This window comes from Solea solea, chromosome 10, assembly GCF_958295425.1.
Source record: "Solea solea chromosome 10, fSolSol10.1, whole genome shotgun sequence".
NCBI lineage: Eukaryota > Metazoa > Chordata > Actinopteri > Pleuronectiformes > Soleidae > Solea > Solea solea.
This window is the reverse complement of record NC_081143.1, coordinates 5,632,655-5,704,743: the sequence shown is the minus strand read 5'-3', so window position 1 is coordinate 5,704,743 and position 72,089 is coordinate 5,632,655. Positions and strand designations below refer to the sequence as shown.

The 72,089-nt window shown below is 40.7% G+C and overlaps 1 protein-coding gene across 2 annotated transcripts; it reads right to left on the bottom strand.

Annotated features, from left to right (window-relative positions):
- Window positions 1–13,318: 13,318 nt before the first annotated feature.
- LOC131466708 (F-box/WD repeat-containing protein 7) lies at window positions 13,319–70,418 on the bottom strand. Of its 2 annotated transcripts, none has more exons than XM_058640135.1 (11): window positions 70,014–70,418; window positions 34,286–34,368; window positions 32,997–33,138; window positions 28,793–28,927; window positions 27,284–27,407; window positions 26,960–27,096; window positions 26,225–26,338; window positions 20,497–20,678; window positions 19,109–19,334; window positions 18,169–18,379; window positions 13,319–15,938 (listed from the first exon to the last, which is right to left on the bottom strand). In XM_058640135.1, exons 1-11 carry the CDS (start codon window positions 70,227–70,229, stop codon window positions 15,670–15,672), a joined length of 1,839 nt encoding a protein of 612 aa, XP_058496118.1. In that variant the 5' UTR covers window positions 70,230–70,418; the 3' UTR covers window positions 13,319–15,669. The 2 variants fall into 2 exon arrangements, with proteins under 2 accessions (XP_058496118.1, XP_058496119.1); XM_058640136.1 differs by lacking the exon at window positions 70,014–70,418 and adding an exon at window positions 38,385–38,773.
- Window positions 70,419–72,089: the final 1,671 nt, after the last annotated feature.

Here is a 72,089-nt window from a genome sequence, read left to right as displayed (position 1 = left end):
AGACAATTTGTGTCCATTCATTAATTCTGTAGGACATCTATGAGGTCAGGCACTGATGTTGGACGAGAAGACCTGGCTCACAATCTCTGATCCAGTTCATCCCAAAGGTGCCGGATGGGGCTGAGGTCAGGTCAGTCAAGTTCTTCCACACCAAAACTCAAAGTCCAGCCATGTCTTTATAGTCCTTCCTTTGTGCACTGGGACACAGTCATGTTGGAATAGAAAAGGAACTTCCTCAAACTGTTGCCACAAAGTTGGAAGCATTGTCCCAAATGTCTTGGTCTGTTGAAGTGTTAAGATTGTCCTTCATTGGAGATAAGAGACTGAACCCAAAGCCTGATGGAAACACCTGAATTCTATACTTAATACTTTTGTCCATAATGTACTATTAACATTGTTTGCCTATGTTTGCATCTCTGTTACCAATTAATATCAGTTCAGTTTCCCAGGAAAGTGGGCTGGGAAGAATGAACTTATTCATATAGTCAGTCATCATCTACCGCTTTATCCTCTGCCAGAGGGTCGCGGGGGGTGCTGTGCCAATCTCAGCTACATCGGGCGATAGGCGGGGTACACCCTGGACAGTTCGCCAGTCCATCGCAGGGCCACACACAGATAGAGACAAACAACCATTCACTCTCACACTCACTCCTATGGTCAATTTAGAGTGTCCAATTTACCTAATCCCCACATCGCATGTTTTTGGCCTGTGGGAGGAAGCCGGAGAACCCAGAGAGAACCCACGCACACACGGGGAGAACATGCAAACTCCATGCAGAAAGGCCCTTGTTCCAACCGGGGCTCGAACCCGGGTCTTCTCGCTGCAAGGCGAGAGTGCTAACCACTACACCACCGTGTGGCCCCTTATTCATAAAGTGTTTTATAAAATAAAAAAATACAGAAAAACATTAGAATAATATACATACTACCAATTAATCATAAGGAGGACAAAGCATTTGAATGATTTGCTGCAAATGACAATTGCAAATTGCAATTCTGTCTTATTTGTTTCACAGTAAATCAGTTGTACACATAGTACTATAACATTTTTATCAGTGGACATGTTGCTACGCTGTATAATCTTAATCCTCACACACATTTGCGACTTCTCCCTGGAACTGGGAGGTGACGTGACTCCCAGTTCAAATGACCTTTCCTTTCTCTGTGATTTCATCCTGACCAGCTCAAACTTAGAGCTTGTGACGTAACTGATTCAAATCCGTTTTCTTCTTTGCAGTGACTTTGCTATTTGTGTTAAGCCCGAGATTTTGAGTCAAGATTATCATAGTGCCTTAGTGGAATTTATGTTTTCCCTCTGTTGGATATGGAGTTGTGAATTTAGGAGGCTATATTTCCACAAAGCCCTGTTTTTATTATATCTATAAAAGTAATTTAACAACTTTAGCCTGACTGTCAAACAGCCACTTATATGCTGAGCAGGAAAATTCTGTCATATTCTTCTGGTTCCTAATCGTCTGCAGTTAACTGGTCCTGTTTTACAAACCTCTTAATGGTCTGGTCCCAGATTACATTTCATTACCAGATCCCAAATCTGGCGATAGAGAAATCAGAGTTTATGCACCTTAGTTCCAGAACAGCCTCCCTGCTCACTTGAGGTTTGCAGAAACACAATCTGATGGTTTCATCACTTGTGTAGGTGAATGTGCTCTTCCGATTCATTTAAACACACATACTAAAGTAATTCAATAACCTCCACCAGGATAATAATATCACTGTCACACTCCCCACTCTTCAGGAGCCATTTCACTCACTCGTGTTGTCCCAGGTTGTAAGAAAGTGTTTCCTCCTGAGGAAAAACTGTGATCATGATGAAAGCGTAACTACTCGGCAGTCTTGGGAATCGCTGCCTTGCAATATTTTGCAGATGGTGAGTATAATTAGTGTCTTGGTATTAAAGGCACTTCCAGTAATTGCTGTATTACATCCTCTCTTTCTGTGTCTCTTGATAATATTTAACCCAGATAAAATAAAGCATTTTATTTTCAATTATTTCACTCGCAGACAAAGGTAGAATTGTAATCTTTGCTTTCAGCGCCATTCAAACTTATAGCAACCTCTCGCTCATCAAAGTTAAACGCTGAGATGTGAAAGAGTGACACGATCACTGATCACTGAGCTTTGAGAGTCACTTGTGGATTGGACACTGAAAAATGTGGCTACATCGAGACCAGCAGCAGCTTTAAACTCACTCGTTTGCTGAAAGTCAATTGTTAACTAATTAATAAAGGTGTGTGTATGTGTACATGTCTTAAATAGGCTTAATCTTTGTGAGGACATTTTGGTTGGTCCAGGGTTAGAATTAGGTTTAGGTAAGGGTTAAAGTTAGGCATTTAGTTGGTGTCCATATTGTGCCATCTGTGTGTAAAATATGCAGGTGTGTGTGTGTGTGTGTGTACCTATAGTATTCTTTATTATGTTGTGGGACCTAAATCTCACATTATGGGGACTTTTCTTCCTCATGGGGACAAAAATTAAGTCCCATAATGTAAATTACTACACTTTAAGGTGAAGACATGTTTTAAAGTAAAGCAGTGTGCACCACTGTGTGTGTGTGTGTGTATTTAGCTCGGTCATAATTTTGCCACTGTTTATCACAGGTTTCAGAGGAGGTGACAGTACACTGTAACAGGTAGATTCTCCTGTTGTCACAACCTGACAACACTCACTGAGTCATACAATAAATATGGAATTGTAACAAAAACACAGGTTATCGTCAAACACATTTGTATGGAGGAGAAAATAAAAACCACACTGCGTTTTCATTTCAGCCGCTCCGCACACATGATGCACACAGTGTGAACCAGGCCTTAAAAAGTTGCTTAAAGTCTATTTATTTGTAGCACATGTGGCTTTACTTTGTGTATTTTATGCATATAAGGTTGGGTTGAAGAAATGAAAGATCTACTAGAGTTTAAAAACTTAATGTGGATCTTTACAAATGTGCTCACTTTTCCGCCTTTTTCTCTACAGAGCTCCCCCTACAGTTTCGGAGGAGTGCATATTTTTACGACACCACCTTAAACATCCATCTACACATCCGTCCATTGTCTACCACTTCAATGTACTAAATGTACTTTTAATTCTGATTCTGATTTGGAGTTAAATTAAGGTGGAAAATCCTTCATAGCTCTGCTTTAAATGTGCTGTTGCATAATTCTCTTACTTTATCAAAGGTTGCCTACCCCTTCTTTATATCAAGCTCATAACATCAAAGTTATGATAAAGATGGGAATATCCTTTAAAGAGGTGGAAGTGTTGTCAGTATTGGTCACAGATGGTTTGAGAGTTGTGCAGGAGGTCAGTGCTCGAGGCTTTGGGGAATCAAGTATTGATGCATCTGTGCTGTGTCATAAGTCTGCTCCAGAAGGGTTGGTCATGGCTGAGCTCTGCACGCGCCTCTCTGCTGCTCAGGAGAGGCGTCTTCCTGCCAAATGCACCGTCCTCCTCACACACACACACACAACTGCTTAAACAAGGAAAAACAAGCACATGCAAGTGCATTTTCTCTGACATCAGATCAGTGAAATAAGTTATGTTCCATATTCATGCAAACATAATAAATCTGTCTCTGAAATGTTCACACACTCTGTCCACTGTTGCAGAAAATTGACTGCATAATTAGCACTTCAGGACAACAGCGCAGGTGAATTTGCTTACTCATCTCTGCAGATGAATGAGAGCACACACCGGAGCACACCTTGTGCTCATCAGTTACCCGAGTGAGACAGGTGGTGCTGGAGAGTCACTGTGTGTGTGTGTGTGTGTGTGTGTGTGTGTGTGTGTGTGTGTGTGTGCTGGCATCCTTTCACCACCTACGCACACAAGCAGTGCAGATGGGCTCTGGTGTAGAGTGAAGCTGAAAGCTCCTTTGCTGCCGTGTCATGGTAAGAAAACACACTTTCGTCTTCTCACATAAAACCCCACGGACCTCAGGTCAGTGACGATGATTAAAGGATTACACGTTTACAACAGTTAGTCAGTAGTTGACTGATTTGATCTGACTAAGAGAAACTCAAATTACATTTATAATTGATTAAAATATGATATAATATAAACAAATATCCATTATTCAAACATTCAAGTGAGTTAACACAATGCTGACTATCAGCTCCACATGACGAGAGGTGGAAAATAATCAATTACATTTACTTGAGTTACTGTAATTGAGTTTTTTTTTGTAATTTGTAATTTTACTTTAACTTAAGTGTGTTTTTTGGACTTCACTACATTTTTAATCACATCCGTTAGTGAGTAAAAAAGTTGGCCGGAATTTTAACTTTGGCAGTGAATGATACGGACAGGTGAATGAATAATGATGACAGGTGAATGAATAATGAGGACAGGTGAATGAATAATGAGGACAGGTGAATGAATGATGATGACAGGTGAATGAATAATGAGGACAGGTGAATGAATGATGAGGACTGGTGAACGATGAGGACAGGTGAATGAATAATGACGACAGGTGAATGAATGATGAGGACTGGTAAACGATGAGGACAGGTGAATGAATAATGACGACAGGTGAATGAATAATGAGGACAGGTGAATGAATGATGAGGACTGGTGAACGATGAGGACAGGTGAATGAATAATGACGACAGGTGAATGAATAATGAGGACAGGTGAATGAATGATGAGGACTGGTGAACGATGAGGACAGGTGAATGAATAATGACGACAGGTGAATGAATGATGAGGACTGGTAAACGATGAGGACAGGTGAATGAATAATGACGACAGGTGCATGAATAATGAGGACAGGTGAATGAATGATGAGGACTGGTGAACGATGAGGACAGGTGAATGAATAATGACGACAGGTGAATGAATGATGAGGACTGGTGAACGATGAGGACAGGTGAATGAATGATGAGGACAGGTGAGTGATGAGGACTGGTGAATGATGAGGACAGGTGAATGAATGATGAGGACTGGTGAACGATGAGGACAGGTGAATGAATAATGACGACAGGTGAATGAATAATGACGACAGGTGAATGAATGATGAGGACTGGTGAACGATGAGGACAGGTGAATGAATGATGAGGACAGGTGAGTGATGAGGATAGGTGAATGAATAATGACGACAGGTGAATGAATGATGAGGACTGGTGAACGATGAGGACAGGTGAATGAATGATGAGGACAGGTGAGTGATGAGGACAGGTGAATGAATAATGAGGACAGGTGAATGAATGAATGATGAGGACTGGTGAACGATGAGGACAGGTGAATGAATGATGAGGACAGGTGAATGAATGATGAGGACAGGTGAGTGATGAGGACAGGTGAGCGATGAGAAAACGAAAAACAATTCATGTGAGATTTGTGTCCCCTTGTCCTTTTTGTACTTTTACTTGTACTTAAGAAGAAATGTATCAAAACGTTGGTACTTTTACTTGAGTAGTATTTAAGTACTCTTTCTACCTCTGCACATGACTCTCTGTTTTTTCTCAGTACAGCAGTGTTTAGATCAGGGGTGCCAAACGTACGGCACGTGGGCCAGAATGGGCCCATTAGAAGGTCCAATACGGCCTGCAGAATGAATTTGTGAAGATTTTCACATTATGATTAGATTGTAATCTTATATTTTTCAGTTCCAGATACCTAATAATAATATTTTATACCTCCAAACTGTCCAGGGTGTACCCCGCCTATCGCCCGATGTAGCTGAGATTGGCACTGTCAATGTTTTGTAAAAAAGATACTTACATTTATGTAAAACAAAGGGGAACAATTGGTTTCCTTGTTGTTTATGGGTTATTATGTCATTATTTCAGTGGTCCGGTCCACTTGAGATCAAATTGCACCGTCTGTGGCCCCACAACTAAAATGAGATTGACACCCCTGGTTTAGCTCGAGTGTTGACCAACGACATTCTCCAGCTGCACACTGAAGTGATTTATTTTATGTCAAGACAGAGAGCGAGGCAACAGAATGATTGCACGGGTAAAGTGAGTCAGCTCCAAACACAAAGAAGTGTCCATGAAAAGTAACTCAGCAGAGTGATGCGATAAAAGCTTCTTGTCCCCACCGCCTCTGCTCTGCTGCTATATACATACAAACACAGACAAATGAAGGACACAGCGTACATGTGCAAATAGTGTTACATTGTTTCTTTTCATAAAGACTAAAGAGAGACGGAATATTAACATCAGCAACAACATAACATTTCTGAGTTTGACTTTTTTTAAGGGTCGCTTGCATTAAACAAGCAATTTGAGACTGAGAGGCATTCCTCACTGGTGAATAATAATGTGCAAAAATAATCTGAAGCAGTCGAGATAATCATCAGGTACAGTCCTCCTTTGTCCTGAAGCATTGTTTTAAAGGGAACAGTAGGTCGCCAGGTTATTGCTTTCAAATCTAAGCTCTGTCGTCTGTTTCTGAAATGCTTTTTCCTCTATTTTTCTCATTTTTTAATTTGTTGAAACTCTCTTCACATTCCAAACAGCCATCAGTAACTCCACAGTTGTCTGGGGGGGAAACAAGATAGAAAAAGGTCAATTGCAGCTTTCACATTACTGTAGTAAACATGATCAATCTTTTCATTAAGACAGCATGGAATAATTGGCTGCTGTACCTGTTTGTCACCAACCAAAGTGCCTTTCTGTATGTGCTGTCACAGCCTGAGACCAGACAGAAGCCAGAAGTTAGTCCCTACCCCTATCCATGTTTTAAAAAGGTTTTCAGCAAAAACAGTGTGAAAAACTGCAGTGCATATGCCAGGCCTGTATGTCAAGTAGTCAAGTAGTCAAGTAGTTTTATTTGTCAAATGTACTATATGTACGACATACAGCACAGATGAAATTGCAGTCCTCTCAGACCCACGGTGCAAAACAGGCAGTAAACATAAATAAACAATCAACAATAAACAATCAACAGACATGAAGTAAACAATCAACAAGAAGAGAATCTTCTAAGAGAAGAAGAGAATCTTCTAAGAGATGTGGCGCTGTAGTGACAGAAATACACAAAAACTGGAGAAGACGAAAATGATAATGTGCGTACGAAGCATACATTACAACAGATATATACAATATAAATCTGCAATTACAGGAATAAAGGCAGACTAAAGAAAGCCAGGGGGAGTAAACAAAGAAAATCTCCAAACACAAGAAGAGGAAGAATCGAATTCAAGCACAAGAGAGAGGCGGGATTATGACATCATTGTTTTCCCAAAGTAGAAAAGAATAGAATAGAATTTAATCTAATAGGGACAATACAGTAAACATAGTTCCATAGAGTTTATAGCTATTGCTAGTTTGCAAGTATTTCTTCATTTTAAAGGCCACATAGACCGGAAGCTCCAATTAACGCTGCGTTTGTGTGTGTATCTGCGTCATTACCTCGTTTATGAAACCCTAAAGTTTCAGAACAAACAGTTCAGCCACTGCTGAGAAAATAGTGTTGTATTGTTTTCCTGGGCTCTGCGAAGCGGATCAACACTTCCTTAATTTGATGTCGTCATCAGAAATCCTCACCACCGTAGCGCCTCCCGGTGCGGGCAGTAGTCCGGGCACATCCGGTTGCGTACATTCAACCGCAGAAGAAGAAGAACTAGTCTCGTTGTAGCTGCTGAGATGCAGAGCATCCACCGTGCCAGAGGGGGAGCTGTGTATCTGAGAGCTGGCCTATCTATTACGTCACTTCCAGGTACCTGGCCAATCACAGGACAGTAGGAAAGCTCTCGTTGGCTGGCCAATCACAACACAGTCCACGTTCTGGGGGTGTGGTTTTGGTCTGAAACAGCGCGGCTGACGAGAGCGTCAGTGAGGAGATATTTTGATCGGCTCGTTTGCAGCGATTAGGAGGTTTTTAATCATGAAAACAAGTTAATATATGTAAGTAGACCTCCATAACTAACATATACGTGTGATACAAGCATTCTATGTCACCTTTAAATTGTTTATACACTATTTTAACATGCAGTGAATTGTAAATAATTGCCAGGTATTGAAAGTTATCCTGAGAAATGGGCAAAAGTATTTACTCACAGGACATTTTACGGTTAAAATAAGCGACATTTTGAGACTTGTTAGGTGTTAAAGGGTTAAAATTGAGCCACACGGTTGGTGTAGCGGTTAGCACTCTTGCCTGGCAACCTGTACAGGGTGTGCCCCGCCCTTCGCCCTATGTCGGCTGGGATTGGCACCAGCAACCCCCATGTGGAGGATAAAGAGGTAGAAGAGGAGTGAGTGAGTGAACACCAGAATAATCAATATTGAAAGTATTGTTCATAGAATCAAATGTTGAATAAATGTAGCTGTTTAAAATGTATTTGACTCAAAAAGAGGAGAAACCTGTCATTTAAATTACAGGTATTGTGTATGCAGATGTGTCGGATCCTCTGGGATGTGAAGGAGCGACTCGGGCAGTTTCCCCTCCTGCTGTCAGATACTGCAGAAGTGTCAGTCGGGCATGAATCCCCATCAGGACCAATCAAAGAGCCTCCACGGACGTGCTCTGCCGCCTGCTCACCTGGCTGTTATTAACTGTGCCTGATTTGAAAAGAGAGAATGAATGAATCTTTCTGCTGCTGGCTCTCTCATACGGGATTATTGTCCTGGAGAAAGGCTCTGACACGTCTCATTACAAAACACAGGATGTGATTTGGTACGCCGCTGAGCTGTGATCAAACGCAGGAATCCTTCCACGTTTCCAATTTCGCCAATGACAAAGCTGGCATTTCAATTGGGAGTGTAGATTTTTTTATTTATTTTTTGCTTCTTTCTCGTGCAAAACGAGTGAAAGGGAGAAAAAGGTCAGTTCTGCCAAATTCAAACTTTGTGGAGTGATGTGGACCTGCTGACCTCACAGCCTTCAGAGAATAGAGCTAATACAGAGAGGCAGAGTGAAGATTAATGACCAACATCAACATCAGCTCCCTGAAGGAAACAAAGGCAGCTTAGATGAACGTGTGTGTGTGTGTGTGTGTGTGCGCGCGCCTATACTGTAACACCACCATCGCCGTCATCCATTGACACCAGGTTACGGCAATTAAAAGCTGCTTTATCACTTCTCAGGCTACAACAAAGGTCCAAAACAGGATTAAGTGCAGACGTGAAACACTACCAGAGCTAATGCTGTGGCCCTTTGAGAAAGTGCTGGCAGTGAGAGGAGCCATGATGCTGCAGGGCAGGATTACTCAACAAAGAGATGGAGGGATATAAAATGAGGTGTAGGAGCAACCCTCCATATTTCTCTCTTTTTTTCTTTCTTTTTCTATCGTGACACCCAAAACCCCTTTAAATGCTTCTCGTACCATCAAACTGTGTGCGCTGGTGGAGGCGCATCTGTCACTGGTGCACATCCCTCATGACTGTGGTGTGTTGTTAGTCACTGAGGTGACTTAGTGCTGAGGGCAACATCAGCGGCGAGAGCAGAGAGAGGGACGTTCATTCATCAACAGGCAGGAGTGCAGCGCGATGGAGGCAGTAGGTGTAAGGTAGATGAATGGCTAATAACCGAAAGGGAATGAAATGATTCATCACGTTCTAAAATTAAGTTCATTAAAAGGCCTGCCTTTGGAGATTCATCAGTGTCTAATATTCCACATCATCTTGTTTGTTAAAGAAGAAGAAGAACCACTGAGCTTTCCAAATGATGATGATTTTATCATCCAGATGATTTTCATGATTGATTCATTGGCAGATAAAGTCTCACATATTTGCTTGTGTTGCTGTACTAATGTTGCTTTTTAACAACAGTGTTTCCATGTTACGCCACTTTATATTTTATTTAAACATGTCAGAGGATAAATGCTATGAATCAGGAGATAAGACCAGCTCCAGAAATATAACACTGTATAATAATAATATATTATTATAAGAGGATTATCATAATAAATGAAGATCCCGTTTCTATATCAATACTGTAAAACACAATATACACGTGTTCGGTGTGTTCACTGTATGTTCTGTGTGTGTTCTGTCTGTGTGTTCACTGTATGTTCTCTGTGTGTTCACTGTGTGTTCACTGTATGTTCTGTGTGTGTGTTCTCTGTGTGTTCACTGTATGTTCTCTGTGTGTTCTCTGTGTGTTCTGTGTGTGTTCTCTGTGTGTTCACTGTATGTTCTGTGTGTGTTCACTGTATGTTCTCTGTGTGTTCTCTGTGTGTTCTGTCCGTGTGTTCTGTCTGTGTGTTCTGTCTGTGTGTTCTCTGTGTGTTCACTATATGTCCTCTGTGTGTTCTGTCTGTGTTCCCTGTGTGTTCTCTGTGTGTTCACTGTATGTTCTCTGTGTGTTCACTGTATGTTCTGTGTGTGTTCTGTCTGTGTGTTCACTGTATGTTCTGTGTGTGTTCTCTGTGTGTTCACTGTATGTTCTGTGTGTGTTCTCTGTGTGTTCTGTCTGTGTGTGTTCTCTGTGTGTTCACTGTGTTCTGTCTGTGTGTTCACTGTATGTTCTGTGTGTGTTCTGTCTGTGTGTTCACTGTGTGTTCTCTGTATGTTCACTGTATGTTCTCTGTGTGTTCACTGTATGTTCTGTGTGTGTTCTGTCTGTGTGTTCACTGTATGTTCTGTGTGTGTTCTCTGTATGTTCTGTGTGTTCTGTCTGTGTGTGTTCTCTGTGTGTTCACTGTATGTTTTGTGTGTTCACTGTATGTTCTGTGTGTGTTCTCTGTGTGTTCTGTGTGTGTTCTGTCTGTGTGTGTTCTCTGTGTGTTCTGTGTAAACTTTATTTATAGGTGGATTACTGAGAGGATTTCAACAACATGAAGTGTTTCAGAAACAAATCACACACTCAAGCTTTAAATCAATCCTTCCCAAACCTTTTTAGGATTGTCTTCACTTGTCAAAGTAGTAAGACATTTAGTTGTTTCCTTGTCCTGTTGTCACCACTTCCACCAAAAAGGGGACGTTTGATCTTCATAAACTATTCTTTTTACATTTCCTTACTTTAGATATTTAGTATACAGTGACAACAGTTTAACCTGCTCCAGGTCAATCTGGGAAGGTAAAATGTTAATTACAAAATAAAATCTATTTTATTATTTTAACATTTAAAGGTCTAGTGTGTAACATTTACAAGAATTTACGGGCCAAAATGTATTTCCCAAATCTCTATTTCGTTGTTTCTTGGACTGTGGGAGGAAACCAGAGAACACACACACACGGGAGGACATGCAAACTCCATGCTTCTTGCTGCAAAGGCAAGAGCACTATAATAACTACACCAACTATGTGTTAAACAATTAAATTACGTTCCCATTTCGAGGAAAACAGATGATAAAATATGGCACATACCGTATGAGTGGACACGGGTGAGATTGACCGCTGGTATCATCCAAGAGGAGCTAAGTTGGAGGGGACGTCTGTGAATTTCTGGTTGCAAAAACTGTCATCATGGTGCTGGATGTATCATCGCCGGGTGTAGTGGTTTAGCACTCCTGCCTTTCCAGCAAGAAGACCTGGGTTCACGACCAAGGGCCTTTCTGCATGGAGTTTGCATGTTCTGGATTTGGATTTTCTCTGGTCTCCTCCCACAGTCCAGAAACATGCAGATTTGAACATTAGGAAAAGTGGAGACTCTAAATTAGAATGTGGATGGATGTTTGTCTCTATGTCTCTGTGATGGATTAATGACCTGTCCGGGGTGAACCCCGCGTTTCACCCTATGATAGCTGGGATTGGCACCAGCGCCCCCCCATGCCCCTCACGTGGAGAATAAAGCAGTAGAAGATAGATTTTTCAGATCATCTCTAAATCCCAGATTTTCTTTAATACTCGCGTCCACACATGAAGCTAGAAAGACATTTATAAATAGAAAACCACAGAAAAGGAAAAGGAAAAGTCGATTACTATCGTCCGTGAACCGCTGCTTACACAATACATGAGTGGAGCCTGGGAACAAACAGTCGCACAGTGTAACCGTGCCAACCAAAGTGGAAACTCCCCCACACGTCCATTCATGTGAGGATGTACAGCCCTCGCTGCTTCCTCACAATATCGTTCACACTGAGCTGTGAGGCCAGGCCAGAGACCAGCTATCACTAGGCAACAGGGAGGAGGGAATCTGTAGCAGACTCAGCTGTGTCGCTACACTGAGCCGTACGGGCTCATGACAGATAACGGTTAGGTTATAATTGACACTGGCCAGAGGAAAAAAAAAAAAAACCATAATACAAAGGGTCACATTCAAATTGTTCCGCAGTCGCCGTCACAGTGCTTTCCATCGAGCGGAGGCCAGAGCGAAGGCAACACGTTGTGTTCGGGCTTCATTGATGCTGAAATCGCATAAATTATCTTAAGAGGTTGAGAAAAAATTAAATTAGAGGCTTAGCAGAATAAAATACCTCATTATCATTTTCTAAAAGAGGAGATTAATCTCTTTCAGCCAAATTATGCTAACAAAAAACACACCGAGATTAATAATAGGATTCTTAATGAGACTAAATCCTGTATCTGCCTCTTCAGGATCCTGTTCCAAGATGCATTCATTTCCTCTTTTAGCGCTTCATGCTGTGCATTAAAAAAAACACTTCACAGTTTATGAAAACACAGTCAATTTTAACGTGCGTGGAGTACCTGCATAGACTTCCAAACCCGCTGGTGCAGAATAAAACAAATGTTTGAATGTTTAAATGCCTCTGCATTCAATTCTTTAGAATATTCATTATTGATTCAATTAAAATGAGAAAATAATGTTCACAAAGGACTCATTTATCTCCTTTGTTGACTCGTGGCATAACTCAAGAGCAGGAACAATTGATTAATTCCATAATAATAATAAAATGTCTGGTATGACATGGTTAAATCGCTCCTGTGGCTTTGGCCTTATTACCACTGAGACCTGAACCACAGATCTTATTCACCTGTGACACCAAGTTTCTGTTCTGTTTGAGTCAGATTAAGGATCTTGAACAGATTACTGAGAAAATTATAACTCATAATACATATTTGAGTCGTGTGGCTGAGAGTACGTTCGGGTTTAGTTCAAATATAAAGTGAATATCCAGAAAACCACAACCTCACACACATCAACAATAAGAAGAGCAGCACACAAAGAGTCAAAACATTCTGAAAATGTGGCATTTGTGTGTCTCCGGTATTAATTTGACGACGTGTCGTCTCGTCGCTGCTCCACACAGACGGCTGCAAACTTGCAATTCACTCCAAGTCAAACTCAGCATGAAAGAGGTGGAACTGGGTCCAATATTAGTGCCACAGAATTCAACTCACCTGTTTAATTCAGTGAATCTGAGCTGAAACTAAACAAGTGCTTGTGATAAATTTGGCTGATTAAACCTGCGCTGCGTTAAATGTTTGAATTATTTCCCTCGCCAGCGTAATTACTCAAATAATTTGCTTTATTGAACATATAAGATGCCTTCACACAGGTAACAAAAACAGACAACTGATATGCTTGAAATGAAAAAAGAAAAACCCACATTTTATTGCACTTAAGTTATAAGAAAATAAAATTCTAAGTGAATCAAACAAATACACAATCCCTTTAAGGTTTTTTCTGTCTGTTTTCTTTTTTGCCAGGCAGTTTACATGAACTGAAAAAATAAAACACCTGCAACAAATCTGATTTCTCAAACCAGACCATAAATTATAACAGAGGGAGAAAACAACAAGAGGAGATAGAGCAAGATTGATTTCTTTTTTTCTTTTTTAATATACAGTGTTATACCACTTTCACAGTTCAGCTTGAGTTGTGACTCTTGGAGATTGAGACGATTTTCGTTTTGGCTACAATGTTTCAGTTCACGTTTGTCGCCTTTCGTGTGTTTGGAATCTTTCCCACTGACAAACCACAAGGCTGCAACCGAGGCGGTTTTAACTGCGACACATGTAACACTAGGACTCCTGGCCGCTCGACCAGTCAGCTGATGTTTGTGATGGTCTCCTCTTTGAATGGAACAACAGTCACACATGGATACGGACAGTTCTTTCATTCGTGTGTTAAAAGTTGATACATCTGCTAGTTTTGTTTTTTTTTTTTCTTCACCAGTCCACACAGCATTTGTACATTTCCCCAAAGAACAGGCTGAAAGAGCTTTGTCCCAAAGGAATGTGTTTACAAGTAGCCCATTAACACGCTTAACACACGCACTCATGCACGCACACACACGCACGCACACGCACGCACGCCAACAGTGTACATCCCGCTCGGTTCCTCCCAGCAGGCGATCCTGTCAGTATCTGTCGGACACGCTCCCTCCTCTCAGCCTCGTAGAGGCACGTTTGGCTCAAGTTTTCAGTGGCAAAATCAAACAAAAACAAAAATGTTGGATGTTCATCTTTTGTCATCTTTTGTTTCAAGTCCAAACATACAGAGTTCAATTTGGAATTTCGCCTGGGACTAAAACGTCACAGCAAGTAAGAGTTCCATCTCTCTCTTTTCCATTCATCTAGCAGCATAAATACAGTTTGGCCACTGGGGAAAAACAGGAGAGGGGGGGAGGGGCTGAGGGAGTTCGGGGGCGTCAATCCACAGCACTCTGAGCAGAGAAGCTTTACTTCTCGTCATAGCACTGGCACTGAAGGAACCTCCCCAGCTAGACTGAAAAACTCTGGACAGCATTGACGTTGATGTGGAGACGGCGCTCCAAACCCAGGTATGTAGAAAACAGAGAGGAAGAACAAACAACTCAAAACAAAAAAGACCAAAAGAAAGAGGGGGAAAAAATCCTGTGACATAATGACAGCAAACCTAAACTGAGCAGGTTTCTAATACTGGGATTTGTTGCTGTTGGCAACGGCAAGAAAAAAGAGTGAGGGGGGGGTTTGAGAAAAAAAAAAAAAAAATCACAACAACAATACAGAAACCCCTTTCATATGATAAACCAAAAAGGTACTGAAATTCACAGTTGTGTTTGTGTGCGATATTGTAAAGAAACCAGACTTCAGAAACTAAGTGGAGAGCAAGAATGGAAATGGAGTGACGAGAAACAACGAAACCTCCCATTTTCACCTTAACATCAAGCAGCTCTTAACGTGTAACTGTGTAGAAATTCACCTTTAAAACATCTCCCACCTTGCTCAAGCTTTTCCTATGGTCAGTGTTTTCCACTTCCTGGTATGTGTATATGTGCATGTGTGTGTCTGTGTGTGTGCATACTGATGAGGGGGGTGGGGCTTTAAAAAATAATATATCTCTGTACATCTCAAAATCTGTCAGGTTTGAAGCGAAAGTCTCTGTGCGAAGCCGACTCCGGACTGAAAGGGCGGGGAGTCACTTCAAAAGAGTTCAGTCATCATCAGTCGTTCCTTTCTTCTCTTCTTTCTCCAGACTAATCACGAGACAGACCGCTAGTGCCCCCGCTGGTGCCCCCGCTGGTGCCCCCGCTGGTGCCCCCGCTGGTGCCCCCGCTGCCCCACTTCCAGCCCGATCCCCTCGACTCCACTGGGCGGGTGGCGGTAGACGGTCAGAGGCAGGGACTGTGATGACATGAGAGGGTTCTGTGGCTTTGTCAGTAACATTTACGCAGGAGGGGGGGACAGGGAAGATGACGGTGGAGGACAGGACAGGACAGCCCGCTGTTGATGGTGGTGGTTGTTGATTTTGCAAGTTTGGGTGAAGAGCTCTCGGCTTCTGCCCTCTGGTTTCTCCGTGCCTCATCTCCCGTTCTGTCTCTGTTGGTTCCTCTCTGCGGTTTTCGATCTCTTCATCCTTCCCCCAAAACGTCCCGCCTCACTTCATATCCACGTCAAAGTCCAGCACCAGCAGCTTGGTCTCCTCTGTGCCGTTGCGGCTGCCAACCGCGCACACCAGCTTGGTGTTGGAGGCCCGGATGCGCCACACCACGCCCCCACTACCGCCGCTCTCCAGAGTCACCAGATTACGGATGAACTCGCCCGTCTTCAGGTCCCACAGTTTAACCGTGCCATCGTCCGAGCTGGTGATGACAAAGTTCTTGTTGAACTGGAGGCACGTCACAGCGCTCTGGTGCTTGTGTGGACCTGAACACACAAAGACAGACAGACGGTTAGAGTGGGACAGCTTTTTCTTTTACTATAGGAGCTCAGGAACTTTAGCTTCTCTGCAGCAGAAGGAAGGCATCGCAGTCTAAATATAGTTCCTCATCCATATTTACTGCCCACAAAAAAAACCTCTCTGCTCCTGGGACAGAACTTTCTCAGAGTCCAGGAAATATTAGGACTGTCAGCAGCACTTAAAGTTACTCATCAAACACACACCTCTCTGCAGCTATAACCGCTGTGAAAAATGCTCTAAAACTTAAGTCTCCGGATATTTAATTACTGAATTACTTTACTTGTTTAACTTATCAATAGTTATGTACCAAATGAAATCACCATACGTGTGTTTCCATTCTTCTACTTGGTCCAATATTAATACAATAATGAACTGAAGCAAGAATTTATTAACATCATCCAGTTGTACGTTGTTATATTTTTTTATAAAAAAAAATCTGCCAGGCTTGAAGAAAAATTCTAAATTTGGTTGAAATTTCAGTTAAAAGACATTTTAACGGAAACCTGGCAACTGAAAACTGTTAAATAATAAATAAATATCACACTGTGTTACTAATTGTGGGCGGTAGTTATAAGCAGCTGGTCACAGATATCGGTGTGGGTTTTATCTCTTCACATATGTTCCTGATTCCCTCTGTTTTCATTCCTCCAGGGTTTTTCCACAGTGACATCTCACCTAAAATACGTAAACATGACCTCCACCATTTAATTTCAATCTTAACAGTATTAAGAGCCAGTACAATGACACTCAGTCTTGTAACACGAGTTGATCACCAGATGAGAGGTTTACCTGCTCGAGTAAACACTTTGATTAAAGGGAACCCTGAACTGGGTTCAGTCTATAGCTCCAAATGTCATTTCTAATAACCAGACTAATGCAGAGAGTGGTGGCGTCGTGGAGAAACCAGCTACAGAGTAAAGAGCCTCTGTAAGTCTGTGAGATGAAGAGAAAAGCTCCTCTCTGTGACAGAGCAGCGAGGTCTTCCAGCAGTAGACAAGGTTCCAGGACGAGCTGCAGTGAGATGTTCACTGTCACTGTCACGGAGGATACACCTCTGAGCCGGCAGCTGGCACGAGGCCACATTTACAGTGAACATGGCGGGGCTGGTTCACCGAGCTGACTTCACTTGTGTGGGGTGACTTAAGATTTCCCCAAAGGCTTGAAAATCATATCTTAATTAAATCAATTCAGGCGACACAAAAAGTTTAGAATCAAATGCGGGGAAATGATATATAATGATATATTTCCCTTCTTTACTGAGGCTGCTAAAGCAGTTGTTTCAATCACACGAGTCTAATTTAGTTTTCATGCAGAGAAAATGTGTTGAAATCACACCATCAACATTCATTCTCATCTTTTTCCAACTCTGTCTCTGGTTGATTTAAAGGCTGCATTATAAACCCAAGTACACAACACCGCTCTGCACCAACCCCCAACAACCCTCCCTCCCTCCCTCCTCCCTATTACCACAACAGAGCAGCCTCCTCCATCACTACCTTTATGGCCATCAGCTGACAGTGACTGCCCTGTTAATGGCCTATTGTCTTATCAAAAAACACAAATGAATGGCAGATATTGTCCACTGACCTAATTATATGACCTACAAAGTTATCAGACCCTCATTCCCCGACTGTAGTCATCCATCCCCTCTTTACAAAGCGCACACACACACATCCTCCCTCTGGTCTTATCCCTCCCTCTCTTCAGACTCTCACTGGGGCATCTTTTTGTTCAGTGGCTGAATGTGTGTGTGTGTGTGTGTGTGTGTGTGTGTGTAAGGACGACCAGCACACAGTGCTGTGGTTTGTTAATGAGGGCATTTAGGGGTGGGGCACCGGTGGCTGCTGCCTGTGATTCAGTAGAGGATCTGAACTCAGTGAGAGGGACCACTGCTGCTAATGGAGCGAGAGCTTTTCACTTTTAGACAAAGGACATGAGACTATAATCAGGGCAAGCAGACACACGAGGTGTGTACCCACGCACACACACACACACACACACGCACAGTCAACACATTAACTGGAAACTGAAATGTCCATAAAATGCAATTTTTTTTTTCTTCCTAAACTATACACTGAAAAATCCTGATAAAATCTGGCTTTGCAAACAAAAAACAACAGATTTTTCTTCCCTTTTTTTGACCAGTGCAAAAAGGTGCTTATCTTGCACAACATCCAGTCGGGAGGGTGGACTCACCTTGCAGTGTTTGTAGGCACTGGCCTGTCTTGATGTCCCAGATCTTGACAGTGGAGTCTGCGTTGCCCGAGACCAAGATGTTGTCTTTCAGCTCCATGCCGCTTGTGAGGGACTGATGCCCTGTTAGCGTGTGGATGCAGTTCCCTGTCTCCACGTCCCAGACCCTTATGGACGTGTCCAATGAGCCGCTCACCACATGGATCCCATCAAACTAGAGACAGAGGGGATCAATTTAAACTGGCTGAAGGCCGAGGCACCACCTTCAAGGTAACTGCATAATGTCACCTCAACTTGCAGTTGACGGTGCAGATGCCTACGCAGCATGTACTTCTGTTCTATTAACAGACTGAAGATGAAGCTCATTGAAATGAATGAATTTTATTGATCGGTGAAAGCGTTGCTTCTCGTTATTACGTACAAACGATGCAGCGTGGTACAAAAACCAATCTAACAGTGGAGTAAACGGCCTCTTCTCTGAAAGTGATGACACCGGCTAAAGGGCAGAGCGAGGGAGGACGTCTTACAGAGCATCCAGGAATTATTTTCTTCAACAAAAAATAGATTTTAGCAAACATTTGTATGAATATGAACAAAATCAAATATTGATAAAAGATATAAATGTGCAGTGAATGAAGTAGTCTCATAAAGGTAGACGACAACCATGGACAGTTGACGTTCAGACTGAGCCAGCTCATAGTCTGCCTATGACGTTTGTTAGAGCTGCTAACAGAATATACCATTTATAGTCATGTTTTTACGGTCTGACGATGACTTCAATCGATATTATGTCTACTGCAGTGAGACAATCTGATCATGACGATATAATATAAACAGAAACATGTGGAAATTGTTTTATTGTCCTAATCTGAGTCACGGGTGAGAAAAAATATGAAATGTTCAAACTACACTTGTGTAGAAATGCAGAAGCACACGGTCTCACCTGTAATGAATACACTCTGTTGGTGTGGCCCTGCAGCGTGTGGAGGCAAGTCTCCGTCTCTGGGTCCCACACTTTGACCATGAAGTCATAAGCACCGCTGACCACCCGCCGGCCATCATACTGGACACAGCGGACTGCCGCCACATGGCCCATGAGGACATGTAAACACTGACCCGTCTCAATGTCCCAGACGCGCAGCGTGGCATCACGAGAACCACTGACCACCCTGACGAGGAGAGCACATACAGACAGAGTCAGCTGACACTATTAATACACTTACAATAGTTGTGAGTTGTGTAATATTATCCTTTCTGTCCAATTTAATGAAACATTTTATTTACACTCTCCCTTACACCTCTTGCGTCATGCCGTGGCAGCTCATTGACAGAGTAATGACGCAGGTATGAACATTTTGTCTTTGCTTCTCTTATGAGTAACACACAGCGTCACACTCATGTTCATACTTGATCGTACAAAAACACATCTCTGACTCAAACGGATGTCTCTGAGCAGCCAGAAGTTTATTGAAAGGGAAACTGCCTTCAGGGAAGAATGGTTACCTACGCTTTTACCTTCATCTGATAATTGGGGTGATCGTTTGAATGAAAGCCGTCATTTAAAAAAAAGAGAGAAAACATTACATTTATTCACCGATTGAGGCGGTTTTACTTAATTTCCACCAGATTTTAATGAAGTTTCCTATTCACATGCCATTTAGAAAAAAACACGCTGTAGTGACACACAGCACATATTCTAAAATGCCTCACGGTGATACTAAGATGGAGATCACCAACATGTTTTTCACTGTCTGCCGGCAGTACACAGTGTTTTCAGTGGGTGAGTAATCAAAAACTACACAAAAATCTTGGTGGTCCCTGAGGCAAATAGAGCACTTTGGGTCTGGAGAGTAATACTGAGTGAATAAGTGAGCAGCAGTTGACTGAAGACATTTTACAGTCTATTTAATCACTATAAAACCACAAGCTCACTGTCATACACACACTGTCCCTCTTTCACTCATGTAGTCGTAAGGTCACCGTCACGGTCACACAAACATTACACGTTTACCATGAAAAGGTGGTTGTTTTCAGATGAATGTGATAAAGCTTGTTAATTTCTTGATGTGAGGCAGAAAATGGCACAGCCTGTGGCCTGTTCTATATGTGCTATCTAAATAAGACATCAGTTTAACAACTCAAGACAAAAAGGGCAGTTAATTCTCAGACACGAGTGAAACGTTGATAAACCACCGATGTATTCACATATTATAACAGCCTTTCCGCTCTAAACTACGTTACATTGCTGTCGATACTGATGTGGTTTATCTTTTTCCTGTTCAACAGGCTCTTTAAGGCTTAGTGATGTTTACTCGTGAGATTGCTCCATACCTTTTCTCATGTAAGTGCATGCAGCGCACTGTTGAGGTATGCCCATAGAGGGTGTGGATACATTCTCCTGTCTCTGCGTTCCAGACCTTAAGTGTGCGATCAGTCGAACCACTGATAATAATGTTGTCTCGCATCTGGGATGACCACACCCCACCTGTGTGGCCCACCAACGTTCGCAGACACTGTGAAGACCAGAGAAGAAGAAAAGTCTTGATCAATGAAAAGTTTCAAAGACATTCAGGGTTATTTCATTCATACAGATCATAACTTCGTTTCATGAAAATCACATTCTTCTTCTCTCTGTATGACCATCTTTTGCCTTCAGGGCAAAAAGACAAGGACAATTAAATGTGTGTGACCTTTAATGGGGAGAAAGAGTTCAGTCATTTCTACCTGCTGCTGTTGCACTGGGACAGAATCACTCTGAGCTTTTTTTTAATTGCTTATCTGCTGCAAATGTGGCAGGGTTTTTCTTTTTGGGAGAAAGAGTTGACAACCGTCTTCAATAAAAGAGAAGTGGAGATTCATCTGCATTAGGTAAGGTAGATTAACCATACATTAGAGTAGTTATGGAAATCTTTCTGATCAATTGAATGTGTGTCTCCACTGTGTATTTCATTGGTCCCTGAATTTAATAATCCTAAGTGCATTCAATTAAAAAGCCTTTGGGGAGAGGAGCAAACTGTGGAGTTGGTCAGCGGTGATTGCACCGGTGATGTCAGGTACAAGAGCATAAAGCCTCTGAAATGTACAACATGTGACCCCCCTGACTGCAGCTGATAAGCCACTGAGCAGTGAATGGCAGTGCAGGGAAAGAAGCTTTCACTGCAGCAAGTGAAAAAGGTGGATGGCTCTGCAGCCTGCCTCTCCCACCTCCTCCTGTGATAAAGAGAACCACTTCATTAATTGTAGGTCAATGTAGCATGACCTTACAGTCAACCTCACCACAGTGTGTAAGTCGCTCTTGTTTTATCACCATGGACCGTTTTCTTAGGTTTGTTACACTAGTGAAAAGAGAATCCTCCAGCTGGAAAGACATTTCACTAAAGCACACTTAATTGCACATTTACAATACGGCAGAAAGGTGGTATATTATGCAGATTTTTCACAACACTCTGATGCACCATTCAACATGCATCTTAACTCACATTTGGGCAAATTTTGTGCCACTGCTGTGTAATATTCAGCTCCAGACCTGCAGTTTTTACTGAGCTTTTTCTTTTCTTTTCTTTTCTCGAGAATCGAAGCCAGTGGTTAAGGTTCCAAGAACAAGAATGGCAGTGTATGATTAAAGCCCACTGAAACAGCGTGGGAAGAGAGAGCATCTGAAATGAAGGGCTTAGGCATCTTTGTCTGTCTGTCGAACAAACATAAAATAATCCCATCTCCGAGAATGAAAGTAGATTATTTTTGTTCTTTTTAATGAATCATGTTTATTCTCCTCTTCATTTCAAGAACTAGACCAGGTCAAAACAAAAGAATGTGGCTTTTTAAGGTCAGTGTTCTGTGGAACCGCAATACACCAAATTAACAAATTCATGATGCCACTGCAACGTATTTGCATTCTGTGCCGAGCCCTGATAAATTGTAGATCAGCTCAATAAGGCATTATACAGACTTTATGCCAAAGAACTGGCAATTCTGTTAAACTTTTGTTCAACAGTTAAGGCTATATATGTTAAAAGATGCAGCTCCTCCATATGAAGTTCTGATTTGTATGTGAGAAAGGAGATTTTGTCAGTCACGTAGGGCACAGCCTGTGTCTGGGTATCAACTCGCTGCTCTGCCACTCAATGAGCAGAGAAGACAGTGATAGGTTTGCTTCTGTTTGCACAGCAGTGCTGCTGAATCTATTCCATGGAAAATAGTTCAAGTTTGTCCAAAAAGGCACTAGACCAGTGTTGGCTGTGCCAAATGAAAGATTGTTTTTGTTTTAATCGATAAATGAGGTACTCAACTCATCACCCACTCTCAAATATACATACATACGAGAATAACATAATAAAACCATTAAATACTCAACGTACTGTTTTCTGTTTAGAGTGAAAAATCCATCTTTGTTGACCTTAGCAGAACATCAAAATATACGGGTCGAGAAGACTGAAGGTATATTGATTTGCAGCTTTGCAAAGGCTGAAATAAACCACCTCAGGTCAAGCTACCACCATGTTACATTCACATGACTCAAACACTTGAGGTTTAATCAACATTAGACAATACAGAGACAAAAATCCAGGTAAGAGCAGATCTAAGGTGGTGTCCCATGGTTTTCAATGGAGAAACGTGTGCTTGAGCTTGGCAGGCAGGAGTCTATTCTTAGAACACCTTAAATGTACAATTAACATTTCTACATAGGTCACATTTTAACAGTCATGGTGATGGACTTCCTGTTTACTACCACAGGACAATTGTCTGAAATGAAAACATTTCCTGAGTCGTTCTGACGCACAACATAATGATCTTAGCAGAGGCAAACAAAATCTTTGCTGCTGCCTGCTTCATTATTTTCAGTAGGGACACTTTGGCCAACTGCGCCACCACGATGCCCGATTTAAAAGTGCCTTAACTTGGCACGCCTTTCCCTGCAACAGCAGAAAAACTGCTCCTGCTTTCAGCTTGTTTAGCAGAAAAATGCTGGTAGATTAAGCAGTAAAAAAATAAAACTGGTGCAGTCTAAAGCTATTCTGAGAGCTCTGTGTGGATGTCAACACGTTTGTTTGTTTTCCCATTCCTTGTGCAGCTGATTTGATGAGATGGGTGTGATTTAATGATTCTCACAATGTTGACAGATTGATATCACACCACACGCTACAATAATTACACACTACTTTCCCCTCGACTGAAAAGAGCCAAAAAGAAAACACAAGATCACGGCCTCTGTTGTGTTTCGCTAAAAGATCGACTTCAAAAATTTCATTACAATGTTAAGAGGTAATCTCCCCCGTGTCTAATCAATGTAATATCCCCACTAGACTCTCAGCTCAGCAAAAACAATCCCATATCTGCGTTAGAGCGAGGTAAAGGTAAATGTGTAAAGGAGCGTCCATGCAGCTACAGTATCTGGCAGAGGAAACCACTCCGTCGAAATGACAACAGCCCATAAGTCTGCCATCTTAGATCAGCCTGACAGCTGAGGTTGCTGCCGACAAGCACCAAGGACATGTGCTGCTCTGTTGCACTGCTCAGAAAAGCCACGTTTGATACAATGATATGTAGTGCATGGACAAAAAAACGCCATCTCTCAGTGAAGATGGAGGGCAACACAAAGACAAAGGTCTCCTTCAGGTCTCAGAAAAGGTAACTCTGTCAGCAGAAGATCAAGCTTCTGAACCACAGATGCAACCACCAACCAAAGCTCTTGTATGACTCAGCGTCTGATGCAATATTTTCACTACAATCAAATCCCCATTGTCATACCTGATCACTAAGCAACGACCCACTTCTTTCAGAGGTGTAGAAGCATTTACATGTAATGTGCTCATATGACAATAATTCTCTGATTGCCTCACAGCAAGTGAATTTGCTGTTGTTATGGAGCCTGATTCGCTCAACGTTGAGTGGTTCTCGCTCTAAATTGAACACCAAGTATCTGAGAAGAAGAGCCAACTCTGCTCTTCCTCCGGCACAATTTGTCCAGGGTGCAAACAATTTCGTTTTTCAATCCCATCAAGTTAATCCTCTACCTACAAAGAGACCCAATAGAACGGCCTTTTAATTCAAACCGAAGAGAAAAAAGAAAGACAGAAAAAAATCCATCCACCAATCTGAAGAAACGCACAGAGGTAACCACTCATCTCAGGTCATGAGGCAATTTACCCTTGTAATCTATAATAATCCACCAAACTAATTACTGGTTTAGTGAGACTACTTTAGTCTGATGAAGGGAAAACACTCTAAAATCAAAGATGGGGGAATGGAATGAAACAAAAAACAAATCTTCACTCTAATGGCATCAGACTTCAAAAGGAGAAGGCTTGAAGACTGAAATGGGAGCTTGTTGTGCCTGTTCATTCACCATTATTCAACCTCTTATTGACCCAAATCTAAGTAAAACTTAAGTTCAGGTGTTAGAGGCTTGACCCTGGAAGGCTAACCTTTAGGTTATTGGATTTATTTGGAAGGAAATAGGCACACCAAGGTCAAACAAATGGAGGAGCGTCTTTACTATCATCTTGGCTATTTGCAATATGAAGGAAAATAAGAAATGAAGAAGAGTAATTGGTATTGTCATGTCGGTCGGGAGCCCGGGGATACATTCATCCATTCATCACAAACTGTGATGAATGGATGATCACTGAGAGCCTCTTTATAGACATGCACCTCACATGGATGAACTGATGGAGGGAGAAAAAAAAAAAAGATAGCAATCAAGACTTCAAAAAGCTGGCATAGACTGTAAAGGATGTTGACACGAGAAAAAGAAAAACAAATGCAGGTTCTGGGAATCCCATTGTATTTTCACTTTACAGTTTTACTGGAATCGACAGCCACTTCATGTGAAATGGTCGACTGGGCTTAATTGGCCATTCCTCTCCAGCCAGGGGTTCTCCCTCTGGTGTTAAGAGCTAAATAAGCAAAGAGATGAGCTCTGAATACACCACCTTAACAGAGATGGATTTAGGCTCCTCTCTTCCATGTGACTAATGTAAACAAACAATTCGGAGGTAGCTTTGCTTTGTGGCAACCATGGACACAATACACTGTTTGTGTGACATCTGACTGCATGGTGGTTTCATAAAAAGCCATAATCATGCCTGACTTCCACCACCACAGTGGAGCCACCACAACTGTAACTCAACAACATGTCATCTTGATATGTCTTTGGGTGAAGGAGAGCCTATTTGTACACCATGCCTATCAGATGACCTTGGTGAGATCTCTTCTGATCAGCAAATGCTGACTATTATGTGTGTAATCACCAGTGGGCCGGATGCCAACTTTACTATCTGTTAGACCGAGACTTTGCAGGAATGAAAAGCAGGCTCTCTGGTATATTGTGTTAAACAAAAAGAGAAACCTGCTGCAGTGTAATTATTCATAATATCAATTTCTTTAAGGGCTTTCTTTTAATGAAGTAGCAAGTTCACAACCCAGACTTATCTCATTTATTCGAGGTGAAAAGGAAAGGTACAACCATCTGTGTACCTCTCAAACACCACACTGCCACAACTGCCTCTCTGTTGAATACACAGGATAAAGTCGCAGGACAAAGCCTGTGGGCTGCACCAGGTTCAGCTATGAATACCAACAATGCTGGCTGTGTAACATGTCTTCTAAATGGCTAAATGTAAGAGATAAAAGGTCTTACCAGTAGGGCTGAACGCCTTATTGCATCTGCGATAATATTGCAATATGATACAACAAGTTTCTCTCACTGCAAAAGGCTGAAACTACTCTCACATGACTTACAAGTGAGAACAGCGCGCGTCACATGACTTGCAAGTAACAGCAGAGCAGTCGGCTAAAGTTGGGAGGAGGCAAACAGTTGTACAGCGGCCTCAGGCTCAACCGTACCTGGCACCATGGATGCGCTAGTGTCAAAGAAGGAACAGTACGTTGGTTGTGTGGAGCTAGAGGATGCTGCACAGCACCAGGTATTGTGCAGAACCTGCCCAACTGCCATTAATACCACATGGACTGATAATAATGAGTTTGGCTGTGTGTGTGTGCATTACTGCATCAAAGACATGAGGTCACAACAGGAAATAGAAAAGCCGTTCATGTTTACCTTTCCTGTGATAGCGGACCAGACTTTCAGCGTGTTGTCGTCCGAGCCGCTGACAATGCGGTTGCCACAGAACTGGAGGCAGGTGATCACGTGGTCATCGTGACCTTTCAGCACCTTTGATACGGAAGGGATAGAAAAAGAGATGCAATAAGGACGCAGAAAGCGGGTGGGTTGTTGATGGACTGACAGCACAAATGGTAAAAACTGATGCTGAAAATGGCAGACCTCTGTTGATAAAGAGTAGTAAAAAGAGTTGATTAAAGGGCTCATGTTGCCAAGTGCTGCAGGTGTACGCCATCTCTACTTGAGCTGTATGCTTTGGTGTGTGTGTGTGTGTGTGTGTGTGTGTACACATTCTGGGTCACAGGAATGCTGTCTCAGCAAAAGAGAGAGCATACTGTTTATGCGAGGAATACGGACAAGCACAGTCACCAAATTTACATCTAAAATGACCAGCAGCTGTTTCTGAAGTAGCAAGGCCCATTAAAGATCAATTCAGAAACTTCTGAACAGGCAAAAATAACAAATACAGTCTTAAAACTGAAGAAGAATAAGATCACCCAGTGCTCTGATTTAATAATCGTTCATTGTTCAACCTGAGTATTACTTACTTTACACCAGCTTCACACTTAAGAATCTTATTTCTGTGATTCAAAGTCAATTGTTATCTCATCTACTCGATCAGCTGCGATGAGGCTAAACTCTGGGGAACTCAAGTTTGAGGGAATTAACTACCTTAGGTGATTTGAGGTCCCCTCTCCTCCAGTTAGTGTCTATTCTGTGCTGCCTGATGTAGGCACTCTTCCACGGGCTGTGAGTGAAGCCAGGCCGAACAATTTTCCTCTTCTTCTGGGGCAGAGGCTCGTCAATGCCTGTTAGGAGAGAGGGGGAAGCTGATTGGACTGACAGTTTTCAAAGCAGGGTTTATTCTATAACAGGTAGAGCCACAATATTAAGCACAGAACTGACCACAGCAGTAACACCAGGATCCTAAGGCTCCTGCTGAGTGACTGCATGCTGCCTCTGTGCCTGCATCTCTTACTTAAATTTAAAACTCACCCTCTTCCCTGCATTTCTCCCGCCACAGCAGGTTGTCTTCTGCCAGGATGCGCCAGTAGCGACACGTCTGGGCAGCTTGGAGGAGGTCCTTCGGTTCCAGGAATGCCAGGACATACAAAGCCAGCTGTTGAAAGACATGGGCAAAGAATAAGAGAGGTGTAAATAGAGAAGACGACACAGAGAGGACCCATCTTTTACTAAAGCAGGTGTTTACAACAGTGCAAACAACGTCTGGAAAAAGAGCAGAAAAAACGCCTGCAGAAAAAAGTACAAGCACAATATGGATAGCATGCCTGACTGGCACGATTGTATTACCATAGAACAGAATCAACATTGCCATGAAAGCCCAGCAAAATCATGCAATAGGCGCTTTACAAAGCCAGTAATGATGCAAGTGATACAATTTGTTAAGCCAAAGACGGCAAATAAAAACACAAAACCCGGTTGAATGAACATAAATCTGGACCCATTAAGAGGGAAAAATAAACATTATTGTCTGCTTTTCAGGGTTCTTTAGACATTCACACAGGTAAATGTTTGCACAACGCTTACAAAACATAATCAATCCAGCCATCATTAAAAAGAATGATTAGGGTTTATTGAGTGACGTGTAACCAGTTGAGCAAATATTGTCATTTTAGTCTTTATTTTGCTCCGAAATTGTTCTTAAAAGGATAAATACAACTATTTTATAGATTAGTTTGTCTATAAAATAATTATTAAAAACAAGGTGTCATAATTGTGACACCTGACAGCTCAGTAACCTGTTTAAAGTAACCACTGGTCATTTCTGGTGTTAAAAGTTGACAGTTTTATAAATGTATCTCTTGTTGGTGATTGCTTTTCAGCCCCGACACGGAGCAGAAGGCTTTACACGTTCAATTCCAGATGAATTTAATGTGCAACCACAGCCCTGTTAAAATTACTTCATAGCATGACCTGACTTTATTTCCGCAGAGGGGGAATTATGTAAGAAGTCAAAGGGAAGAGGATTTAAAACACTGGGAAAAAGAAAACTAATATCTTGTTGTAAACACATTGAGTTGTTTGTATATTTGTTTTGGGGTTTTTAACTAGCAGTGCAGACAACTAGAAATATTAAAACTATTGCCTCACTCTCTGTGCCCTTCTTCGTCATCTGCCACACAAACACCAGGTGTTTAGATTTTTTAATCAACTGCACAGGAAACTGTGCACTGAGCCTGCTTTGTAAGAATCCCTTATGTGATCTTATCATCACTTTGGCACGTTAGATTGTTTGTACTGCCAGTTTTGTAGCAGAGACAAGGCGCCCACTATGGATGTAGTCGGATGACGTGAGGGAAGACTGCGGCAGGATTAGAGCTGGAGAGGAGGCCTCGTCTCCCTGTCAGATACACTCATTCAAAAATAATGTCTACTGCAAAGGGTTCCCGTGGGAGTTCAGGTCAGAAGGAAGAGGCAGAAAGGAATAAGGGCTACAGAGGAAGTTATGAACTGATAACAGGGAAGAGGGATTGAGGAACTCACCTCTTTGGGCAGCAGGGAGATAAAGTCTCGCTGAAACTGTGGCTCTATCACCTGCATCATATGCTTGACTTGTGTGGGCTCACAGCTGTCAATCAACTCATCCAGGGCCAGTAGCTTCTCAGGGCCAGTCCAGCTCTGGAACAGAGGACAGAGGATAAGTTTAAAAAAAAAAAACAACAACAAAGAAAGAACATTCTCCACATTTCATTTGGACGCTGCTTCTTTATAATGTGACTTGCAATGAGTCGATTTAAATTCTGACTAAACCCGTAATTCATAATGCACAACAGATGAAAACATACTGGCTGGCTCAACTCCGCTAATGAGTCAACTGCTGACCTTCCGAGAGTTGAGGTACATCCTCTAGTTCCCTCTATTTAGAGGGCGGTAGCATTTAGCTGGATTTATAGTCCACACATGGGGATAACTCAAAAGCGGGATTTCACTTCACTTCATACCTGCAAAGCCAGATGCCTGTGTTAACAAGCCATACTGTGCTCTATAATCCCCATTGTCTTTATTTATATTGTTTTATTTAGTTTATGATACACTGTGACATTGCGCTAGACAAATACATTTATAGAAAACAAGGTTACATCCAAGTAACAACGTTATTTTGCTGTGTTTTGTTGCTGAATAAAAGACTGTGTTAGTACAATGTTAGATGCCTGTTAAAATAAAAAAAAAAAGGCAGTCTTTCTTTAACTTCCTTACTTTGGTTCCTATCCTCAACAAACACTCCTGGGATCAGACGCATAGGAAGAAACAAATGCAGCACATCACAGGTGGTATCCACATGGTATTGTAACCTTAGAGCTTAAACATGTGCTGGAACTAATGTAAATCAAAATTCCTCTTATAGTTTTGCAACTTTTCAAAGAGAAAAATGTGAAGCTAATTAAAAAATACTGAGCGGAAAGGCTGTGAGGTCAGAAAGCTAAAAAGCTTAATCACAGATTCTTTTTTCATACGACTTAAGTTTACAGATCAGTGGTGACGTTCATGAGCAACTACGGAATGTGCAGATCTGAATATTACAAGTTAAAAGCACAAACAAAGTATCAGGCCATCTGTACTGTGCTCTCCAGAGGTTCTCAAAATAAACATGCAAGTTGGTTATCATGGGTAATGCTGCACTACTTCAGCACTGTACTATTAACTGCACAGTCACATCAGGACTCATTACAGGTCTAAATATCCAGTTTTAAGAGAAAACACACGACTAGGACATTACAGACAGATTGTCCCACATCCATCTAAATGCCCCAGTGTGCCTCTTTATGGGTTTTTTTCTGCCTCATCTGTATGGGAGCATCTAAAAGACCTGGCTTTGTGCAACATGTCTGTAACATATTAATGTTCCCTACGTGCCCTTCATGGCAGGACAGAGTTGCTCGGGGCACCTGCCTAATGCTAGCAGCCAAATCACTGGTGGAATATTTCTATATCACGGTCGTGACAATCAAATGAGTTATTAGAGCTCTGTGGGGTTTCGGTTCTTCCGCTTGAACATTCGGTTGTCAAAATGGTAGCTGCTGAGTAAAACTGTGCTCCATGTTGGACACATCACAGCCACAGTTGTTTTCCTCTGTGGACCTCTGAAATCTAACAGTGATTAGAGGCCATGAGGCAGGATGGAAAACCTGGCACAAGCAAACCACCTGTAATTTGGCATTTAAAAGACTTAGTCAGAGGTGTCGGAGGTGGAGATAATAATGGGATTTAGATACACCCCCTCCTGACATAGGAAGGGCCACGTAGCAGTTACTTATGTGTTTCAACATATTCAGCTTCACAATTACCAACATTGAAAGAATTGCGTAGACTACCAAGTATGTGACATTATAAGAGCAACTTAATAACAAAAAAGGCACACCTCAAAATGATCTAAAATCAAACCTCTGAAAAGCTCATTGTTTTCACCAAAGTATCTGCTGAAAAAGTCCCACTCATGTCAATAAAGACTGAATTCTATCATAGCAGGGAGTAGCTATGTGTTGTTTAGATAAACTTCCGTCAAGCAGAAGTTTTATTTAAATTTATAGAACATTCTGATCACATAAAGTCAAACTTGTAGTTGTCCCTGTATCGTGGTTTGATTTAAAGAATTGTTGATCTATTTTGAGAAATATACTTATTTGCTCTATTATCAAGAAATATCCCCACAAATAAACTTTCTCCTTGCTGGCAGGCACAGTTTATTTGGGGTTGTTTATACTGCAAATGAAGCTACCTGACAGCTGATGATTCATATTACATAAGACTGGTGTCAGTCCTAAACCAAAATCTCTTATAATCTCTCAATTTATATTCAAAATTGCAATGACTATGTGTCCTTGTGATTGGGTTTCTTCAGCCCAGAATCACTAAATAAGACCTTTACGTGTGAAAATTAATGTAAAAAACAAAAAAGGTTTCAAGTAAAACACACTCTTTTGTACCTGTGCCTCCATCTTTAATAGCAGCTACATGTTAGGACTGGACTGGGGAATGTACAGAATGCAAATTGAGGTTTTAAATGCTGGGAGCCTGACTGGTAGGTCAAGTCTGGGTTTGTTTGATATAAGCCTATAAGTCTGATCTACCAGCAAAACCTTGGATGGTCCACTAGCCTACTGATGCGGTGGGATTTATCCCAGTGACTCCGATGGCCAGACAGACAGACTATGACAGACTGGCCTGTTGTCATTGTGTGAGGGAGGGAGAAGTGCCAGGAAGAGCTGAGTAAATCAATGTGCCGTGCACAGCACTACAATAAAATAAGATTTTACCCGTTTTAAAATGAAAATTGATATCCGACATTCGATGTTGACATTTTGCCATACTTAAATCATGTTTTGCAAACAATGAAAGTTTCATTGTAATAAATCAGGGAGAATTCTTGCAGGCTGCTATTAAATGCTCAAATGACAACCTATTTCTGTGAGGTCTCATCGGACAGAGTTAGTCATTAAGTCTAATATGCAAGAAATAGTTATATTATATTGAATATATAAATATATGAATATATATTTATATATTTATAAATATTAGATAAAATTAGAATGAAATATAATGTAGACATTTTTAATAATCATTACCTTACAGTACATTGGGAAAGATTCTCTGTTACAGCCTTATGATAGCATTGTTTTTATTCACTTTACCCTCTCTTCAGTCTACAAACAATGCCCCATTATGACATGGATAAAATTATAGTTCTCCAAACTACAAACAGTCAAATGCGTGAACCCATCAGCTTCTCTGAAGAAGACCCTTCTTCTCCCCGAGTTGCTCAGTTTGGCCATGCACACTGCTAAAGAAAGGGTTTGGTTGTTCTACTGTATGTGTAAACGCAGCAGCAATGTTTTTGTAGGCTTTCCCACATCGGTGCCTTAAAATAATCCTGTCTCAGATCTGCAGGCTCCTCCTTCAAACTCATAGGCTCAGAATATGGCTTTCCCCTTATAAAAAAAGATGTCTTGGCTATTCTTATCTATCAAAATACTCACAGATGGACTCCAATCATTCTGTAAAAAAATCTCAAAGAAAAACAGAAGGCACCAGAGCTAAGTATGAAGTGTCATCGTCAAGTGTCTGAATAGTTTTGTAAATGTGACATTTTAGTTTATAATTGTGAGACTCACACACTGTCTGTGTGTTTTCATTGGGGGATATTCAATGAAGATGAGGGACAACCTTTTTTTTTTTAATTTAGGATAAATTTAAATTTAGCTCTGCATGTCTGTCTGTCTGTCTGTCTGTCAGTCAATCTACAGATAGTAAGGATAATCACGTAAGTGGTTTAAAAATAAGATGACGTTAACAATTGTCTCTTTCAAATTTGTCCATCTTTAACACACAAAGAACCAAAGTCTGCCTTTGTGTCCTTGGATATTGCAGTAAAAATAAATGGCATAGTAATAATGGGCTTAAATCACCTTGAAGTAAAACAACATATGTTCTGCTTTTAATACAGATTATAAGGCTACAGTAGACACATGTATTCCTTAACTCCCTTTTTGTCAGGTACGGCTAATTCCAATTCCACGCTACAGTGCCTATGGTAATGTGGTGGGCCACAACAACAAAGCAGCAATTATCTCTGAGACTAAGTGAACATTGATTGTGCACATCATCTGGTTTTTTTTGATGAGCTTTTGCTCAAGGGTTCAAAGTCACCAAGGGGGGCGAGGAGAGAGGAACAAGACTCCAACATGCTCACCTGAAATGTTCGGAGCCATTCTTGGAGACCTGTAGGTGGCTGGATTGAGGTGATGCGTCGTCTTTGCTGCCCCTGACCATTGGCTGTTCTGATGTGGCCAAATGTGGTAGGTGTGGCTGGACATGGGACAATTCCTGTCGGGCTGCAATTTAAAAGGAAAAACAAATAAAACAACTGCTTTATTAAAGATGTAAAACCACGCAACGTATTGTGGAGGGAAAAAAAAAGGAGAAAATGCATACATTACATATAACGACAAACATTAAGGATAGACCATGAATGAGCTCAATAAAAAACAGATTATCGGATGTTTATTTGCACACTGATTAGTTTTGCCCTGGCTTTTGCAAATATTTCCACAACTAATTATTTGGACAACAGAGATAACATTAAAGATAGCCTGTGTGTAAATAACAGATAATATTATTAAGTTAAATATTAAAAGCTGCACTTAAATTAAGGGAATCGGCAGAAATGTTTATTTAGCAATAAAAATGCATCTGTAATCTGAATTAACAAAAGTGTTTGGATTTCAGTTGTTTGCAAAGTCCTTAATTAACCCCCTATTTTTATTATGTTCAAGGTATGAACAAATTAACACATTTGCTGTTATTTTGAAAAGGTAAAATATCAGATATACACAAGGCAAGACGTTATTTTTTGTCTCGAGATCCAACAGCAACTAATATATATCTTGGTACGCATTTGCTTTCTGTTAAAATCCAATACAGCTCTCAACAGAAACTGAAAATATGTGTGTACATTTCCACTCGGACGTCAAAAGTGTGCAAAAAACACACATTTTCTGTTCAGGTCCAGCATCTTCTGCTGTCACAACCTAGATAAGAAGAGCAGTGCAGCACTTCAAAGGGCACACATGCAACAGTATGATGAACAGGCAGCAGGAAAAACTGGCCAGTGGTCTCCCTCATACTTCAGGTTGTGCTTGCTGAGAGCAAAATGGGAACTGGGGGTCTATTTCATTACTGATTCATTTTTAATGGGAGAGGAAGCTGAGATGGAGCCAGTTACATGGCATTTACTGTTAAGTGGCTGTGTTCAGTATGAATTTTAATGTGGCTACATGTGAACACATGCATTAAATATTCAGGGTGGAGAAACACGGGGGACTGCAGGCTGAATGCTGGAGAAACAATGAAACGGAAGCCTCAGTGATATGAGCAAAGCACCTTTGCTCATATGACATGATATATTTTCATTATTTTCATGGTAGGTTCAGTAAGTTTGAATATGGCATAAAATAACTCTGAATATTGTTTTATTATTACCTTGGATACTCTGGGCCTTTGCAGGGCTTTTTTCCTGAAGGGAAAGATCGGACCTCGGGGCCATGGTCCAACTTTCTTTTCATCTAAGAGAGAGAACAGAGAAGACAAAGACAAAAACAAAATCACACACAGTACTATTGTATCACACTATAATGTACATATATGTGGTGTAAGGTTTTGTTGAGAGAGCACCTTTGTCACGGTTTGTAGATAATGTTTTCCTTCTCTATGGCTAACATTTATTTTTGACTTAACTTTTGTGAGGCCAGTTACTGAGAAGAAGTTTAAGGGTGTTCCATGGGTCATGGATTCTTAAAAACAGTAGTGAAAGCAGAAAATTGCCTCTGCAGGTTATAGACTCAGTTACCATTATGTCTGAATTTCAGCATAGTAAAATATAGACACCACCGTCTTGCTACAGCTTTATGCAAATTAAAAATGAATCTTTAATGCATAGGCAAGATCCAGTTTATTAACGGGTTCATAACACGGCAGAGGTGCAGATGAAACAGCTCAACAGTATGAGATGGGAGGATAAAGAAAGTGCTTATTTTCTTACTTCTGTATGGTATTTTCAATAGTTTCCAAGTTGGAGGCACATGACAAGAGAACAGTGACCCTTGGGCAAACACCATAATATCCGGAGGCAATCACATGTTCACGCCCAAACCTCCATGGGAACAGTGTGTTCATGTACACAAAATCCCATTCAGGGAGGGTACAAGGTGCATTCTTTGTCAGTGATGTTTGATGCATACTGATACCAGAGGGAAAAAAAACAGAGCAACTCGTTTTCTTTATCATTCTCTATCACCTGCATGAACACACACACACCACAAAGTCCCTGTTACCACCTACCCTACGCTGCAAACAAAGGAGTCAGTGTAAAGGCAGGGGCAAGCCAATTTTCTTCATCCCATGCCTTCCACTCTCTCTGTGGCAACACTTCTCACCACACATGCAAGTGATCACTAGCTCATCACCGCTCCCTCATGAAAAAACAAACAAACAGAGGAACTGAAAGCCGTTGGGCCAAAATAAGACATACAACGTGGCAGTCTGGCATTGTTCTTTGATTCATTAAATATGTTTCATGTTTAAGTCGAGGCTCAGTTAGATTCGCTCTGCAGTTTCACCCTGTTAAGCCAAGTAATGCCAGCGATTCAACAAAGTGACCAAAATAGGGTTTTGGGGATTCAGTGCCAAGCCACAATATTAAATAATAATGGTAAAATAAGCCACACTTTCACTATCAACATGTGTGCTATATTGACAAAATCTGTATTTGTGCAATTTACACTTAGCATACAGTTGGCATACATGCACAGTTCAGCCTGTTGTGCAGCAAGATGCAGCCTGTTCTGCATGAGAAAAAAACCACTTGTCCTCCAGCTATTGGAGAAAGACAAAACCACATTAGATTGTGACATTTTTGTCTTTACAAACAATGCTCTTACAGTGCATTTATGTTATGGTAGAGTTGCTATAAATTCAGTAAAGGAGAAGAGCCTTGAATGTCTGACTCCACAGTGTATAGGTTAAATGTGGAATGATTATATGCGTCTCCTCAAGAGAGTGTTTTTGTTGATCACTATAATTTGGTAAGTGTGCGTTTGTTCTCGCTGCGTTTTTAGTCTCGGGGCATGCTCGAGTATTGGGAACAGCACGACTGGAAGGAAAATATATGTTAAAAATAAGTTTGCTTTCTAAATTCAGACATGCTTATTGGTAAGCAGAATATCAGGAATTCCACCCAAAGAGTAGGCATCAACACAGGATTCCTGATAAGGAATCAAAGCACCAAAAGAACCGTTTCAGAAGGTTTGTGTACCGACAGGAAAACACCAAAACGTACAGCAAATGATTTGCCCTCTGCTCAGACATTAGACTCAATGGACCAATGATTTTTCTTCACACGTCAGCTCATTCGTGAAGCAGAGAGCTTTGTTCAAGAAGCCATGAAAAGGTTTAGTAACTTATGTACAGAGAAGGCACTGGGACATTTCATGTCAGTGACAAAAACTAAGTCAACAAATGTTTTCAAAAGCTAGGAGCCTATATAGCTTTTGTTTCACCTGTCTACATTCAACGTATATGACTGAAAGAAGTTGATTGATAAAGAACACGGGGGGGGGGGGGGGGTTACAAGATATTCCTGCTTGTTAAGATCTGGCTCTGAAACTCAACTGCCTTGTTCTTTAAGCAGTGATCTCACTGCAATGGCAGTTCAGTAGCCAAGGAGCGCCTGGGTGTGTGTATGCATGCATTGGGTGTGTGTGTGCTTTAGAGTGAGACTGAAAGAGAAAAGGGGGAGTGCTTGCTGGCTTTCAAAGTGTGTGCCTCTGTGTAGACATGTAAAAAGAAAAGCCTCAGACCAAATGATGGCGTGAAAAAAAAAAAAAAACGGTGCATGTAACTAGCCTCTTCTTGTGTTTCGGCCTGGGAAAAGGTAACCAGAGAGTGCAGTGTTTGTAAATCACTACTAATCAGTGCCCCCCTCCCTCTTCCCCCTCCTCTATCTGGTCAAAAGCACGACAGATGGATACGCAGGGAGTTAATGATATTTTAAAGACAGCAATCACTCTTACATAATGTGTTGATTCATTTCAATGGAAGCTACATCCTGCAGCATCCATCACTTGAAACATACTTCCTCATTTGTCAAACACTGTTTCAAGTAGACATGACTTTCTTCATGTCAAATCAGCAGTGCTAGAGAAACTTGCATCACAGTAACAGGATTGATGAGGATCAAAACTGCAATCAAAACACCAACATAGGTGCAAATACACCCATCTCCAAATGTATTCCATCTTGTGTGTTTCAATTTCTGACAGTGCGGCAAAGTGGCACAAAATATGCATGGGGTTGGGTTCAATGAGTAAATTAAAACAAAAAAGAGACTTAAAACAAGCTATTCTGTAACCTAACCATTGATTAAGAACAACATTTGTACCTACATTTCGGGAGTAACGTAGGGAAAGCTTTCGATGTGACAAGATGCACACGTCTCCAGAAAAAATCCCCAAGCAAGGGGGATTTTCCGAGCCAGATTGTGAACGATTTAACACCCTTTTTTTTACATTACACGACAAACCCTGTATAATTATTTCCCCCTTTTACTCATTTATTTAGTGTAGTTGTGCTCTGCTTTCCTGAATACAGGAGTTTTCATGAATTTCATGGCTCCCATTGAGCATCATACACCCAATATCCTTAAGGATATTGTACCTCATGCAGTCTGACACAGTGACCTATTATCTGTACTTGGAGCCCGAGGCGGGTGCACAATGTCAGGAAAAGGGCTACTGCAACAGGCAGCAGCAGACTGATCACATGCATGCATCTCATGCAGTCACTTTGGTCAGTGCAAGAAAACCACTGCTGCATAGTGTAGAACCATAACAAGCCCGCAAACAGGGGAGGACTGCAGGGGGAGACTGGCTGCTTCTGTGCCAGGAACAGATTTGTGCTCATTTGCACGGATTTACATTAGTGTGCATTAAGACATAGATGGAGGTGATATCAGCAGATATAGTACTATGTGTATGCATGTAATAGTTACTATGTTAAGCAAATGGGAGGACTACTGCTCAGGAGCAGAGGGAGCATCATGCCAACGATGAGGCAAAAATTGGATCAGATGTCATCTACAGACGCAGAATTCAGTTGTGTATTACGCAGGATTACGGACATATTTCCATCTAGCAGCATTAATGCCACAGCATTAATGCCACAGCAGTAACACATTTACAAATGCACATTTTTTTTCCCCTAAATCACCGCGTTGGCGTTGATGAATGCGTGGCTGAAGTTACCACTGTGTGAGAGGATGCAGCCAAAAATGCCTCGTAATATTACAAGATTTTACGCAGCGCCAACATAACACGAAGGCCCGAGCGATTAAAGCGGCGTCTCTGGGGCTCTGCTGCTGCTACTGCTGCTGTTCATCCTCCGCAGTGACCGCACAATCTGCCGTGGGAGGCGCGTCAGAGATAATGAGGGCGACAGAGCGAGTCAAATATGACATTTAAGTAGACGAGGACGTGTTCGGAGGGGACATGGGCGGTTAGGGCAAGCAGAGGAAAAGCCTACTCACTTTGTAGAAAATCATCTTTAAAGTGCCGTAGAACCCCATCCTTGTAATCCGGTGTGTTTCCCTTTTTCCTCTTCAGTGACAGTGGGTGAAGTGCAGATCTGTGTGCGTGGAGAGGAGGAAGCTGTGACAGTGCGAGGGCAGTGGACTCTCAGGTAAATCCGACGCTGCCTCTGATGTGAACATGCTCACCGCACCGGTGCGCGTTCAGCAGGATCCCCCGGTAAAGACATCGTGAAAGAGGGGGAGGAAAGAAGGAAAAAAAAGAAGCTCCGCCGCGTCACGCAGACTTAAATGAGGTGGGTGAACAATGCGATGCGACGATCCTGGAGGTTTTGAGCGCCGCCGACCAGCCTCGCCGAGCAGGGAGTGAACAGACGAGGGAGAGAGAGGGTGACACTCGGTAGAAAGGGGAGGAGTGCAGGAGGAGAGCGTCACAGCGCAGAGCAGTGCCTTCTTCCACCTCCTCCTCCTCCTCTTCACAGGCTGCACGACGGCTCCTGCAAACAGGATCGGATTACAGCCTCCCTGGTGGAGACGACAGGAATGGTGCAGTCCAGCATTCAACACGGTGCGCAGCGCATCCTCAGCGAGCAGTTACCGGTGGACAGACCAGCAGCAGCAGCGAGGCAGCAGAGACCGGAGAGAGGGAACGCCCTTGTCCTTTCGCTTCGAAAAACTGGAGCATCACTTCATCAACGCACAGCACAACACGGACACACTACTACCCCCTCTCCTTTTATCATCTTTTTTTTTTTGTGATTCTCATTTTTCGGCTTTAAATAATTACCATAGTCTGGGGCTATTACTCCTAATGGAGCATATTTTTTAATCGTGTGCGGTTACTACTTGTAGTTAATGATCTGAAAACATGTTCCACTGCAGCAGATACTCACTGAACTGAACATAATGTACTGGAGGTGCTGCATTACAGCCAACACAGCACAAAATTGTCTCTGCCATTATAACCCATAAGACAACAGTCAGTACATTTACATGACTTATTTACATGAAATTATGTGAATTATTGGAAGTCCAACTGATACCAGACTTAAAATGCATGTAAACCTGCAAGTCAAACTGAAAATGCACTAAATTGAAGTTCTCAGTTGTTCTCACCCAAACTGGCCTGGTCAATGTGTGCATGCTCCACAGTTACTGTCTCTGGGCTTTGACCCAGAAATATAAGAAGAAGCAGCCAGTACACAAAAGAAAAAGACAACAGTGAGAAAACTGTAGTAAAATCCAGTCTGGTACATTTTTGGAACAATGAGGAGACCGAGTTTATGCTCCGCCAGCTCAAAGAACTGAATATTTCGTGAATGGTGAGAAGACTCAGAATGGCGCTCGACATGCTACCAGCTAGCTGCCAGCCTAATATCAACAAGCTGAATTGTCACGCTTCATTCAATAAATCAATTCCCCACTAGTGTCTGCAGGAAAATAGTCCAATTCAATGGCATAGTTGAGCTGAAACGACCTAACCGTGAAAGAAAACATACAGAGTGTGACTAGTGGTTTACGTCTGCTGCACCTGCTTATTTGCACACACAGATCAAGGCAATATTTGCATTTCAGTCTGGGCGGTAATACCTGACTGCGACTGCCCCGGTTACAACACAACAGACAGGCATTGCTGAAAATGACTCCACAAAACAGTTATTACAGCTTTAGAATGGAAAAAATGCAGTTAGTGCAGCTGAAAGTAAACGGTCACAACTGCAGAAAGGCTCAGAGATGCAGATTTTTAGTCTGCATTATTTATACCTATGTTTAGAAAAAGGTCATGAAAAAGCTCTAATGATAAAACAAGAGAGATTTACTTGAGTCCAGAGAAAAAGGTGCCCCAAAAAAGGAGGAAGAACCCCAGGCTCATTCCACAAAAGGAAACATGCTCGTTCGAGGAGAACCAGAGCTGCTTGCAGATTTCTACAAGATCACCGCACTGATAGCTGAACTGTGTCACTGGGCCAAAAAGAATCCACAACTCCAGGAAGGAATGGAGAAAGTACAAAGCATGACACAAACAATGCTACACTTAATTAAAATGGTATGCACGATCAGTATCGACAGGTATTGGCTTTATAATGTAAATAAAACAGAGGCACCGGTGTTGTGTCAATGTGCTGCAGGGAATAAACTGAAACACATGACTCCATTAAACAAACCTGTTGCCATTCATCCATACTGACATTTACGTATGGCTTAAATTTAACATCAAAACAGTGTTGCAAGCTTCTGGGCATTTAGCGAGACTATTTTCTCAGACAGAAATGTTTCATACACCCATTCCCACCAATGTGAAGCAAGTCATTTGTTTTAGCAGTCCTTGAACATTTGTTCCTGTTGGACTCACAAAACGTCTGCATTAGATAATCAAAACAGGAGATGCAATGAGCATGGGTTCATGGGAACGGCTCACAGGAGATGGAGCATTTAAATCCAGTTGGCTTTCAGGCGTTGTTAACTTGTAAAGATTGAGCGGCTGAACAAACCTTTGGCATGAAATGTCCAGATATGAGAAGGAATTCTTTTGGGCAAGACAAAACATATTTGTGATGTGGTTTTTGGCACAAAATAATCCATTAAATCACATGCTGTGAGATGAAGCATTCTAGGTTAAAAAAAAATAAAAAATCAAGATGTCCACTGTGGTGAAAGATATAAATTATGACTGTAAGAGGATACGACAGGTGGCTAATCCATGCATGTTAGTCACAGTTTCTCACCAGACTATTAACCTCAGAAACACACTAAAGTCAGTGGATACCACAGCCTGTTTCAAGTTTTGTCTGTGTGTGTTTAAGGTGGCCCTCATGAAAAAGGCCCGCTGGTTGCTCTCTGCCGGCCCAACCTTTACACAGCTCATTGGAATGCTTGGCATGCGAGAGAGGTTGCACTGTGGCCTTTGAATAGGCCGTGGCCTCCTTTGTCGCTCTCCGTCTGCCAGTTGGTAAAGCAGAAAACAACAGGCCTCTCCCCCCCAATACTGACCTCCAGCTTATCAAAGCCGAAATCCTGCCGACCAGATGTAAAGCCACACAAAATAGGTGTCTTTCAAAGCAAAGTCATTTTTGACTCTCTTATACAAGTACAAATACATGATAAAAACAGAAAATTAAGGGAACACTTAATCATCAGTCTTTGATTTTGTGTGTTATTTTGAATCCAGCCCTCTGGTTGGTGATTTTTCCACTAACGGATGGTAAATCATTTCGTTGTCAGAGAATTATACAATTCATTTCCCACTGAAATATTTAATTCATCAAGTTTTTATACGTGTTACATAATTTTTTTATGGGCAGTATATTCAAACAGTGCACAATGTATAAAATAACACTCATTACAACGCACCGCAGTGCACAGCTTTTGGTGATATGCAAATCCAGTCCCACTTGACTACGACTGTGAAGAAACAGACATCGATGGCAAGATTTCAGCAAACTAACTCAATAAATATTGTACAGATACAAGGAAGCAATCAATGGACGGATACTAGAATAATCTAATTAATTAAATTAGTACTACATAATAATGATGAATGGCCATCAGGATTTAGCAGCAAAATAAATGTCTTTATGCTGATTATATTGATCTTGTCATTCTAACATGTTGAGATTGTTTCAAATTATACAAAGCTGAGGAATGCAAGAAAATGTATTAAAAGTCAGACCTTTGGTCATTTGATACTTGTTAGTCACTTTTAAAACGAAGTGGGTAAAGCTCGATGGTCGTAGCTTAGATTTACAAAAATAATTGGAATATCTTTGGATTTTGGTAATTCGATTGCCTGTATATGGTCATAGATTTTGATAAATTGTATTTCTTATCAGATTTAATTAGACAGATGATCACTAAAGTAACCAAGAAAGAAAATTCCGTTACAAGTTTCAGGCCCGACTTGATTAATTTTAGCATATTTATTTTCTGTTATGGTCCTGTTCTAATCGGATTAGAGTAATGTGACTGGTCAACTACTCTAGATCAGCAGATGTCGGGGGAGGATAAAGCTTAACTGGAGAAGAAAAGAGCTTTCTTGAGCAAATGTTTAATGTGAGAAGGTGAACTTGAAGGAGGCAAATACTTCCTGGGCAGTGATGCATCACTAAACGAGGCCATGTCATTGTGCGATTGTCCTCCCCGAGGAAAAAAATGAGGACTTGGGGGTCTCCTCTTAATAGATTTCTGAAATGGTGAAGTGTGAGCCCCATTCCAGGCGGGACAGATGCAATGCGTGTGGGGGAGGTTTGATGAATAAGGAAACCCCAGATCATGGCATTCTACGAAGGATAATAGTGGCAACATCTGCATCAAGTTGAATTTGCATGTGCTACAGCCACCCAAGCGACAAAAACACTCAAGTATGAAGGGGGTCATGTCAAAAAAAGAGAAAGAAATCAAAATGGTTTGTGGAAAATAAATGAACAGAGGTCAGCATTTACAATTACTGGCAACTATTTAGAACCTGAAGTTTCAAGCAATCAGAACATTTTCAGTTGAAGAGCATGCAGAAGCAGCACAAAATTGTACAAACCCTTCTCCACTGAAGAAAGAACAATAGCATTCAAAGTGTTGCATACATGTGTGCTGTGAGAAGCTCAACATTGACACTAAAATCTGTCAAGTGTGAATAAACACTTTTATCGGTTGCACCGATACACCTGGCAAAGGCCCCTACTTTGCTTCTGACAAGCTCCGACTCTGATATGCCTCTGCACTGAATGTGGGTGGTGAAAAAAACAAACAAAAAAAACAATACCTGTATGTGTGAAGCCATATTCACAACATTGAGACAAACCACTATTTCGAAAAATGTAACAAATAAAGACACAGTAAAAAAGAATGATTAGTTTTTTGAGAAAAATGGTGCAGTGTCAGTTACCAAGCCTCTCAATCCATCAGCAGAGATAATTCCACCACCTGGTTGCCCTGGATGCCCTTACATGCCTGATCCTGGCCCAATGTCTTCTGCCCCATACTGTTAAGTTAAAGTGGCTATTATATGCAGCTTTGCTTTAATCCTCCTGTCTTGTGAGGGGACAACAGACTTTCAGAAAAGTCCAAAGTAAAATTCTTCTTATCAAGCGCAAAATCATAAATTTGTCTTTCACAGTCTGGAGGACTTGGGCACCCTAAATCCCCAGATTCTTCGCAGGACAAAAATAGCATCACTTCGAATTGAAGTAAATATTGTGTGAAATAAGTTCTCCAGCAAAGACCTCAGTGTACATAAAAAAGTTCAGACCTGAGCAAACGACAATGTTTTCTCAGGTCTGACAAAAAGTTCTACAGTGGCATTTGACCCAACAGTAGGAGTAATTAAACTTGGATTTTATGCAACTAAAACTTCTCTAAAATTCCAATACACAATGTGAAAACTACCGAAGGAGGAAGACATACACTTTATCATCCAGTGACAAACTGCAGGAAAATCTTTGCCATGGAGGTATGAACATTTTTCTCCATTTCTAATCCCCTTTCCCATGACAGACTGAGCTGGTTTTACATTTGGATGCTGCCTGAGCCATCATATCTCATTCAGAAATGAAAGCAGGGTTATGGAAATGTGTGTGTGACGAGCCAGGCAAAACTTGGACAGACCTAGCATGAACATTTACACAGAAACAAATAAACCTCTTTAATCATCCAGATGTAACACTCTGCATCTCCAGGATGAAGCAGAGGGAGCCAAATTATGCCTGCTGGGCATTTTCTGTCATCTTTGAATCCCTAAATATACTTGAGAAGGTGGTGGAAAAGTGCGTTTGACTGCCTTGGTCACATGCATTGACCTGAACTCATTACAGAAACTGTAAGTTAGTATTTATTTCAGTCCAGTGATACTGACCTCATCTGGAACACCATCTACCAGAAATACTCTTCATCTCTCTGAAAAAAAGAACTAAACTGCATGTTTACTGTTCCAAATGCAGGTTTTCAAGGGAAAATGTGCCAGAGGAGGCTCTTAATTGAGATTAGTAAGTGGATCAAGAATCAGAGGATGCAATTTGACAGTCTGTATGTAAGCAGGGACATAAGGAAATAGTGTATATTGATCTTTTTTATCTGCCAGTAATCCTAGTAATGTCTGTTGGTTGGTTGACTACTTTGGTCCATTTTCTCAACGATTTGGAATCGAAATAATGAAAGTTACACACTCCAGAGGATGAATCCTACACTTCTAGTGATCATCCTTTTCCTACAGCCAATGATTTCCCCCTCAGGATTAATTGTAATCACTTTGATGGATGTCTTGTGGTGAGTTTTCATCAAGTGTTGTCATTAGGTCAATCTATTGCTTCACAGCTCAATTTCCCAAAACTCTCTTTTATGTGTACCTGATGTGACATCATCTGACCTTAAACACACAGTTGGAAGAACCCTCACTTTCTTTTGAAAGCAACTATATGGTAAACTAATGGCATTCCCAACAGCCCAATCCTGATGGTCAACGTGCTAAAAGTTACACAAGCAACATTTCACTTTGACACTTTGAAATAAGCAGAGACGGCAAGGAATGCAATTTTGTCTTAAGGATGAGGGCCCTTCAGTCATCGCTGCGTCTTTGAAGATTTGAATAAGGAGAATTATCCTGACAGGTGTGACTGATATGGTGATCGAGGACGAATGCAGGTGAGAAAATAACAAATCTGTTTGCCTGAAAGTATAAAACTAAGCTCTTGTTTTGTCATTCCTATTTTTGACAGCTACGTTGAGCAGAGATGAAACAAACATTTGACGGGAGTAAAGACGTGACTTTCATGTTGATGGGCAATCCCATTTCCAGAAAGTGAAGGACAAACTTGATCTTGTTTAGATGTGTCTATTGGCCATGCTTTGAAAGCTAAGGCTCTTTTCTTAAGTGTCTGTTTGGGGAGTATTATCTCTAGAGGACCACCAGTAGAGTGGGTGATAGCAGCCTTTGTAGTGCTTACCTTGACTGCTATCAGCTACGTCAGATGTGAGAGAAAGTGAGAGTCTCACAATTAATTTATTTTAAAAGAGATCAAAAAGGCAGCCTATGTATGACGTATGTTAGTGAAGGTGAATGATGCAATGTAACAGCAATTTCAACTTGCATGCAGGCTGTGGAGTGGACCTGTCCACATTTCTTCTACATTCATTCAGTCATTCAGCAGCACACCATCACCACCGCCACATTATCAACACCTCTTGCTTAAGCAACTAATGATAATTCGCTCACAACACCCACCATCAAATCCTCCCAGTCCCGCTCCTCATTTTAACGTAGGAGGTAACATGAAAGAAGTATAGATCCTTTAGGGAAAAGTGCAGCATGTAACAAGCAACGCGCTGCCCCATCTCCATCTCCAGCTGGTTTGATGCCACATTATTAAGAAATGAAGTTATTTAGCAGCTTTTCATTACTACCTGTGTGTCCAGTGTTAAGGGTTAGTCCGTTAGTAATTAGAGCTGGAGCACTGCACTTATATTTCTACCACACTTAGCTGTCCTGGAGACAAACGTCCTGATAGTTATATTATATTGAAATCTTCGGGAGTCGGTTATAGTGGTTTGCAAAGAAGAGGTGAGCTACTTTTCCCAGGTATTACAACAATTTTCTTTAATTAATTTAATAGAATTACAACCAAATTGCTTCAAATAATTTAAAATTTATTAAATGAGTTAAGAATTAGAATAGTTAAGAATTCAATTAGTCAATTGAATTTGATTTAATATAACCATCAATACTACTAAATCTGTAGCAAATGTTACTAAATCTGTAGCAAATAAATCAAGTCTGTAACATGTCTGTTAGCTTGTTATTGCTCCCATCAAATTCTGCCAATGGTGAAGTGAAACTCTGCAACAGCAGTGGACATTGTCCTGCATCTGTACAAATACAGATGCATAAAAGTGGTGAGCATTGAGCAAAAACAACACAGGGCTATTATTTAATTCAACAGCCTAGAGGAAAATGATTATTATAATTTTGAAAGAATGCACAACAAGACGGTCATCAGTAGTGCAACGATTTGTGAAGTGTATTCTGCCGTGAGATCATATTCACTGAGAATAATGTGGCTTTATGGAAGGGATGAGGATCAAGTAGCCTTTTTTGGCTGAAGCAAAGTCGGTTAATAAAAAAGAATGAATGTTTTTTTTTGTTTTTTATATAAATTGGGGGGAATGAATAGACTGTATTATTTGGGAGACGACCTGGTCATGCTGCAACAAAGTACAGAAAGATATACTTGTATAGTGAGAATAGTACGATGGACAACAGCGATGCGTCTCCCAAGATTTAAATGGCGACAGGGAATGACACAGGTCAGGGGTCATAAATGTTTCATTTCAGGAAGGGCAGAGGGGCAGTGAACCTTGGATGGCTCTCAACCATGTTTGTTTCATCCCCCCACACACACTCACAAAGAGACACAAGTACTTGACTATACTGAAGTATATGCTGACAGAAGGAACAAAATGCATGCATTTATTAAGAAGTGAAACAAATTTGCATATTTCCACATTCTTCTGCAGCAATTTGCGCTTCTTATGGGGAAAACTATCAGTCGACTCAAAAATAAACAGATTCACTTTGAATAATTTAACAAGGACAATGGGTAACATCCGTAGGCTCTACCAATTTAAGGAGATAAAGAGCAACAATAAAAGAAATTTAGACACAATAAAATCAACCAGGAAAGACCCCGACAACTGGTTTAATCTAACAAATGTACGAATTTGGTGCACAGGAATAATTGGTCAGGCTGATGCTATTGGTGGCTGCTGTATGTCCAATGAATCCTGAGGTGGAAATGTGTTTGCGTTGTATGAGTGGGCAGCATGGAGCCCCTGAAGAGTTATGTCTCCTGCTGGGCAACATGGACAAGCAGGGGACAGAAGACACAGGAAAAAACCCAACTGTTGCCAAAAGTACATAAAATGACATTGTTAAATTTGAATAAGGAGAAATGCTCAGCTGCGTTTCAGTGAGAACTTTCAAAGTGGTGAATTATACAGTGGAAGCAGTGGTTACTCACTGATTTGATTCAGGTTTTATTGCAGTCATTCCCTTCTTTCTGCCTCCAACTCATACAGTATAGTGGAGCTTCTGACACATAGTCATGGAGACCTCCTACACACCAGCTACACAGACAATACCACTCCTACTACTTCCCATCTTGCAGTGAACAGATACGAGGAGGAGATTACATTGGGTCATTTAGAAAAGCACCTCTAGCATCTGGAGTTTGTGTGCGTTTGTTTGCTCATGTGTTTTGTACCATGCATAATGGATACAAGAGCCCCGCAAGAGACAAATACAATGCATTATCATACATCTAAAGCCACGTTGATACTAAAATGTCAAAAAAAAGTGACACAGAGACTGTTAAACTCTCTGCTATAGTGACTAATTCATTGCACTGATTAAATATTCTGCTTGTTCTCTCATGTGTTTTGAACTGAAGAATATTTTAACAGTGTTTAACAGGAGTGGTCAAGTGAGTTATATATATATATATATATATATATATATATATATATATATATATATATATATATATATATATATATATATATATATATATATATATATATATATATATATATATATATATATATATAGGCTGATGGTGTGCATGTTTTTCAACATTAGACTGGCATCAGGAACATATGAGAGACAAAAGAAAAACCTAATTTTGGGCAAAGACAACAAACACCTTGGACAGTTGCCAAAATGGCTGCTGAGTAGCAAGGCTCGCCCATAAGGACTTTGTAGTCACTTTCTTCTCAAAACTGTGATTTTGTCTTAAGCTCAGTAATAAATTCTGTAAGCTGCAAGTTTCTCCCAGCATCTGAATAAGCCAAGCACTTTGAACTCAAACAAACAAAACCCTGCTGAGTAAAATATCTTGGGGTTTTGGTTTTGAATTGAAACAGTGCGTGTGATTTTTGATTACAAACACAATTGCTGTTAAAGCCATTTTGTGCTCCTGCTCTGAATGGAATAAACAGACCTTGTTATGTTGTATATAGTGGACTACAGATTGCTTAACATAACAAAGTGTGTTGGTATTGCTAACGTTATGGCTATGGGTTAAACTTTAACATCCATGTAACACACAGGTCAGGAGATAACGCATTGTAACATTCAAATCTCCACCTTGTTGCAGGAAGTGTATTGTTATTTCAAGCTGTCAATCACTTCATTCTCTAAAACTTGTCATTTATCTTGATGAGCTGGTCTAACTTGAAATGACATCAGGCCTGAGGGCGAGTTAACCAGCATCTGTGGAGCTACTGAAGCAGCAGATGGTGAGAGGAAAGTTAACACGCCTTCTTATTGAAATAGTTCTCCTGAGGCCAACCAGTAAGCACAAACATTGAAAAGTTTGAAATTTATAATACAGGCCTCTAAACCTCGTCAGTACAGAATGAGAATGACTGAGAAACAGCTGTCATTCATGTCACCTGTAAATGTGTTTTAGTAATACGTGCACTCAAGACAAAATTATTGTGAGACATGTCACTTTCAGCTGTTTGTGAAGAGTGAAAGGCTGTCACACTTTTTTTTTTTAATACAGAGCCAGGTTACATGTTATGCTGACCCCTTGTCACTCTTTCCTTCTACCAACTTTCCAAAGAACGCTGATTCACAACCAAAAGGCCAGTCAATGAAATGAGCACAAGAGTGGAAAATGGAGGCATGGTTGGAAGAACCACGCCAAAAATAGACTTCCCTCAGCACACACTCTCATCATACTCTCAGACCGCAACAACATGGAAGGCTTTAATGTCTTCTGCTGTGAAACCACTCAGGCGACTTCAGTGGATGTTGAGCTGTATTTCAGAAACAGCGGAACACAACTTGGGGGTTGATACAGCTCAGGGAGAGGGAAGTGGATGATCCAAATCTAATCTTCACCCATGAAGCAGTCGCTGTTTGTACTGAAACAGACAGTTGAGTGGGTGCTGACAAAACATAACTCACTTATTCATGGTAGCAGAAATGAAAATTAGGTGAAATTCAAAATCAATAAAGTGTTATATTTTTATGGATTGTGCCAATTATTCACAAACCTCCTGCGACAATCCTGCAGTGTGTCTTAATCAAAAGGTGTCATTGATTTCTCATTATTACCTTTACCATTTTCATGACGTTTATGTCACATACAACTTGGAATTCAATATTACAAAGCGTAGGTGAGTATCTTCTTAGAATTGTGTTTTAAACCTTCATGTTTCGTTACGCTCATCATTATGAACGTTTTTAGTGGGAGTTGTTTTGACTTAAATCGTATGTTTTTTCACTTCAGGTGTCAAGCGAAAAAGTATATTTCAGGCTAAACACTAGAGTAGCTGATCCACAATGTGAAGGGTCACACCAAGCAGTTGTTTTACTTGAACATGACACTTTTATTCAACATCACTGAACACAAGGAAATCTTTCATGTCCACTACATATTTCAGCAATGAGAGTGAATAGTCACATAACATTGGCTTTGACAAAATTCTTTGTATATCTTAGTGAATGTTGCTTGCACCCAACAGTTTCCATTTCAAAATAATTTTAAAGGGTCAATATATATATATTATTTTCTCACTCAAGTAATCTGAAATCCCGTTTTAAAATTCACAAATGGCCAGCGCCATGTTAAGGTTGTACAAATGGAAGCTCGGTTCATGTTAATGATGACAATGAATAGACATACAGGCTACTAGAGTAAAAAAACAGAGTGTAAACTGTAAGCTCAAAGTGCATAAATGACATTGAACATCCAACATAGTGGGGTTTGGATTAACTTCTTTTTTTTTTTAATGTTAGTCATGGTCTTCAAAGAAAGATATGTGACCAAACTTAACCTTTAACATAATAAAAAGTGTGTGATATGGAGTTAACATAAAACCTTTCACCCTGTATTTCAGTTTGTAACCTGCCCTCTGACTCTTGCTTCCTTCCTTCCCTGCATGTGGCCTATGATCAATATTCCTGACAAGCCGAAAAGCAATCATTAGCAAAAACCTTCACCAACACAGTTCATGTATGGGAGGTGGGGCTCATCAGACTTATTCAGCCTTGACCCTATAGATGACCTTCACATTTCACAATAGGCAGTCCACAATAGTGGCCATGTGCCGAGAGGTTTAATCTTCACACCCCATCTGCTGCGGCTGCTGTGAGGTGAATCTGAGAGAGAGAGGGAGAGCCCAGCTTCCCTCTGAAGCTCATGGGTGTCTGTCTCACTACATCCTGTGGGACAGCTGTATGTTAATGTGCACAAGAGGCCAGGGACAGCAGCAGTCTCTGGGATTGCCAGGCAGACACAGAACAAGGACCCCCTTCTCAGTGGGTAGCCAAAGGCATGAACTTGGCAGATTAGACATTCAGGAAATAAATAAGGCTCCATCACAGACAGGCATCCCAAATTAACAACAACCTATCACACAAAGCTCAGGAGAGTGTCAAAAACAGGAAAAGGGGGAACAACTGTTTAAGTGATGAGACTGAGAAACAGTGCCTGTCCCCTTGTGGTTTCTCTTTTGGCAATATGTTGTAATTGGGATCAAATACATCAAGTGAAGACTCCTCATAACATTAACAATCCTGACATGCCTTTCTACAGCTAAAGGAACTGCAGAATTAAGTTTTAAGGGATACAATTGAGAATAATTACCCATAAGTACTACAGGAATTGTTGGTTGTATCTTTTTTCCCTTTCGTCTCGAGGAAAAGCAGAAAGACAATCGGTGACAGTTGATGTCAGACATTTCAGGTAAACGGCTAAATCAAATCAATAATTTAAGCCCAGGCATGCTGCAGATGTAATCTGACGTGACGATGACGAAGGACAGGCGGGGGCGTGGGCATTTGTGGAGGACCCCGCAACAACTCAGCCCCCTCCATCTGTAAACTGTTGCCTGGCAACAGGATTCATGCTCGCTGGCCTCCAGGCTGCAGTGTGCTGCCTCTGGCCTCATCCAGGGATAAGGTTCTTGTTTGCTAATAGAATCAACTGATTCTGGCAATGGAAGCAGGGCTTGCCATTCACTTATGAATTCTGCAGAGGTTGGTAATGAAGGCCACACTCTCACAAGAATAAGGCCAATTGTATCTTAAAATGTGACACAGAATCTTAAATTGGTGCTGGGTAAGGACCATGAGATTCATACAATGTGTATTATTACAGTTTGTCACTCATCCTGCTCATCTAACGATGACATGAACAGGCTGGAAACAATCCTCATTTTAATAGAAAAGGCCCAAATGCAGTTTCATGCCATTGTCTGTGACGATGTTGCAAAATTATTATGCGATATAGACGTACTTACAAGAGAGAGCCAGTCTCTCAAATCACCATACAAACCACTCTTTTCCGAGTTGTACTCCAAAACATAAAGTGTGAAAGGATGACAAAGAAAAATTAATCAACAAACTGTTGATACAGAACACAAAATAATAGGATTACAAGGGAAGACATTCTCCTCATTGGGACTGCAGGGGAGGAAAGCTGACAGATTCTACATTCAGGATTCCAAACTTTACTAGCACACATTAGTACTTTACCTTACATGAATATACTCTGAGGCATAAACTGTCCATAAAGAACACTTGTTTTTCATTAAAGGGAGTGTTGAGACATCCAAATGTGACAACACAAGGTATCACATTACACAAATCAACTACTATTTGTGTACAATTGAAAATCATATATTAAACAACAGCATGGCAGACACGTGCCAAAAGGCAGTGGTGTCTGTGTGCAAATCCATCTCATCAGGTCCACTCACATACACAAGAGTGTCCCTGGTATAGGGTTTTGGTCATATTAAGGATATGATGTTTCATGGTCACAAAGTAACATTATTTGTAGATGAACTATTCCTTCCCTCTTGTTTTATTAGAAGGGGGGTTTAATCACAGTAGGCATCCATAATGTTTTCATTACTGCCTTGTCATACCCTCTTAAATATGAGAGGCTATTTTAATAAATATCAATGGCAACTACATGCATCATACTTTAAAACAGCTATTGTGTCTACATTAAAAAAAAATTCTAAAATTAAATGTCTTGTGTGTTAATTTTCAAAAACAACTTAGTTTAGTCCATAAATGATCTAAATGCTAAAAAGGCTGGGCAGCTTTAGGGATGATAAAACTATCTGAAGCATTAAAATATGTGTAAACTGGCATAAGGGTCTAGATAACATATAGTAACTGAAGAGGTGGGACAGCAAAGTATTAACTCATAGTAAACAAACTCAGCTGAGAAAAAATGACTCAAAGAAAAAGTCATGACCAATGGGTCAAATTTCACCAATAGCACACACGAAAATGTGACATTTAAATCTCCATGGACATGGAAAAAAGGTCTATTCCAAGTGTGAAAAAACTCCACTCTTCTTTTAAGGTTTTGTGAGAAAGAGAAAGTGAACTAAGAAGGCTCGTGCTGACTTGGCAGGTGCATCTACAGCTGGCTAGGGGGATAAAGCAGAAGCAAAACCTGGCCACAATACTCCCTGGCGGCCCTGCGGGGTCCCAATTGACCATGCTCATCACAAATTAAAGCGGCCAGTTGGACCAAATCAGCACTTTTTCCTACCCACTGTAGCATACTGATGTTGTAAGGAGGTGTAAGGGAGGCCCTGAGAAGATCAGGATAGATGAAGCATGAAGCTCACATTTGGGCTCTGTGAGCCTTAAGCAACTTCAACACATCCAGGATAACTTCATCTAAAGTCACATTTGTTTAAATCTAATATGCAGCAGAACTTCTTAAAGCCAACGGCACAATTAGGGATGCAAGAAGAGTAAGTGGAGGGTAGCTACTGTAGATGGTAGCATCAGAAACGTTGAATGCTACTGGACCTCAATATCCCTTTCTAAAACATCTCCAACTGAGGAAAAGTAAAATGAGTCTGCAGTGGAGATACGTTAAAATATAGAGGCCTGAAACTGAAGCTGATGACAGGCGGTGATGGACATGTTGGTGTGGGTATTTTCTCCTGGATAAGAGAGCGACATGGGGGGGGCCTTCAGCCAAGGTTAGCTTATGCATTCCCTCTCCCACTCTTAAACTGTGAGTGGATATTTAAAATCTATAACATTTTACTGTCTGTAAATTTTCGCCTCGTCTCCTCTCTACTACATTTACCTTCAGTAGGACTCAAAGATGGTCTGGGAGCTCGCCGCATGTCCCACAGTTGCCATCCTCAGCTAATACCCGGTAAACAGAAGAATAAGGCTTAAGGAATAATAAGAATGTGGAAATCGAGCAGCTAGATCAATGTATTATTTTTGCCTGATTCATTAATTTACAGAATGGGTCATTTAGTTTAGAATTCTAGCAAGTAATACTTTTATGGAAGGGCCCCAACAGCCCAAAGGATATAGAGGGTGAACATGAATATTATCTTAGGTTGCCAAACTTAGTCGGGGTTACCGGTGTCACACAGTACTCAGGCAAATACCAATTAGACAACCTGTGACTGGCTTTACTGTGCTGGTAAATCATCAGGGTAGAAACGTTGTGTTAAAATACCTCAAAATAAATTTAATTGGTGGTTTGCTCCCAACATAGTGTAGACATATTGTCCATTAAGTGTTGATTGACCCAGATGATGTAGCAACTGTGTGCTAGAGATGTATAGAATAGAAGTGGTCTGCACATTTGTTGGATTAAGAGAAGAACAGCTCTCCATATTCGTTGTGACATTGTCAGAGTGTGAAAGGACAGTTTACAGAAAGATCAATATTAATGAAGGAAGGCTAGAAGTGATATCTTCATATTCTACACAATTTCCTTCATTGTTAGGAGGAAAGCATCATCCACTACCAACAGAAGGGTTGGAGCTTAAGGTGTATTATGCTGGTAGCAACTAATGTGCTTTTGAGCTGCTCCCCTTTAATTCCATTAGACATGATTGATCAGACTAAAGTGACTTTTTGAAAACTTTTACCATTAGAGACACTCTTAAAACCAGAAAAAGGTTTCTTAACTGTACTGTATTGTTGTACCAGGAATAATCAGTCATTACATTTGTTACAGTATAATCATTTAAAGAGGAAGAGGGAAGTCTGTCCCCAACATCTGTTGTGTTTTTCCACTGGACTAATGGTAAATAAGTGGGAGGGGTAAGAAGCAGAGTAATGACGCCGCCCTAATCACATCAGGGCTCTGTTTGAATGAAAGACTCTGGATGTTGCTGCAGAGTTAGGAGACGTAGCTGCAACATCTAGTGTCGCCATGGAATCCCTGTCACGATCATCCATCACAGTAATATAACATTAATGACACACTGCAGCTGAGATTTAAAGAAAAACAGATGCTCCGTGTTACTGTAGGTGTGCATCTACACGCTTCTATGTATTCAACTGGGGCATCCAACATTGATTCCCCATTTTATATTAATAAATTAATCCCCCACCCACATCGGAGGAAAGGAATATTGATTGCTTTGTTATAGTGTCTTAAGGGAGGCCATGAATTGCTAATGAAAATCCACATTCTGCATCAGGGTAAATATTCATTTCCTGGCCATGCAAAACAAACAGAGCCACACTGCAGAGGGACAGACATTTCAGCAGGGTCACAGGTTGTGTCCTTGTGTAATTTCCTTGTTTGTTTTTTATTATTATTATTTGACAGTCCAGGGGTGATCTTGTGTTGGTGTGATGTCAACGTGGCAAGAACATGACAAACAAAGCCTTTTGCCCAGGACTTCTAACTTAAGCTCAAACTTTCCTAGATTCATATTTTGAAAGACTGTAAAATGTCCAACGCCCAACAATGGAATTAAACTGCTCAAACTGGCTGCCCAGCACTTTGAAAACCTAAATACATTTAATAACACTATAGTGACAACACTATACAAGGAGAAGCAGCAACACTTCGGCTTCGTCTTAAATAGCGTAGACATCACTGTGTGATGAAGCCACATCTATAGTGTATGCAGGGCATGATTATGCACAATGAACCTCTGTCTGAAAATCCAACCACATATCACACTATTTTAATGTCGTCTAAGAGAGAGAGAGAGCACTTTCCAAAAAAGAAATTACCAGTAACACATTTTCTTCTGGCCTGGCACTTAACAGGCTCTGTCTAATGTCTGAGCACTCCGAGAAGGTGATGACACTCCAGAGAACACTAGAGGGCTTGAAGTTCAACTTTTACACACACCTCTTTGTAAATGGTACTCCTCGATTATTATCCCTCAGCAGCAAAATAATTTCCCCTCACACTGAGATAAAGTGTGTATTCTTTGACATATGTACTCAGGCAGGTGGCTGAATGGAAGAATCAATATGGGGAGCTGAAATTAGATTCTCATTCTCTTCTACATGGACAATGCTTTTTATTCATCATCAGGTTGAAGCTGTCCTGAGGAATATGAATACATATGGACTGGAGATACATGCAGCCAAGCTGAAAAGTGGGCTGTGTTTCCCTTCACATGGACACCAGTGAGACAGATGGCAGATCAACAGGCACGTCTCTAGTTTATGCTCTCAGTGTAGCCTGATGTGACCTCAACATGGATGCGGATGTACTGCTGAGTCATTTGTCTTCCCATGCTTTTCAAGCTGTTGAACCCATGGGAAAATAGCTGCATGATAGTGTTTCTGTAAATGTGATGTTCAGTGGATATCTAGCTGTAAATGCAAGGAACGTCTGTCTCTTTATTAATCGCATAACTGCCCAACGTTTGCTTGACAGGCTTCACACATGGGGACCCACTCTAAGGGGCACCAGTGACTTTCACGTTGTTGGAATAAGAAAAGAGAGAGAAATTGGGAGAAATGAAACAGATATAATCGCAATAAGAGCCACTTCTGCCTCCATCTCTCAGTGCCAACTGAAGCATTCAGTTTTTTTTGTCACTGGTATCATTATTATTATGTCATTAATCAATATCTGCATTTATGTTTGAGGTAAGAAATAACAAAAAAAATTAACCTTTATCCCATGAAACCGATGAAGCTGATAAACTTAATCAGCATTGTGTCGACTTATTTGGCAATGGATTGATTCTAATTTGTTTGGGTTTAAAAGTTATACACCACAGCTTTGAATTCCAAAGAGACCATTAAATTCAACAAAAGCATAAATATGCTCAGGTTTCTCAGATTTAAATAAACTGGTTATATGGTCTTTCATCAGGGTTCCCACACCATGATTGACATCAACTTCAAGGGCCTTTCAAAGGCTTTCCAGGACAAATTCCCTAAAACCTGAGGACTGAATGTGCAGACACAGCTTTAGATGGGAGAGCCGCTTCATCCATGGCGTCCACTTTTATCGATTTGCAGCACGCTCTGCATCTGGCCAAGTGATTGTCCTTGGGATACTGGGCAAGTCAGTCTTTGTGATTTTCTTTGGTGAGCCAGAGATCCTGGAATTTGCATTTCCCCGCCATCACGTAATTTGCTCTCTCTTGCTTAACGTTACTTGCTCATTGTTCTGCATGGAATCTCATGTCAACAGTGGACAGAGACAGCGTACAGTGTCCACAACAACCCTAGTAATTACTATGCAACGTTTGTTCTGCGTAGGCTTAGTCTACGTACATCAGGCAATGCCGGTCTATTCAGAGTGAACTTTTGAGGACTTCGAAAAGGTTTTCAAGGACCCATGGGAATGCGATTTCATTTATACAAAAACAAATTACAATACTTGTGGTCGTCCTTCTGAGTTCTACATTATGGACTTTCATCTCTACTCATACATTTTTTATAAATAAGCACAAATAAAGAGCCCTAAATAATTTGCATGAACTCCGGACAATTTATTCATCTCTGTCAGACAAGACACACTGACCCTGTTCCTTTCTCAACAACAAACACTAAATATATTTTCTAATAAGCAGAAAATAAGCACTTAAAGACTTAACATCTGGCTATGCAAATGAATTGTTTTGGTTTGAGAAAACAACTGACAACGTAGTTCTTGGATGCTCTTAGCAGTTGACATAATCACTATGATGATATAAAACAAGGCTCAGTTACAGCATCAGTCACAGAAATGAGCTCAGTGGACCAACACTGTAGAACCGCCTGGATATGAACAACAGCGCAGCGCAGGGCTGTATGGCATTGACAGCCACGCTGAGACAAACAGCCTGCAGTGAGTCAGTGTCACTAAAAAAACAGATGCAGTGTTTGGCCCGACGCTAGCGTGGAATAGACATGGTGCAGCCAAGCTTCACCGGGTCCTCAATGTCCCTGTGCCACCTCACACCACTGTGATACGGAAAGCCACTTTACATCTGGTGACTCATCAAAGTCTAGCAGGCCAAAGGCTATAGACGAGTCATTTCACTTCTCAATTTCACTGAGAGCCAAACAATGAGTCTTATTATTTAAAGAAAATTACAGAGTAACTTTTTCCAAGTTTACCTGATATTTTTATAGGGATTATAAAAAAGTTTAAAAGTGATCTGCCTCTTTTCTGTTATTTGGACTAGTACACAAACACTACAAGAAACTTTTACTTTTAAAAGGCATCAAATGATTAATCGAAGTAATATATTTGAATCGAAGGTTGGTCTTTTCTTTTTTTTTTTGATTAGAGGATTAAAATTCAAGCCGCTTCTTAAATCCAAACATTAATGAAAGCCATTGATCATTCCACAGCAAACTTCATGGGAATAAATCCCCAAGGATCTTTTTTGCAAAATTACAATTTCATTAAACCGGTGGAGGTGTGCAACAGCGTGAGAGCTCCTTCAGATTCCTAATGTAGCATTGAGTGCCGCACTCATTGTCGTCATAACAACCTGAGCATTTATTGAAGCTCTTAGCCAGGAGTGTGTGCATGTGCAAAACGACTGGAAGGAAAGAGTTGGTGCTTTAAAGACTGCAGATGTGAGTCGAAGAAATGTGTGAACAGATCATAAATACTGATGTCTGTAAAATGTAGACATGGAAATGGTGGTAGTCGTAGAGTCTTTAGGCAGGGATTTAAGGGGTGATTTGGAAATCAACAAAACCACAGATGGCCACAAGACGACTGCTGATACAAAGACGGCTATAGCAACAACATGCAGGATCCCTCAAGGACTGAAGTCCTTATCGTGCTCAATACCAGTGTCCAAGCAACAACATGTAAAAACACAGGGTGTGGTTGTAATGCACAAACCCTGTTACAAGTGATGTGAAAAGAGGAAGGTGAACTTTCAACAGCCTCTGTGGTTATTTATGTTTTAGTTCATGCTGCCCCCTAGAGGTAACAAAGCAGCACTTGGAGTTGTTTCAAGCCAAGAAATTCTAATCGGTGATGGAGTAGCATGTGATTGTGTAAGTTTTTCCTCCTGTACATGACATGACTGATGACACAGTGGAAAGAAGATATTATGAGAGAGTTTTTTTCTTACCTGTGTGGTAACGGTGTTTAATAACATGGAGCAGCACATGGGGAGGAAGAAAAAAAAAAGAAAAGAATCATTTGTGTTAGTAAAGGGCTTTTTCATCAGATGCAACAGGCATATGAAAATAGGTTCACAATTGGCAGGTTGAATGGAAAGTTCTCTTTCATACTAAACAGCACCACATTAATATTAATTGGATCTAACAGTTGCACAGTGATAGGACATTCTGGGTGTATCCTGTCTCCTGATGTGAGCTGGGATAGTCTTCAACCTCCTACGACCCGTAACAGAGAAAAATTGTTCAGGAAATGGATGGTTGGTTAGATGACATCCAACACAGAGTGGCCAAATTAAACTTAGCCGAACTCAATATTGGAAGACTTTTTTTTCTAGAAAGTTTTTTATTACAACTACTTTGTACCAAAGAAAATATGATTGACGTCATATTTTCAGTAACAGACACTGAATCTGGACACACACATGTATTCTTGATTATAAAGCAGGTCTGGATGCTGTATAAATCATTTTCCGGAATTCCAAAGAGTTTATTCACTTTCTACTCTGTCTATCACTGAATCACTTTTATGTTTCTTGTTAGACTTTTTTCTATCTTATCTTTTAATACTTGGACCGAAAACCAGCTATTATGGCTATTTCAGTGGATTGTAAACTCATGGTTAAGGGACGGGATCTGCAGCCTGGATTCAGGGCTTTCTGAAAATGGATAAGCTGCTTCACAGATTTGTCTCCTTGGTAAAGGATATTTACACAGTAATGTCCCCTCATACTTCCATTAAGCCTCTCATCTGCACTCTCATACCCATTGAAAACTTGGCGTTGCTCAGTTCATTTCAACACTGACTGATGATGGCTGTTTGGATTTACCAGTGGATTTTCCAGGCTATAGTAGTAGAATAAATTCATATAGCTGTGCATCACACTATAACGAGTCACTGACTGACTTGTTCCTGCTGGTGCTCAGTGTGAGAGAGAGATTTGAAATGCAAAATAAATATATCTCGTGGATACTTAATAATAAACACTGATAAAATGGGACATTGTTACAGGAAACCAGAAGCTAATTATATTTTACTGATTTAGTCAAATTAACCATTTAACTTTTTTTGTCGCCTATAACAACAAATCTTAATATTTGTCAACTACCCTGATGTGACTTGGGAATTTAGTTGGCAAGTTCGCACAGAAACGTGATCATTCACCCTGAACTATCAAAACACAGTGAAAGACAAACCAGGAATGGGAAAATAATCAAGGAAGAAAGCAGGATTAGGACAATATTTCTATATTTCTATATCTAAAGAACTCTTGCGAGCAAACTTGTGAGAAAACTGGCCTCCTTTGAGGCTGACGTGTGAGAACTACGGGAGGGTGGGTTTCACGGCTGTGTAATAAAGGTGTTTGTAGTGGGTGCCTGATGTAACATTGTGTAGGTGCTGAAGCAATTCTCTTTCGGCTCACAGAAATTGATTTCAGTTTCTCGGCCAATTGAATGGACTAGCAACACCTGAAATGGTATCAGCAACAAAGCTTTAACCGCATCAACACCTGAAAGGGAAAAAGTCATTTCTGTGCCCCGCTTTACTGCGCACTATCATTGTTGTTTCTGTTGTGGTTTGTTCCTTTTTGCGAGTCTGAAAGCAAAATGTGAAAACTACAACTCCCACACACAAGTCACAGAGGTCCACGTGCTGGGAGATGACTCGGGCATCTGGTCACAGAAATGAAAATGAATGCTTTTTTTCACTATACTCCCACTTTCACGTATTTCTTAACTTATCTCTCACCTAATCTATGCTGTTACACACATTTATAATATCCTGTAAAAACATACTGGAATAATTCCAGTAAATTCCAGAAAAACTGTTTCTCAAATAAACACATGGCACCTTATTAAAGTTTCCTATTCCCTTACATTTGGGATGTTCCAGCATTTTGTTCGCTTATGGTTCTGCCTCACCCAAAATAAACCAGTGGATTAAATGAGACACCAAATGATTTATGTTTTATAAAACATCAAGATTTACTACCAGCATTCACTGGAAGCTGCTTCTTTGTGTTCAGGTTGTGCCACAGCCCCATCACATCCCTGTCACAGTTTAAAACCTGGCACCTTTCAGAAGCACAGCGTCTTTGTAGTTGTTTTGAAACGAGAATACAAGTTTGCAGCTCATTTATGCTTGGCGTGTGACAGATGCCGTTTTCAGCGCGCACCCAGTTTGTTTCTGTATTTTCTAAATGGCGTGAATTAAAATACAGTCCAAATAAGCAGAAGGAATACCCCAGCGTTCCCTTTTTCTGCTCCACAAACTTTAAGAAGTGAAATAAACAAGAACAATGTATACAGGTACACAACAACAGTGTTGATTGCAAATTGAAAGCATCATTAAACATTAATTTTCTGCCAGATCTCATTAAAAATACACATTAATATGCATTCAGAAGTGAATTTTATGCAGGGATTATCAGGGATACAAGCTGCTGTTGCACATAAAGATAGTGAAGCATATACTGTATTCACCAACACAATGGTCAAAGAGAAATGGAATTCTATTAACTTTTGCTTCTAATCCTCATAGTTGCAAAGCAAATTAAACTTGAAAGCAGTGATGCAGAATATGATGCAAATAATAACACTGTATAACTTTGTTGGACACCTCCGTTTCCTGAGGTAAAAGACCTCTTCATTATTCACATAGACAACATTAGGGGACTTATTTTTGGAGCACTTCTGCAGTTAAACTTGCAGCAAACTCTCTTGGTTCGGCCACATGTTCAACAACTGCAACTTAAAAAACTTTAAATTGATTTGTGCTTTGTAAATTAGTGATTTGTATTTTCCTACAACTGCATTTCAGAAAGATGAAAATGAATCAGAATGTGTGTTGGTGATACTCAGCCACACATGGTCAAAAGCACAAAAAAAAGAATGATTCCGTTAAGTCAGGACAATAACAAGCCCATGCAGTGTGTGGAGGGTGGACGTTGACTCTGCTCCTGAGAGATAAGACCAGGAGGTCCGTCTTCCTGATGAAAGGAAGAACTGAATAAATTCAGAAGGAGACTGAAATTACAGATATATGGTAGGCAGAGCATGAATTTTCACTAAGGTCTATGAAGAGTGATTTGATAATCTGTGAGCCATGCAGTCATCCATCTTCTGTTCAATGGCCAGAGATGGAAACTGAAGGTGGTATAGTTTCCACTTTGCTGTACTGCAGTTAACACAAAGGAGAAGGGTGTCCTTGGAAAGACACTCTAAGGAGCCGTTCTCATGCAGCATCTTTTGTACAGAAGACACGCAGTAATACAAGCAACAATCATCCATTGCTACACAACCGTTTCTCTGGACTTATCGGCACCACTCTGAAATAAGTCTGGATCCTGCATTGTCTTGAAAAAGCTCCCCAATCAACTGGTGAAGGAGAAGCTGCACATATATAGACGCTGAGATTGGGGCGTTGCCGTGTATGGAATCAAACTTGCTACTTTGTCTTAGTTGTTTCAAAGTAAATCTGTCGTACACAAAGTACCGTTTAATTTTTTTTTAATCGTAGACATGTTGCTACACTGTTTGTGTTGTTATCGAGTGCTATTGCTTACTGACAGTGGCTAGACCGAGATAGGTTTGACTTTTCAACTGGAACGAGGTGAACTCGAGGGTGACATACTACCATGACTTGATTAATCAATTTATTGATTTCAAATGTATTCAATCTGTTTTATTTTTTAAGGGGTTCCATATGCTTAAGTGATGCCGTTTGTCTTTGTCTTACATTATACTATAGACTTAGTTGGTTGGACAAACAAAGACACTTGATGGAATTACCTTAAGCTTTGGGAAACTGTGAAGGACATTTTAATGGACCGACCGAGGGATTCATTCACTAAGAGCAGCCGTACATCTAAGTTGATATTCTAGGATAAGACACGTCCCTGGCATGATCGGACGCATTCTTTGGCCATTAGTATATTTCTGATGTGACGGTTATCTACCAACAGGAAAGAGGGATGTAATGGACATATTCAAGAGACTGCAGCACAAAGAGACCTGGTCAAGAATTGGTCAGTTGCTATTATTAGTCTGCTGAGTCACCACATTTACATTAGAGGGAGTGCATTTACAATGAATGCATCCTCCTCACAGCAACAATGTTGGGACGTTTTTGAATAATAAAATACAGATAGGCAGAAGGGCACAAGTTTCATTGTGTAGGAAGACTAATTAATTAAAAAAAAGCTGGATACACTACATTTGACTTTCTTCAGTTCTATCATTCAAGCTCCTGAAAGACACAACAGGAAACAAAAGGTTTGACCTTCTAGTGCCACGTCTTTTTCTGTTAAATATACAGAAGCACAACTTCGTGCCAGATTACTTTTGCTTTGTAATATTAAGAGTGCTAATTCCACTGAGAAAGCGTGAGAACATTGTGACCAAAGATCAAATGATTGCTGCTGCAATAACTGTCCAGAGTTGCAAAATCCTGTCTCAGAGTGTGAATAGTATGAATCACTCTGCAGTGTTTGGAGACGTGATAATCCTCCTCATACAAAACATCTTGGATCACGTTTCATCTTTTCACATACACCTGCAGCGATGCAGCCTCTTGTGGGTTTTTTTAACTATTGTGCTATTTCTGTTCTGAACACAGCCTTACTTGTCTGACCTGGGAGTTACACCATGGCTAAGGTCATTTATATACACTGTGCAAATTAAAAATACAGATGTCACGCCCTTAACCTGGCAGTCATCCATCATCCCTCACACTCTGCATGCTGCTAATCAATGTCAGATGATGAATCGGGTAACCACGACTAAATATGATCACTCGGCTGCTGACCGTCACGAGGTGTTACTGTGCACCTTTGAGAGGATATTATGTTCACCCTTACGGTCGTCATAATTCTGTTTGTAGAGAGATTTGCATATTGTCTCTGTCCAAAGAAAACCATGTTTGGCTATTTTGATCTATTTAGATAATCTGTTCTTTTACAGTTTGAGAAACGTCTACTTCTTACATAAAACTTCAACAATTTTACTTAATCTTACTTAATTTTCTCTATCAATCCTTTTCTTTATAAAGTATCAGAAACATTGTAAGAAATATTCTCTCAGGTTTCAAAAGAAACCAAGATGACAATGTCCCAAATAGGTATTTGACAAACGAACCCACAACCCCCAAATATTCAAATTATAATTGCAGAATAATGAGAAAAATCATACTGGAAAGGCTAGAGAACTAGAGAATAAAGGTATTTATATTTCTTGAATCATCAAACAGTTTATAATTCAATCAATTAATTGACATTTAAAAAACTTTGGCAAAGCAAAACATCTCAAAACATTCATCCTCTCTTCCGTCTTGGCCTGTGAGAGATTTTTCAGAAGGTGTAATCCTCTTGATGCTGAGCAAGTTTTTTAATTTCTGCTTAACCTCTGTGACAGGACATACTCACACGTATACACTCATCAACAAATACCTGCCGTTAAAGTGATGAGGAGGCACTTGATACTACATCATCTGCAGGGGAGCAAAGCTCAAGGTTTTTTATCTTTACAAAAAGTCACTACACGGAGCTTTTGGGTTGTACAGGTTGTACAGGTTGTACAACTATAGGTCGTGCAGCTTTGGCAGAGTTAAGCTGCTACTGAAACAGCAAGTGTCCAGAGCGCACTGCAGCACATCAAAAGAACACAGACCACAAACTGTGAGCTGAGACAGCAGGGGTCACACAGATATTAGACAAAGTATGCAGGCGAACACATCAGTTAAATTCAGTCAGCTATCCATTCACCGCCCGTCAGTGAGGACCACATTATTGCGAGCAGGACACTGTGAAAGGCACTGACATGATGAAGGTCAGAGCTGGGAAGTGTGGATACTACAAAAGGAGAAGACAACCAGACTCTGTGATTCAAGGCTCACCTTTCTAGAGGTAAATCACAGTCAAGGTGGATGAAAAAGGGACAAAATTGAACTTGAGGATTTTTGTAAAAACAAAAACTTTTGCCATGGTAAACTTCAGCAACTACAACCCCACAATTAAGATCCACCTGATTTTGATTAAAAAGTTAGTGTGTAGAACTATAGTACAAGATGGAACATTACATTCAACACACCAGAGTATTTTAAATTAGACAAACTAATATGCCAACCAAGACGATTCTTAAGAAAAACAGGTTATTAGAGCCTTTGAAAAAATATAACAGTCCTTTCTATAGCAAACATCATAAACCACAAGAGTTTCTATTAAATATTTAGCATCCATACACTGGTAAACAACCATCAAACAACTCACAACTCAGATGTGCAAATTACGCTGCATAATTTAAAACCACCACTGTAAGAATGTGTGCTTTGAAGCCAATTGTCTTAACGCATCCGAGGATAGTTAGGGAACCAAGACAAATCATGATATTCAATGTTTTCATTAATTAAATGTGCGAGAACAGTTCCTGCAATTATGACTCCTCTTTTGTGGGGAAAAGAAAACAAGTGGCTGCTTAGAAACCACAAAAACAAAGTCCAACTGTTTCAAAACTCTCTGAGCAGTTCCAAGTCTAAAACAGGTGGGCTGCACCTTTCAATCAAAACACAACTATTTAGTTTGCACAAGCAAAATCTCAGCAGATTTGGTGCATGAGGCAAAACAAATAAGCCAATGCTTACATAATACACCAACATCTAATCTGGTGTAGCTGACATTCATAAACTGACTGCAGAAGTTCCAACTGTGTTGGATTATGTGGTAAAAATGTGCGTGCCACACTACACAACTGAGAATAATTATTTCATCGGAATGCGAAATGGCATGCGTCACAGATTATGTTCATGAGGTTTCTTTAAGCTTCATGTCTTCAAGTAAATCATATTTATGAGACTGCGACACATTTCCTAACAGACTATATCTTTTCTCAGCTCCTACCTGACAGAGTGGGAAATGTCAGTGCCTTCCAGCAGCCACGCAGCAGGTGGGAGCAGCACACAGCTATCTACTGTGCTCTGTATGTAAAGCAACACTACAACACAAAACTATAAAGCCCCCCCCAGCTTCAACTCAAGCAGTGATTATATCATCCTTCAGTCCACTGATCATGTGAGATGTCAATGCAACGACTCAAAGGATTTAACATGTTGAAAACACAGTTTGTGAGCATCACATGGACGCTTTTTCATAAATAACATTCAAAAGCTCCAAAGACGGACTTGAGTCACAGCAGATTACCCTTTTAAATCGAAGAGGTTCTTGTTTTCAGTTAAGACTCTGCTTGAACAGGACTGTTTGGTTTGATGTGCATGCTTCTGGGTAGAAGGCAGTCTGGATCTGTTTGCTCCCTGGAATGAGACCGCTTCTCAGAATAGCCAATGGCAGATGCCTTCCTCCCCTCTGTGTTATTTGGAGCCCAAGGGCAGTGGAATCAAGCCTCCCGCAGTGTCCTGTGGTGTGGTCCTTAAACTTCAGGCTTGAGACTGGGAGCACAAAACCATCCGTCTTTGAATCCCCTGACTCATGCAGACAGTCTGCGTGAGCTTAATAACTGGACTCGTATGCATCGAGGCAACGTCATCAGACGCCCAGCAAGCAAAATAATTTGCAGCATAAAACCACAACACGGCACAGCAGCCGGTCCGATGAATGAATTTATTCAACCTCTGATTTTTATAGATGATTCGGGTGACAACTCATCAATTAACCACATTATTTTCTCAATTCATCGTTTAGTCTATACATTTTTTGGGTTGTAACTCTACTAAGGTGACATTCGTAAATATCTTTATTTAGGCAGTTTAGTTTTTCTTTCGTTTGTTTTTTAAAAACAAAGCTGTAAAGCAAACATAAAGCACTCTGATTGCAACCACATGAACAGCTAAGTAAGAATGTAAGAGATTAATCTTTCTCTAGCTTTGCTTCAGCATTACAATGTGTTGCATCAGTAATGGTGGAAGAAGAAAAAAAAAGGGAAGAAGAAAGAATAAAAACTTCAAACGATTCATGACTTTTTTGTTCCGTCAGATACAATATTCTGTAACTGGCTATCCACAGACAGGTGGAAAATGGTTGAGAAGGCCTGAGTGATGGTGTTTGTGTAGCAGCATTGCCTTTCTTTCTTCACAACACTTATCTACAGAGAGCAACACGGGGAAAAGGCAGCTGCTCCTCCAGGGCATTCACTTTATCTGAAGTTATTCACTGAACAATGAAGAAGTCAGGTAGGCAGCAACATTTGGGTACAAATATCACAAGTCTGAAATAATGACTAATGTAATTTAACAGTAAACCCCCATTGCTCATCTCACTAAGATAATTTTAGTAATTTGAAATAGATGCTTGTCAAAGAGCACAAACCGAGTTCCCATGAAAGTTGCTATTTGTGGCTCCGAAGAGAGCATTTCTCATCAGATACAGAGAGATTTGCTTTCTCCCCCAATTACACCTCATTATAAAACGTAAAAGTAGAGTAAGAAATAATTACAGGACAGTGGTGGGCAGGCAGAGTTTCAAAAATACATCAGAAAATAAATAAAGAAGCAAAGAAATGGTGATGATTGTGATATTGCAATTCAAATTTACCACAATCAAAACCCAACATTAACTCAGGTGAATTCATGGTTCTGGTAATAAAGAAAGGATTGGTTCTGATTAAAAGGACAAATCATATTTCTGCGAGTTGTTATCAGATCGGTCGTTGCAGGACCTTTGAGCAGTATCACGTCACTCACGTCACTCTTAAAGCTTCTGTGGGTTGACAAAAGAAACAGGCGTCTTCAGATACATCTATCAGCTCCATTTGTCAGTTCACAGTCTCATGTTGATAGACTGAAAGGGGCCAACAATCACATACAGCAAAAAATGTAAATAAATAAAGCAATACAGAGGACGTGACTGCTGAGAAATCCCCAGGAGACCTTAGAGCTCGGGTTAAACTTACTTAAGAAAGTTGCAACACACCCACAGCACCTGCTCAAACAGCAAATGCATCTTGCTGATAGTTGTTTATATAGACATTGCTGCGATGGGCAAGTCCAGATCACCTTACTCAACAGGCCTGCAGCCCAGGGAGTGGTGGGTGAGAAAAGTGATACCTAAATACTTAAATGTCCTGCTGTTAATGTTCTATATCTTGATCACCACCTCCCCTAACAGCTGGAAGCTCCTTTTGGCTCCAGGAAATACAGTGTGGATTCTACTGCTCACGTTTTGATTGGAAATTTAAGCCAGGACTGTTTTTATCAGCAAAGCAAATGAGACGTTTTACTGTCAGACTCTAAACTCAACGTGGAAAAAACACAACCGAGCAGAGGAAGCTGATATGTTTGTGTTCATTCAAACATTTTAACTGGAACTGGAATTTCAGGCAACTTAGGTTGTACCGCACCACAAAGAACCCGAGAAATCCCAGCTATGCCATTCACTGGAGACAGCTGCCAAATGCACAGCAGAGTCCACGTGGCTTCTGCTCGGCACAGCGCAACAACTCTATGCACTGGGTTTATGGGACCTTTATCCAGCATAACAGACTCTGTAAACAACATGGAAACTCAAGATCCTTTTCCCAGCCTGCTGCCTCTCACTCTCCTGCCTATTTAAACAATGAAAACAGAGGGTTCTTGAGGACAAGCACAGTTGCATTGCCCTTTCCATGCAAAGTTCCCTTTTGTACAATTTAAAATCACTTCATGCGGTGATGAAAAAAAATTTCATCAGAGTTATAACCAGAACATGAGTGGGTATTATACATATTTGTCTAAAAAAAGAAACCAAGATGAGAAAAATGTCACACTGAAGTCTTTGTGAGGCTGACATTTGTTTCTATTTAAGTCTTTGCCTGAATCTCTCTTCTCTTCATACCTTCAATTTTTATGATCGATTCATGAGGAACAATTAATAACTATTAACTGAATTTTATTAACAGTTTTAAGGAAACATCTGTTTGTCTGAAGTTTAATGCAGCCGTGTATCAAGATCTTCGAGGTTTAAGGTTTAAATTTGTCCAAATTATGAATTTATTATGAAATGAACAGGAAAAAAAAGACTAAAAAATGGAATGAGTGAACATAGTTAAATGTCTTTACATTGTACAGGAAAATCTAGTGACGACTGGTTGTACTTTTGTTTTAATCTTTTTAAATAACATTTAAAAAAATAGTTTTTTATTAATTTGAGTTCTATGGTTGTACCACCATTTTTATTTTAATTATCAATTAATATGGCAAATATTTTGTTGTAAATTGTCATGTGAGTCAAGAGCCATTTCTCATATTTGAGAAGCTGGAAGTGTCAAATATGTAAGAATTGTGTGAATTATGTGACTGTAATTAGTAAAAAAAAAAAAAATGTCTGCATTAAGTGAGAATAAAACAGATTAAGCAGCAACAGAGAGGTTTAATCTGGCAGACATACATTTACCTTTCAAAATCGGCCCTGGCTTCTTTTGAGAGGCAGCTTAGTTAACGGTGGAATCCTACTTAATTAATTTTCAAGTCACTATGCACATTATGCCAAATTAATTCAGCAGGAATGTCAGAGGAGACTTTTAATTCAAGGAGCATTACGGTTACAGCTCACATCATGCAATCTAATTGACTCTCTAAAAGGAAGAAACCTCTCATGTCCTAGCAGGCGTTGATGTTTCAGAATTGCTTCAACTTAAATTGAAGTGTACCATAAAACAGGGCAAAAACCATTGACTTAAAATAATCATCCCATCATAAATAAAATGCTTACGAAACCTTGACTGGTGAAGATGGCCGACATCGACTAACAAAGGCTGTTTCATTTATTTGCTTTCAACCAGGTGACTGAATATAAAGTCCGGCAACACCGTTTCATTTTAAAAAATATACATACACACACAGGATATACACAAATACAAAAAGTGTTTTCATGATTTCACTGCTATTAGCGTATTTATGTCTTCTTTTATAAACGGAACCTAAAAATAGTCTCAATGGCGACAGCCATTTTAGGGATATATGTTGGCGCCGTCATGTCATCTGCCATGGGTGGAGCCGTGGCAAAGCTATTCGCAAGCGCATGGAAACAAATGACGTAAATCAGACAAAATAACACATCGATAAAATGTTAATATATTCTTAACTGCCAAATTAAAAACGTTTTGATTTGACATTACACTTAACTATGAGACGTGAATCTTCAACAACTTAAGTAAAAGAAAGTGAAAGAACTGGAAGAGATTTTAAGATTTCAAGGTTCTATAGATCCACCAAACCAAACCATATGACCAAACTAATGCAAACAATACCAAATACTCACCCGTCTGCGGCAGAAAGGCAAACCCTGAGCAATGATGTTGATGCTAAATATCTTGAGTACTTTCTGAGGGGGTAGCGGCTCCGGGGCCATGTTCTTGGACTCTAACAGGTCAGGCTCCTGAGGGACGTGCACAGTCTTCTCTTTCCCACAGGCAATATTTGACATCTTTCTCCGGGCACCAGACGAGAAACGGGATAAAGAGTAATGCCGCAGCATTGCAAAACAAAGGGTGGTGGTCAATCGATCATATCCCAGAAGAAGCTCTGAAAGTTGGCCGACCACTGTCGTACGCGGGTATGTTTTCTTAAAACGGAGTGACTCCTTTGGACCTCACAACCATGGTGCAGCTGATGTATCAATACAATGCTCGCTGAGCCTCTGCACCTACCTACTCAGAACTTTTCTCCCTGCTGACTGGCACCCTTTAAAATATCTCTGGGGTGTGAGGTCACCACTGTGCCCAAGCCAGGCAGAGCAGCTGTTGTCAGGGCCTGAAAAGAGGATGGACCAACTCCCACTCTCCTCCCTCAGACTGTGGAATCTGCTCTAATGACCCTGGGGTGGTGGAATGTGTCCCAGCAATGGCCCGGCGCAGAACACTTGTCCCGGGAACTTCCTCATTGTGGTCATTCTCTGACCCCTTTCTGGTCCTCCCAACTCAGAGGCCTGTATCATCACCAAGTGCAGGAACTGTACCACATGAAAACTGTCCACATACACCAAAACTTCATCCGAATCACATTTGCACGTTGAGGTTGGGTCTGTGAAATGATTACTCTCGCTTACTCTTCCATGTACCAAGAATGTCAGTGCCTCTGTTTCAGCAACGAGACCAAAGATATTTCAGGAAATCAAACACCTGTGTCACAAATGGCATCCCTCATTAGTAAGTGAGACACGTGCATTCCAACGTGGATTTATTTCACAGTGAGAGAAACAGAATGTCGCTGTTTTTCAGCTAAACCTCAGAACCAAACAGAACACAAATGTGAAATGTGTGAAAGTGAGGGTGTGTACGACATCCAGAAATGGTGCAATGTCGGAGAGCTGAGAAGACTTCTAAGTATTATGCTTTTCATCCACGGGACATTAATATGCAACAGAGCGCAGCCGACAATCACTACTGAATATGGATAAATCTACAGATTGACTGCACAGTAAAGAGACAGCCTGCATTGTGCACATTTAATGTCTGAACACATGGAAACAAAAAGACTGACAGGGCTTAACCTCTCTTCTATTCTCACATGCACCATTGTTTGAGGAGGATTACAGAGCCAGAACATCTAACAGTGTACACTGAGGGCCCTGACACATCACGCTGACAGTCAGCCATTGGACGCCATTGCGTTATTGTGGCCGACCAACACCCATAGCTTTTACAGTATGTTCAGCACAACTGGAGGAAGTTGGCCCCATATTGGTAGCTGATCAGCTTATTGACCATGTTAAACTGGTAATAAAGCTGCCTGAGTGGATGTTTGGTCTGGTAAATATGATTTTGGACAACCCCAGAATAAAGTGAAGGAAACCGTACAATGTGACTTCCCAAATTTATGTTCCAAGTATTTCACATTTAACTTATTCATCATGGTTTTACAAAGCAGCAAGTTTGTTCTTAAAGGCAAAGAATGTGATTTATGTCATCCGGGAGTTTTCCACTTTGAACGTTCAACGTGTCTGATCAATTCTTTGTTGGCACAACTTCTTTTAAGTTTCGCTTTGGTGTACACAAAGCTACTTTGTCCTTCAGCACAACAGAAAAAGAATTCATCCATAAGTCCCCTTTCCACCGAGCGGTACTGTTTGGTACAATGCACAGATATGTGCATTTTCATTGTCAAATGTTGATAAGCGAACTGTACCAGCTTGGTGGAAATGAGGCTATATACTGTGTATAATTTTCACATTGAAAGCATCTGACAGCAGACTTTGTCAAAAACCTATGTGCCTTTGTAATTTAATTTACCTGAATGAAGACTGCATCCATATTACCTACATTTTCCATTTTCCTGACACTTGGTCGACATGCAGTTAAATAACAGCCGACAAATAAAGGACTGTGAGCGCCGGCTT

Coding starts and splice junctions, on each gene's coding strand:
- LOC131466708 (XM_058640135.1), bottom strand. CDS start 70,229: ATGCTGCGGCATTACTCTTTATCCCGTTTCTCGTCTGGTGCCCGGAGA. Junction 20,679..26,224: donor GGTCCGCTATCACAGGAAAG/GTAAACATGAAC, acceptor TGGTCTTCACAG/TGTCTGCGAACGTTGGTGGG. Junction 19,335..20,496: donor ATGCACTTACATGAGAAAAG/GTATGGAGCAAT, acceptor TCTCCTCGTCAG/GGTGGTCAGTGGTTCTCGTG.